General features: G+C 35.8%; 1 protein-coding gene and 1 pseudogene across 1 annotated transcript; one reads left to right on the plus strand and one right to left on the minus strand.

Moving 5' to 3' along the window:
- Positions 1-5,700: 5,700 nt before the first annotated feature.
- On the minus strand, positions 5,701-9,112 carry LOC125867914 (zinc finger protein CONSTANS-LIKE 12-like). The gene is made up of 6 exons (XM_049548503.1): positions 8,535-9,112; positions 8,119-8,337; positions 7,525-7,871; positions 6,827-7,012; positions 6,173-6,261; positions 5,701-6,092 (listed from the first exon to the last, which is right to left on the minus strand). Exons 1-4 carry the CDS (start codon positions 9,108-9,110, stop codon positions 6,886-6,888), a joined length of 1,269 nt encoding a protein of 422 aa, XP_049404460.1. The 5' UTR covers positions 9,111-9,112; the 3' UTR covers positions 5,701-6,092; positions 6,173-6,261; positions 6,827-6,885.
- Positions 9,113-47,790: 38,678 nt separating this feature from the next.
- Positions 47,791-57,675, plus strand: LOC125868419 (uncharacterized; annotated as a pseudogene).
- The last annotated feature ends 14,414 nt before the right edge of the window (positions 57,676-72,089 follow it).

Genomic DNA, 72,089 nt, shown 5'->3' on the forward strand with positions numbered 1-72,089 from the left:
TTTATGACATCGATTATGGAGATACTTTTTCACCAGTTGCCAAGATGGTTTCTGTCCGTCTTCTTATCTCTATGGCATCAATGAATCATTGGCCCTTTTTCAACTGGACATAAAAAATGCATTCCTACATAGAGAACTTGTTGAAGAGGTATATATGGAGCAACCACTTGGGTTTGTTGCTTAAGGGGAGTCTAGGCTTGTTTGTAAACTTTGTCGATACCTCTATGGTCTCAAGCAGTCTCCTATAACATGGTTTGATCGTTTTCGAGCTGTTGTCCAACAATTTGGAATGATCTGAAGCTGATCACTCTGTATTCTATAGGCATTTATCTCATGACAAAGATATCTTTTTAATTATTTATGTTGATGATATTGTTATCACATGAGATGATCATGAATGTATTGCTCTACTCAAACAACACCTCTCAAGTCACTTTCAGACTAAGGATTTGGGAAAGTTGAAGTACTTTCTAGGCATTGAAGTGGCATAGTCTGGCAATGGTATTGCTATTTCTCAAAGGAAATATGCCTTAGACATTTTGGAAGACGCTGGTATGTTGGATTGCAAAAATGTAGGCAGTCCAATGGATCCAAATACTAAGCTTATTCTAGGACAGGGGGATCCTCTAAAAAATCCTAGCAGATATCAGAGACTTGTTGGCAAACTCAACTATCTCATGATCATGTGACTAGACATCTCATTTGTTGTTAGTGTAGTTAGCCAGTTTTTGCAATCACCTTGTGATAGTCACTGGAATACAGTGATTTGCATCCTGCGATATATCAAAAGATCTCTGGAACAAGGTTTATTGTATGAAGATAAGCGACACACCAACATTGTTGGATATTTTGATGCAGATTGGGAAGGATCTCCTTCTGAAAGGCGGTCCACTTTAGGTTACTTTGTTCTAATTGGAGGGCAATCTAATAACTTGGAAAAGTAAAAAGAGCAAGTTGTCGTAGCTAGATCAAGCGCAGAGGTAGAGTATCGAGCTATAATACTAACTACATGTGAGCTTATATAGTTGAGAGAACTTCTCCAATAATTGAAGATGGAAGGAGTTGAACCGATGACATTGATTTGTGATAACTAAGTTGCACTATATATCGCTTCTAATGCATTGTTCCATGAAATAACGAAGCACATTGAGATAAATTGTCACTTTATTCGAGAGAAAATTGAGTCTGGATACATCGCCACAAGTTTTGTCAACTCAAAAGATCAACTAGCAGATATTTTCACAAAATCACTTCGAGGATCTAGAATTGACTATATATGTGGCGAACTAGAAGCGTATGACTTAACGCTCCAGCTTGAGAGGGAGTGTTAATTATGGTATATTTGGATATGGTAGATATGAGAATATTTAAATAAGGTATGATTAGATAGTCTAGATATGAAAATATACCCTAATCCATTTAATTAGGCAGTTAAGATATTATGTAATATTTTATTAGTTTCTTTTCCTATTTATATTATCTGTAATAGCTATTTAATCCCATCAACTTGTGTGAATGACCAATCAATTGAATTCCTAATATCTCTTCTTTTCCTTCATCTAATTTCTCATGGACAAATTAGTTATGTTACAATTGAGTTGTAGAAGTTTTACACACATAGTGAAAGAATAATATTTCAATTGAAGACTATTGTTGATCAGAAGCTATGCAACATAAAGATTTTAAATGCAAGAAGAATTTCTTGATGAATTGTGTTTACGAGTTGAATGTGTGGATTAAGGTAGACATTTTCAACATGGAAATATTGTTATAGTTTCAACAAAGAAAGGAAATTTAAAATCACTACAAAAAAATAGTCAATTTATGGGGGTTAATTTGTCAATTTGAGGCAGTTTTTGACTCTCACAATAAGAATTGCGGCGGTTTTAAAAAACGCTACAATTACCTTTGCCATGAGCATATTTGTGGCGGTTTTGAGAAACCTCCATGACGATTGCCACAAAATTACTTTTTAATTTGTGGAGGTTTTTTTAAATCAATTTGTGACAGTTTATAACCTCCACCATATTCTTTTAATATTTTTTAAAAAATATGTTTGCATGGATTTAAAATTGCCCCAAAATGATATGAATATTCACAAAATCTAATTTGTGGAGGTTTGTGACCGCCACAAATTGTTAAATTTCTATAAAAAAAAAAACATATTTTACATCAAGCCTTTGTAATAATACATATAAATACTTTCTAAATATTTAATGTAAATCATATTACATTATACAAATCTGTAATAAAAACTCATGTATAGCAACTTGAGTGTTACAACTTAAAATATAAAATAGTTCCATATCCAAAAAAATATTAAAAAGAAGTACTATGCAGTTCTTTGGTGACTTGAATTGGTGCTATTACTTTTTTTTTCAAGGTGAAGTAAGCTCGATCTTCATCATCACTAGGTTGAAAGCTTCAAAACCATAAATAATTTATACGTAATTAGATAAACAAATACTGATATATATATCCTGAAATATATAAAAGTATGGCTACATTAAGTTTAACAACTTACATAGTACATATTTATTTTCAAATAAAAAAAATATAAATCTCAAATTTTAGTGTGAATTCTAAAATTCATGTGATAGAGAATTACCTTTTTATTCACAAAAATATTATGATCAAATCCGCATGTTGTACACACTTATTGCTCTGAAAATCACTTCATAAAACCTACAAAGAAAGTCAATTAAAAAAATTTATACATGCACACACAAAATTCTGATTGAACAAAAGAACAAACTAAGTAAAAAAAAAAACAAAAAGGGAGAGAGCATTTTAAGAGTTACCGAATTGTGGAAGTGGGGAAGTGGGACAGAAATGTGGAAGTTTATTTTGTAGTGGGAAGGGGAAATTTGTATTTGTTTTGGTTTCAAATTATTTTGGGAGGGAATTTTAGGCCTTAGAAATTTTTAATTTTGTGGGAAAAAAGGTAAGCCTTCTAGGATTTTGGTTAGAGTAATTACGTTAAAAGTTTCCTTATAGCTACTAATAACTAGTAATTAGTAATTAAAATATTTTATCTTGAAAATCAAATATTATAAGAGCTTAAATAAAATAAAATGCACACACACATAAATATAATAAATATAACAATTGATAAGACATCTATATTTTATTTTAAAATACATAAATTTACTCAAAGAAATAAAAACTAAAAGTAGAATTCAAATTATATTTAACTCATTAACGTAAAATGATCTAGCAAAAATCAGACTTAGTAATTAGTGCAATTAATAGGTAGTAGTTACATAGTTTAGTAATTGCACAATATAGTTATTACAATTATTTATTTTTATCAGATATAATTGTAAATGTATTGTTATATTGCACAAGTATAATTACACATTTAGACTAAATTTTCAAAATAAATTTTGTTGTCAAAATTTAATATAAAGTAGTAATGTATAAAAATAAAGCACTAAAAAGAAGTTGAATAGACAAAGTAGAAAAGGAATATTTTGATAGTACGTTAATAATAATAATAATAATAATAATAATCTATATATATATAAAGTATAGAAAGAGAACGATGTATATTTGTGTCATTGTGTATACATATATTGTGTTAGTTAAATTTTATTACTATTTGTCATAAATCATAAAATATGAATATTTTATAATATATCAAAAATAAAAGATCTATTAAAAGGATATATTTTCTAAAATTAATGAATTTACAAATTTATGGGAGTTAATAATTGCCACGAATTATGAAATTGTGGCGATTTCCAAACCTCCTCAATATAATTGTCACAAAAAGATTTATTTAGTAGGGTTTAAAACAAACGTCACAAAATAAAGTAATAGAAGAGGTTTTTAAAACTTCCACAAATAAACTGCTACAAATTGAGCATTTTTTTGTAGTGAATTAAGAGAAATTGTGTGGAGGTAGACACAAATAACAAAATCATGTCCAAATAGGATTGGATTCCTTAACCAAATTTCAATGAGTTTAGAAGGAGAAACCAAGAGAAATTTGGCGGTTATTACTCCTATATACAATACTAAAAACAATGCAAAATGCGACGGATAGAAAATCGATAAACAGGGTCGGTCCAAAAAAATCGAGGGAAAACCAACCTTGACTTGAAAAAAATCTACGAGCGTCCCTTGTTTATTTTACAAAAATCGACGGAGATGTCGGCTATCGTTTTTTTTCACGCAAAAATTATACATTTATTTAATTATTTTTTTAAAAGAAATCGATGTATTCCTCCTCCCCCCCTCTTTTTTCCTTACCGACGGACAGGTCGATTTTGAACTGCAATTCCCTTTTTTTTTTCTCACCGACGGATATGTCGATTTTTGAAGTGCAAAATTGCAGTTCAAGAGTAGAAATAAAACCAATGAAAATATTTCATAAAAGAGCATGTGTGGTTGAATGATTGTCCAAAGTCATACAATATTTTTGGATTCGATTACAAGTGGAAAACCAACAGAAAGGGTTGATTGTCCCTCAATTTTAACCGATCATGTCAGTCGGATTCACAAAAGCGATGATGGCAAAAGCAATGACGTACAATTCAGCGGTTTGGCATTAGGTTTTTTAAAAGACCGACCCTATCTGTCGATTTTAGCCCTCGATTTTGAACTTTTTTTTAGTAGTGATAAAGCACCACATTGATGTTATTATCTTGGATGCTATAATTTCAGTTTGAGATTTAGCTAGTGTTTGACCATAGTTTTTAAAATATTTTTTGCAAATATTATTTGGGTAAAGTTTCATCATGTGTTTTGCCATAGTATTTGGGAAACATATTTCACTTTTTTAAGAAATATGATTTATACCCATAAGTTTTAAAAACTATCAAAATTAACCATAGGTTTGTATTACATATCAAGATGGAAACGTCGCCGTAACAAGATTCATGACTTCCGCAACAAGTCAATTGGATCTTCGTTACAACAAATAACAAATAGTGTCCATGACACTGGAGCAATGTGGTAGTTCTGAGCGAGTGCAACAAGCATCATTCCATACATTATGAAGTAGATGAAGCTAATGACTTTGTTACTCTGAACCGATTGTTCGACATTTTCATCAACAACCATATCATCACTTTCATATTCATTGAATATTCCATCACTGTTTTGTTGTCTAGTAAAAAATTATGTAATACAACGCAAACAACAACTATAGAGGGTGTTTTTGTAAAAGATAGAAGTTTGGTGTAAAATTTGAATTTTTAAAAGCTCCCAAATAATGAGATTTGGCTCTAATACTAGTTTTTTTTTTTTTTTAGTATTTGGGAATTTGGGTTATTTGTCAAATAATGACAAATTATATGGACAAACACTATTTGTCAAATTTTCTCCCAAATTTTACTTGGAAAATCTATGGCCAAACGGGTCCTTATTCTTGGCAATAGTAGTTATAGTGTTTACTTGTTAGTAAGATACAAATTTCTGATGCATACACATTGTTATAAAATAGTATTTCTTCTGTCTCAATTTATTTGACCATTTTCCTTTTTAGTAACTCTAAAAAAAATGACACATTTCTTATTTGACAAATATTTAATGACACTATCAACATTTTACCCATGTTGGGTCCACTTATTTGGCAAAAAGTCAAAAAGTGTATAAAGGTGTAGGTAATTTTGGAACATTGCAAAATTTTCTCATATTTCTTAAACTTCGAGTTCAATCAAACTACATCACATAAATTGGAACAGAGTGAGCATAAGAGCATCCAAGCACAAGGGAAACCAAGATTGCTCACTCAGTGCCACAAGTATCTAACTGTAATAAGACTTGGGAAAATTAAGGTGACCATTTTGGCCACAAATCCCTGTTGTTGTTCTGTCCTTCAAAATACCTTATTTAAAAAATTGCTAAAGCCAATTCAATGAGATGAATATAGCTCGAGTTCAATAGAAATCGTCTATTAAACGAGAAGGAAAATGTGAAAGCAAACGATCTAAGTGCTCATAATGTCGAAGCTTATTAGATGGCACCGGATATGGATTTCATTGAAGTCAGAAAACCTCAACAAATCATACGTTGAGGTTTTCTGACTTCAGAATGCACAGGAAAGGCAGAGTCCTATTGCAATTGTATCATCTGACTGTGTGATCCTTCAAGAACGAAAACAGAATAAGAAAACACAGCAACATAAACGCGAACTATAATGAGAGTACATGTTTGTTATAATTACCTATGAGAAAGCAACAGTCTAGTAGAAATACCAGTTAGGCCATTGTAAATCATGACAACCTCTTCTTGTTCAGAGTGTTCATTAAAGGCCTGCTTTATACAGATAGACAAAGATGTTAACATCAAGAAAAACCGTGACATAAATCATCATTCTGCACAGTTGGAAATATTTCAAATAGTAAACAAGTTAATGTGATGCAGCACCATAGTCATTCTAAAAAGAGAACTCTAAATATATCATCGATCATCAGTATGCATTACTCCCCTTCAGCATAGTTTAAAGTACAAAAAAGGTGACATGTCATAGCGTAAGTTAAGACACAATTATGTAAGGGATCACAAGAGTTTGCTTATTTAAACTAGCCTAGAAGGTCCCTGGGATGATAATTAGAGTCGAGCAAAGAAAAAAGTGTTTCAGGTCTTGAGCATGTTTTGATTTAGTCGTCCACGTTTTCCATTATGTTGAATATAGTTAGATATGACTTCCAAGCTACTAGAAGGTCTTCTCAGGCCTCCTACCTTAGCAGTTTACAGGTTAATCAGAAAGTTAGTTCAACTCATTGAGCCTAATTGTCATCATAGCTAAGCCAAATAGAGATGTAGAAACAACATCATAAGTTATTTGATTATTTTGACGCGTGTTGTTGTAAGGTACCTTAATACATTGGTAAGTGTTGACAAAGTAGAAGGGAGACCAAAATCAGCCGTCTTATCTCAGAAATCTCTTGTTTCAGATGGATCATAATCATAAGCTTCACCAGCCTTAACAAATCTACCTTTAACTCGTCTTCTGGTATCTGCCCTAGCCTTACGTGAAGCATATCTTATTTGCTTACCAAACCTTCATGTCACAAAGCATAATATCAATAAAGGGAAAAGGTTGCTATTTAATCACTTAACGAATCTACGTACTGAAAATGTTAGATTAGATAAATGGTACTAGCAAATTGGTATAGAAATTTTTGGTAAAATTGTACCTAGGGAATAAAGAGAATCTATGAAAAGTTTACTCGAGGTGAAAATGAAGAAAAATAAACGACATTAATAGGGACTCTAAATGCAAGAGTTGCAAAAGATCAAAGTTTGGAAGCTCCCCTATTTGAACATAGATACTTCTCAAAACAATGTTGCAATATTGTAAAGATATGACACCTACGCCAAACTCAACCCCAAAAGTTTAGTCATGAGGGGGGATTGTTCTAGTCCATATAAACAGATCACCAGTCCATTCGTCAACCAATGTAGGACTTTAACCCAAACTAACAAATTTTACTGAGACAATGGAATGAATATGACAGAAGCAATAAACAAGCTATGCCAGATCAAATGTAGGATGAATATGGATCAACTTACGTTCTAGTTTTCTTTTTCTCGTTATATCTCATCTTGGCTTCATGCCTTTTCTGTGGACAATTTTCCAAACTCAAATCCCATGGTGCTTCATTCAGAAACCCCGCTGACAATCCACAATCTTGTTCTGCACAACTTTCTCCAGTGATGTTGGAGAGTGATAATGACATGCTTGGATGAATTGGTGCAGGTAGAAAGGGTAAGGCGCCAATGCTTCCGTTGCAATTGGAATTCATAAGCATACAATTAGCATTGGCACTCATTGTCTGCAATAGATTTGTTGAACTCGCAGCTGCAGACATTTGTGAGGACTGCAACCCCATATACTCTTGCTGCACTGAAGATGTTGCCTAACAAAAAGTACAAATGGAATAACTAAAGCTACTCCAAAAAAAAACAAACACAAAAAGGCACATGTATAGTAAGTAACAGATATTTACAAATTAAAACAAGACACCAAAACAAAAAGCTATTAACAAGTTGCCTTAGTTGTGTCAACAGTAGAATCTGGTTCCTCTGCATTTGGTAGACTGTCTTTAAAACTCGATTTATGGGGAACGTAAGAGAGTAAATTAAGAAAGCAGTAGTAACACAAACCTCGTGAGATGTTTCCACGTTATTAGATCCTGTGACGGATGAATTTTTCTCCATGACTAAGCAATCTAATTCCTTGTTTTCATCGGAGAATCCAGTCAGTAGTGAATTGGGCAAAATCTCATAACCACAGTTGAAATCCAATGTCACATCATCAAAATCAACACCTTTTGAGAGAACATCACCTTCCTGTAATCCAAGATCCTTAATCGGACAATCTTTCTGCATTTGAAGTAAACAAACAAAGTACTATTAGTGCATACAACATATTCAACACCAAGACTCACCGAGTCTAAATCCTGAATTCACCTCTAAATTATGACGTCATTTCTTAGAACAGTTCACACATGTGGCAGATATCAAAACAATGCAAACAAACAAAAAAGGAAATAGTAGAAAATCTAAGAGTAAAATATAACCTTAGAAAGGGCAGATCCCTCTGAGAAGGGTGTCAGATCTGGGTGATAGGAAGTCAGGTAATTTGGTTCGAGAGGAATTGCCCACACTGCTTCAAACTTATAATTAGAAGCTAACTCATTTAGCTTACTAGGAACAAATGAACCTTCATTCACTTTAGTCTCCAAACTGCTATTATTCTCATTAATACTCAATGAGCTACAAAAAGAATTACCAAAGCTTCCAAAATTAGTGTCAGTACCAATAGGCATTTCAAGAACTTGTGACAACATCTTTGTAAACTCATCAGGAGAGGGACATCCAGTGTAAGGATTCAACTTCTTGAGTCGATGCCCTGTCCCGATGCAGCCATTTCCATCCCAATCACAGCGTTCACATAAGCTTATTGCCTCATCCATGCATCTCACAACTGATGGTTGTGAATTGCATTTGTCACATATGAAAGAACGTGAATGTCTTCGTGATATAAGATTTGGTGAGTGCACATAGTCATCACATTGCAAGCAAAGCCTCGCTGAATCTGATTTACAATACACCACTGCCCTCGCTTCACTACACAAATCACATACAGGATCCATTTAACTTTATCTTTTTTTCAATATTGACCTAATGTTTAAACGACAGAAAATAAAAAGATTGATGATCAAATTCTCATACTTGGTATTGGAATTTGATCTTAAAGATTTTATGAGAATCAACAACTCCAAGTGTCACAATGTATGAAATGATGAACTAAATATGAAAAATGGATCAACAACTCAAGTGTCACAATATATGAAATGATGAACTAAATATGAAAAATGGAAAGGGGAAAAGAATCTACAATGTAAAAGTATTGTTTTTGGTTGATTAATGATTGGACTTGTGCCACCTTTAGAGAAGTTTTTGAGTGAAAGTTATATTGTATTTATAGAAGTATGCCTGCGCGTGGAATTATATTTCTTGTCTAACGGATTTTGATTGAAGCCCTTGGGACTCGCTCTCTACAAACTCAATTCATGCTAAAAAACTAGATAAAAAAATACAATCTATAGATCATATTTTTTTTCGTTATGGGAGATTCGAGAAAAGATGAAATAACAATACGCGTTTGTTAGCGTGTATAAGAATATTATATATTAATAATGTTATTCAAAGATTATTTTTTATATATTGTTTGACTTGACGTATTAAAAATAACGTACATTGTATAATTTTTAAAATATTATTTATTTACGAATATACTAATATGATCAAAGGATGTTGAAAATGTTTTGAGAATAAGATTGTGTATTTAATTATGATAATTTATGCATAAACCTCTTGCATTTCTAATACCATAAATTTTCAAGTATTAATTATACATATCTTAGTATCAAATAAAATGCAAACATTGGTTGAAAAAGTGTATAAAATTAGATATAAGTAATGCAAAAAGTTAATACATGACTTTTCTTTTTAATACGCTCTATCGAACAATTGTATTTCTAGGATGGATATGATCTGCATTAAAAATGTTACTTTCTTTGTTCCATTTTTAAGTGTTGTTTTACCCAAAACAAATATCCCAAAATAACTGCTCAATTAGTCAGTTCTTAAAGAACTCAAAAGTTATTAGTAATGCTCACTTTACATAGTAATCCTTCCTGTCGTTAATTTAATATTTTTGATTTGCCCGCCCCTTAAAAAATTATGTATTATATTCATATTAAATTTATTTAATCATTTACTAACTCTCTCTTTAGTTAAAGAAAAATGTGCTCTCTTTTTTATAAATGAAAAGAGTGATGATAAAAGTATGATACAAAGAAAATCTTTTTCTAGAAAATGTTTTCTTAAAAAACAAGTTGCTTTCTAACTTATCTCATATTTGGGTGATGAGTGGATTTTAAAAAAAATATTTGGTTGGAATAAAAAACATTTTTCAGAAAAAATATTTTTTTTTGGCTAGAGAGTGAAAATATTTTCAGGAAAATAATATTTGACCCGAAAAATTAACCCTGATAATCAATTCAAAATCCGACCCTGACACTTGAACCGAGACAGATTTGGATAAACTATTTGGAATCCGACCCCGACATTGGCCTTAACGCCAACTCTTGGACTCATATTCAAACAGGGACTCGACTCTCACCCCGACCTTGACACCTGAGCCGGGACACAACCCCAACACCCGACATGGGATCCAACCCAACACCCTAACCCGGGACCTGAGATCCAAACTGTGACCGGACTTTTGAACTAGGACCTGACCTTGACACTCGATGTGGGACCTGACTTTAAAAGAAGAACCTGACCCTGACATTCGATCGATACCCAACCCCAACTCCCGACTCCCGGCTTGAGATTCGACTTTGAAATCGTGATTAAGTAAAAGTGAAAATCTATTTTTAGAATAGTGGAAAAGTAAAAGTAATGGGAGAGAGAATTTGTTTTAAATACTACCCTTATATTTATTTGAATTTTTTAAAATGTGTGACTTAAAGCCTGTTCATTAGAAAATGGAGTTATATTTTTTTGAATTTTTTTTTTTATATTTTATTCTCATAAATGCCAATTTTTTTTTGTAATGGGTTATAATTTAATAATTATTTCTTCTTTTTCAATTAACAATATAACATTTCTTGCAATATTTGTTAGAAAAGAATAAATATATATATACGTTATACAACAATACAAATGTTTAAATCTCTTTTTATTGATTATAATTTTGAAAACTTTTTCAATAGAATCAATTGTTACATAAACTATCAAAATTATTCTAAAAGTGTTTTCAAATAAAATTAAGATTTCACTTTATTGAATATGCCTATTAGAGTATCATTTTTTTTTAATTATATAATATTTCGTAATACTTTTAATTAGAAAAATCAATATTATAGTGATTATTACCTTTAGAAGACATTCAAAGTTAAGGCAATATTTTTTTAAATTTAATTATTTGTTAATTTAATTAGTTTAAGCTTGAAATGTTTAGTAAAACATCTCAAAGAATTGAAGATGATCTTACAAAGCCAATATTAAAACATAGTTAATTCAAATTAAAGTGAATTAGATAAATTGAGAAATAAAAAGTAATTGTAAATTTTGTTGTCTACTATTTTTAATTATAATTACATCAATAATAAAATTTCACAAAGAGATTAGCAACAAACTATTAAGAAACATTTAATTAATAGTAACAATAAATGCATAATTTATTTATATTCTACTTGGTATTTTGTTTCTTCCAAGTGTTAATGCGGTGCTTCTTGCTTTTGTTTCTTTGTTTTATCTTTGCCTCTTAGTCGGATTCATTTCTTTTTTGTGCAAATGTTTTCATAATTGAATTTGGGGGTTTTTAAGTTCTTTGGAGGCCCTTATTTTTTGGGGCCTAAAGCTACTGCATTAGTGGCTTTAGTGTTGAGCCACCCTTGATAGTCCTACATTGTACTTAGGTTTTTTCATGATGACACTTATAATGGGATGGAGGAAGTAACTTCCTTCGCTTTATGTTATTTTACCCTAACTAAAATAATTTTGTTTACTTATTTATTTTAGCAAATCAAGAGGAATCTATTGCTGTACGTTCACTTTTACCAATTCAGATTACACTTTGCATGTTTCTTAAGAAACAATGATTGATATAATAAGAATAATAAATTATGGTAAATATATTCCTACATTGTAATTAATTTTTTTTTCATAATGACACTTTAAAATGGGATAGAGGGAGTAACTTCCTCCATTTTATTGTACTTGACCCTAACTAAAAATAATTTTTTTACTTATATTTTTTAGCAAATCAAGGGGACTATATAACTCCCTCACTTTAACTTATTCAGATTAAACTTTGCACGTTTTTTAAGAAATAATAATTGATATAAGTATCTTATCATAATTCCATGCCCATAATAACATCAAAATCAAGCATATCCAACACAATAAAGTCAATCCTAGTGTCACACCCCTGGATAGTCACCAAACATGATCTATACTCCAGATCCACTACTAAAGACTCACCCAAACGAGGTCGAAACATGTAACGACGCTAATAGAGTCTAAGAAAACAAACTTATTTGGGAAGCATAATAAACATGTACATAAGAATATGTAGAATCCAGATTAAATAAAACCGAGGCGGACTTAATGGCATATAAGAATCGTACCTATGATGACAACATCCAATGCCTCAGCTTCCCACCTCGTTGGAGTTGTATATAGGTGGCCCTATGAACTTAACGTCTAATCTATCTCCTGACCTACCTCCTTGAGGTCCTCCTCGAGCCTCTTGGTGACCACCTCTATGATCCTGACCTTGGGCACTACCTCTAGTCGGTACTACTGCCAAAATTGGTTGAGGTGTCTGTGGAGCAAGCACAATCATCCCTCACCAGGGAAACTCTCTAGATTAGTGGTCAAGCTTACCATAATCATAACAACCCTGAGAAGCACAACTATGAGAAGATCGACCACCACGATCCAACGATCCCAAATGCGAGCCTCTCGAACTCTAACATAAACCATCACCACCTCAGTTATACAAGTCGCTCTCTAAGGCTTGGAGTGTTGCTTGAACATGCCTACTGGAATAGCCCTGATGCTGGTAGCATTGCTGAGATGATAACCATTATAGCTGCCCTAGTGACATTTCCTCTTATCGATGCATCTTTGGGCCTTGCGATGGAGCTCATCCATAGTACGAGTGTGATCAACAACATCCAAAAAATATTTGCCCATTGAAGCCATAGATTCACTCTCGATTCGTAACTACAGCCTCAATACACAGATGAAGCAACAAACTCTCTCTTACTCTGTAGGTAAAATCATGGCAGCATGTTTGGAGAGCTCATGTAACCCAGCCTCGTACTTCGACATGGTTAGAGGCCTGCTCCAACCTAGCAAACTGATTTTGTAGTCAATCTCTAATGTTTCTCGATATAAATATGGCCAAGAAAGCCTCTGAAAACTCAGTCGAAGATATGGGAGGTGACCTAGCTTGTCTACACTCCATATACAATCACCATCACTTTTTGGCTTGTAACACCCCTAAATACTAGACCAATATTCGCATGTTGATACACCATTGCTTAATTACTAGAATATGTTTTATTCTCATTTTGGGAACTTGAAATTTTGTGATATTTGCAACCTCGCTTAACATAATTGTGATTGAAATTTAAGGTATTGTATGGGGGTATTTACGTAATTTTCTAATTAGAATTACATATAAATTGAAAGTGTTGGTATTAGGTATATACATATAGGTATGTATGTATGCTTTTTGGCAGCCTACTTTTATTTGAACAGCCCTTTTAGTGACAGCTGTACATGTGACTAGCCTCACTTTTGAGACTATATTTTGACACCTCTGCTAGTAAAATTCGTACACCTGAAGTATAAGAACCTTAGAACATTATCTAACAAGTTGTTCTTCAAAATCACAAGAGAAAAACTTGGCCTTTTTGGCTGGAATTCGAGACTTACACTTCTTTTTGGTAAGTGACGAAATCTGTTTTTGAGCTGGGTAGTGTTTGGTATTTTATGGATATCTCTTTCTCTAGAACTTCGTTTACAGTGAATAAATATGATTTAGAAAGCTACTTTGTAGACCTACAACTCTTATGTTTATATAAAACTCTAATTTAGCTGTTATTAATTCGAAATATGGGATGCAACATAGGACAAGTTCTGTCCAGATTTTGAAATTACAAATCCTGTATGAACAACTCTTAGTGTTTTGAATATATCTTTTTATACACAATATATTTTGCAGTGATTCTTATTTGTTTGCAACCCTAAGAGATGTATTTACATCTTTCATGAAGGTTATAAAGTCTAGTTTTGCCGTTTTCCTTTTCAAATCTAAGTTGCGACATGAGGTACTAGGCTGGCCAGAATTACTGTTTTGGAAGCATAGTCGTATTTGTACAGGCTAAGCTTACTTGTGATGATAATCCTGTTTTACATCAACACTATTGATCTGCTAGGAATTAAAGAAGTTATTTAATTATATTTTTAAGGTTGTATATACTCGTGAATAAGTTGAGGACCTTGAAACGTTGGTTGGTCTACGGTCTGAACTCGCGAAGTTGTGTTGGATTGCTTCTTTGATAAAGCACTGAGGTTTGTGTATAAACTTGTACTTGCACTCTTTTAACTGTTGGTATAGCTGAAAATTGATCTTGGTACCTTGGTTACCTCTCGTCACTTTGCATTGTCGTGTTGGTATCCTTTAAGATGTTAAAGACGCTTGTGTAACTTACCCACTTGTACGGATTGTTTGATCACTTGGCACTCTTGTTTGGACCTTGTCCTTCTTGTGGCTGTGACTTTGTCACTATAGACATGCCTCTTGATTCGGATCATTTGCCATCTTGAGTCTGGATTTTTAGTTCGTCTTAAGAATGGAAGTTGTTCATTTTAAGTACGAACTAGAAAGCCATTTTTAATATGGTTCTTGGTTCTCTTGATTATTGGGCTTTGACCCTTCTTGATACAGGGCGCCGACCCTTCTTGATACCTACTTGTGCTTGGTGTGACGACATGATGTATGTATTGGGCGAGCCTTGTTGTTGAATCTCTTGGAAAATGGTGCTATGAGCGTTCTTGACATTTGGATCTTTAAATATCGAACTTGATACTCTTTATATATTGTTTACTTGATTTATTTATTATGTTCAATTATGCTGCCCATGACTTGAGAAAGGTAACTTGGTGAATCTGAGGGCTCCGAACCTATAGTTTTTGCACCACTAAGCTATATGCTTAGCGATAGTTGTTTCTGTCGTAGGGAATGTTTGAGAGGATGCATGAAGCTGACCATTGGAGATGGAGATTTTGAGAGCCTTAAGGAGGATCACATTTGCATATAGGCATCTATATTTTGTATAAACCTTGGGACTTGTACATGATCTATTTGTTGTATATTTACATGAAATTTTGAGGACTAATTTGATCATGTCACCATGGGTTGTAATATAAGTATGTCTATATGGTTTATTCTTTTGGGGTGTGTAAACCCAAGTCTTGTAATATACGAAATTTACTATTAGTTTTGAATGTTTGTGTGAAGCATGAACCAACTGATTTTGGTACTCGAAAGTTGGTAATATTCTTGTTATCTCATCCTTAAGTGTGAGGATAATATATGCATGAAAAGCTCGTCAGTTATTTGCTTAAATTTTTCTGGAAGGGTTTTTCTGTCATAAGTTAAATTCTGCGCCATGTCAATTTTAACATCAAATAAATGTTTAAATGGGCAAGATGTATATCCTTAACTAAATTATTTCTTATGAACCTAATCCCTCTACTAGATTAAAATCAATTTGCCCTTCGTTAATCTTTTTTAAATGTCGCAAGTATTAAATTAGGTTTCTCGTTAAGTGATAGTATCCCTCCGAAAGGGTCGCTACATGACTAGCCCTTCAAGCTGATATGCGGTAAAGCCTACTCTTCTAGACTCTATTGACCACAAGGTATACAATCTCTCCTTATAGGTCATCAAAAACTCATTGACGTCATCCCCTACAGCCCCAAAATGCCTCGAAGGAGCCAGTCCCAAGAACACTTCGAGCATCTTATACTCCTCTAATGGCATAACTCCAACTGCAATAATTAGCGGTGATGGGTGATGGTGACACCTCAACCTGATGAGCTGATAATGTCGGCTGAACCCACGGTACTAGCATAACTGGAGCTGGGGACTGCTGCATGCCCTCTAACATGACCAATAACTTAGTTATAGTCACATGCAACTCTGAGGCAACGGCTGGCTTGAGTAGTGGCTAGGTTAGTCCCGACCCTACCGACTGTGGAGGAATAAGAGATAGATAAGTCTTCATAACTAGACCATGTGTCACATCTCTGACTTGATCCTAAGTTAGTGCTCCAGCTCGCGTCTGACCAGGGGGTCGACTTTGACCCCAACTGGGGATCTATTTACTGGCTTGTGAGCATCATCCCAGCCAGTGAACCACACATTCGAGCCATCCAGCGAAAGAGTGAAACAGGATTTTAGGAATTGAATAAGACTACCAAATGAACAATAACAACCTAAAGAAAAAATCTTCCTATAGATGTCATGTAGTCTCTCGAAGATAGGATACACACGTTTTCGCATCGATCTGTCGAACTTTACTAGACATTAGCTTTGTACCAACGACACCGACGGACCTGAGGCTCTATTACCAACTTTTCATGATATGAAACCTCCGGTCATGATGACACATACCAAAAACCCACCTATAGGTAAGCAAACCTCTTTCCTGAAACGACAAGTAACATGCATTTTGGGCAGAATCAACAACCAACGAGAAGATAACAACATAATAAATGAATACACAATGGAAAGAAGGAAATGACATAAATATATATAACAATACAAGATCCAATCCCACGACCTGGTGGGCAAAGATATAAAGATACTAAAAAAAAGTATAAGCTACAAAATAACCAAAATAAGTACAAACTAATATCGAATACAAAAGCTATCCAAATACTATATATATATATATATATATATATATATATATATATAACTCAATCTCTATCTCCAGAAATCCCGCTAAACACACAGAAATTAACATTGTTGGTTGGTGCTCGAATCTGCATTAGAAAAATAGATGTAGAGTGTAGCATGAGTACCAAAACAACTGGTACCCAGTAGGCATCATAGACCTACTGAGATTGGAAAGAAAATACAAAATGAAAAGTGAGGGAATAAACTGTAGGTAAGGGACATACAAATGTGACAATAACATGAAGTCTAACTATACACCTCAGTAATCTAGAAAGAATGGAACGATAAAGTAAAGAAACTAACTACAACCTAACTGGCCCCCATAAGCCCAGAAGGTACATTCATGCACAATTGAAATGAAAATAATCCAAACGGAGCCCTATAAGTCTGATAAGTACATAGAAAAACTAATGGTATCCCAAGATGAAATGAAGTATGATCTAGAACTAATACAACTGAAATCGCACCTCGAACACGGTGAAAGCACTTCAAAGAATTCCCTAGAATCAAGGTGTCAAGACTCAAAGCTGACTGACACGCCAGACTCAATCCAATGTTGATAAAATTGCGCACGAACCTCGAACCATGACTAGCAAATATGTGAACAGACCTCAAACTGTGGCTAGAACACTTTGAAGAACTTTTGTAATCACACGCTCATCGCCAAGTAGAAAGATACTGTAGGGTAAAACCTCCATCGGAGTTAGAAGGGACCCATTCTAGCTTAAAACCCATGATCCGGTCTGATGAAATCAATAAGGGCCAAAATTAGAACTGAAACATGCTAGAGCAGTAACGTAAGAAAGTTATGGATAAAATTCCAATAAGAGTGGAGTTTTCACCTTGCTAACAATTCATACTACCAAACCCAAGTCTGTTACATTAGTCTACGGGGAGCTAGAGATGTTTGAAGCAATATCAGAGGATTACTAAGGCATAACTGCTCCAAAATAGCAGTTCTAAGGCAATCACTAGTCTACACCTAGGCTAAGGCCAAATATGAGTCGCCAATATTAATACAAGAAAACATATAGTCACAACATGGCATAATACGACAATGCGGATAAGGTAGACATGTTCAATTTACCCTGAATTACCCGAAAACAAGGTTTATACATGATTTATATAAATTAAACAAGAAGCATGCTAAGAACCCTCCCAAAACTAGTTAGACAATATGCAAATACCAACACAAACTCAATTTAAGATCATTAAACCATAGCCTATCTCGAAGTTGATCGTGCACACTCTAAAATTTACTAAATCGGAGTTTTACCCTTCTGAAATACCTCTGAATGCTGCCACATAATCAAATAAATGATCGCGATGTCAGTATTGGACGTTTTGACACCCAAATCGCAATAATAAGAGATGAAACTAAAAATGAGTCAAAATGATATTATGGGACCTGCACAAGAAATCTCTTAATTGACTCCATCAATTGGTCCATCCAGCTCAAGGAATTTGTTCCTAAAAAAAGAGCACAATTCAAAATTTAAATCAACCTGAAACAACTCATGCATCAAGAATTCAGGATATCATAATTGAAGACAAAAAATGAGGAATAGGGAAGGCAACTTATGGGTTTAAACGCGTAAACAATGAGTCTAACAAGTCCCCAACACCACTCCTAGATCAAAGCAATAATTACCATAAGAAATCACCAAAAATCAAGCTCTCCAACACCCAAAGACGATATGAAATAATAGAGGAACTTCAGTGATTTAATCACTGTAATTATCGCTCCGGCGACCCCGACGTTGCAGGTGCTATCTTGCTAAAGTGGAAATAGGCCACCTGTGTGAGGATTAACCTACCAATATGCTCCCTAGGAGCAGGGCTACTCACGGAAACAATGGCCTATTCCCAGAAGCAACACCTTTCTCACACTACTAGACCGCAGGAGCCGACTTGACACCACAAGAGCTAGGTCGCAAGTGTGAGCCTAGGTTCTGCGGGAGTGGCCACTCTAGTAGTTGGTGCACCAGCACTTGGGATGAAAATCCTAAGTCTCTGCTGGACCTTCAGAATTGGCTTGGGGTCCCACCAATGCAAACCTAACTTTCTTCCTATTTAGATTTGGCATTCCAAACTCAACGAAACTATTGTTACTTTCAAAATATGTCCTCTTGACAAAAACTGGATCCCAAACCCAAGCCTCTCTATGGCCAAAAACCACTAGGTAGTTCAAAATGGGTTTGTAAGTCTCGGGATTTTAACTAAGGGTCCATCAAAATCATAGTCGATGTTCCGGAGCTAATAGATCTATCAGAATTGCATTCTGAGGTCTTTCACCTGAAGTTTTGACCAAAGTAAACTGTTCAAACTTTAGAAGCTTTAAAACATAGAAACTTGCATAAAAACCAAACAAACGATCAAGTGGTCGAGCTATCAGTCCTATTAAGTCATAAATAATTTAGGGTCGCTATAAAAAAAGCTTTAAACACTGAAAATGATGCAATAATGAGGAAATGACCTAGAGTGTCAATACAATAATTGTTTCTTATACTATCCTTGTCATTAAATAGCTATATAAAGTATTAGTAATCAAATTCAAGTTGCCAAAACATAATAATTAATAAAATTAGTTTACTAAATAAATTCTTAATAATACTCCCTTCATTTCATATTACTTGGCCCCTATTGACTTGGCATACCCTTTAACAAAATTTTAATTAGATGTGTATTTTATTAAACTAACATTATTAATGATGGTTTGGTTCGAGTGTGTTTGGTAGGAAGGAAAATATTTTTCATGAAATATATTCTCATAGAAAATGTTTTATCGGAAAACAAGTGAATTTATTACTCTCTTTTTTTTTTGGTGTTTGGTAAGTAAGCAAAAACATATCATCTCAAGAATATTTACATGTAATCTAACAAAACAGTATCATGGTGGGAGGGCATGGGGCCTCAAGGTTAGGGTGGATAGTCAAGGGGTGGGGTTAGGGGCATTGGGTGTATGGGAGGAGACAATGAACTTTGAATATAATTTATGAAACTTGGTTTTCCTACTTTCATTAAGAAAGTCATTTTCCTCATTTTTAAGGAATTTGTTTTCCTAGAGAAAATATTTTCAAAAATTTTTGTCCAAGCAAACATGAGAAAATTAAAAAAAACACTTTCAGAAAATAATTTCCTCCATACCAAACACAACGATCTCCCTATTATTATTTTATGTAGATATTTAATACTAAAAGTAGTATGGAAAAAAAGTAATTTTGATTTACTAAATTGAAACTCCTCCGTTTCATATTACTTGGCCGTCATACTAAAAGTAAATATTTTATTTTACTAGTTCATTTTAGCAAATCAAGAAAGTTTTATTACTTTTTCTCATACTACTCTTAGTATTAAATAACTATATAATGTTGTAGAAGTCTGATTATTTTAAAACATCATTAATAAGATTAGTTTAATAAAATGTGTCTCCAAGTAAAATAAAATTAAGAAATATACTAGGTCAACAGAGGCCAAATAATATGAAATGGAGGAAGAATTCTTTTAACGGGATTGTCAAGTCAAACTTAAGATTAAAAAAAGATTGAAACAGGGGAGAATTATTTTTTCTTAAACAAACTTTGACCACATAGTCAAAGAAAAAATCTAAAGGAACTTCTATTATTAAAAATGTACTTGAGAACATTAAATATAAGTCAAAAGGACTTGGTTCTTTTTCTTCGATTTTGTATCATTCATTTTCTAATTTGCTAATATTGGGCTATTGGCTAATGGCTACTATAAAGACTAAATTTATTTCTCAACAAGCTCACAAAACAACTCATGCATTAGAAAAGCTCATCTTATACGAGTTCAATTTAGAGCTCAAAATTACCAATATGAGTTGTGGTGCATTGGTGGGAGTGTTTTAGCCTTAATCAGAGGTCTTAGGTTCGAGCCTTGAGTATGGAGAAAATCTTGTTGGGAGCACCACTCGGGAATGGGCCTTGCAGTGCGTGATTCGGATTTAGTCAAAGCTCTAATGTGCGCTGCGTACACCGAATGGGAAACCAAAAAAAATATGGAGCTCAAAATTATCGTTCCATAAGTTTACTCATCTTGTTCAAGTAGTTAATCTCCAACTAATTAAGCACAATTGGTTATATAATTAAGCATTATAGCTGACCGGATCTATATACATCTTACTGGTTACAAAGCTTTGTAATCTAATTTAACTCATTTTTTCTTCATTCATCAATCAATAAATGGTTTTTTACCAAAAGTATTTAGTATGAAATTTGATTATATTTTACTAATGTATGTTCTTTCAAATTCGAAACAAACACAACAACTTCTTCAAAATGTTTACAAATGTATCGAATAGTTCAAAATGCATCCGCCATTAAACTTTTATATTGAGCACCTGGTTGGTTTTCTATAGATTACTATAAGAATTGACTAAGACCTCATTTGTTTGCATTTAATGAAGGTCTGAATCTAAATGGTTCAGACATTAGATCATTACGTGCATTTGTTCTCATTTAAATTTAAGTACTTAATTGGTCTGAATATGTCTTGATCATTAAGATCTAGAATAGAAGCTTAATATATTCTTGTGTGGATAATATTCAATTATTCATCATCACTCTGTCTACTATCACCAGCCACCACCACTAACAACATTTACCATCACCATCACCATCACCATCACTACCATTGTCAACCACCATTACCACCGTCTACCACCAACCACCTCTGCCATCACAACCACCAACTTTGCTAACCGCTATTGTCAACTACTACCACACTTACCTCCTCCATCACTACAACTATATCCATTACCACCATCACCCCCATCTTTATAGTCGTCTCCACCTACACCACCAGTATCATCACTATCTTCACTACAGTCAATTCTTACTACCAACAAACTTTTTCATCACAACTAGCACTACTGTCAACTACCACCATACATTCTTCGATCACCACTACCGTCCTCGTCACCTCCACCACTACTATCAGCCATTACCACTACTATGATCAATATCTACTACCAATCACATAACTGTCAACTACCACAAACACATCATCAACCACCACACATTCTTCAGCCACCACCATCAACACCACTAACTACTAACATCAACCAACTTCATCATTACTATCACCAATACCACTATCAATTACCACGATTCTGACAGTCACCATAACACCGGTCACATCCACTGTTACAACTATCACCACTATCATAATTACTAGTCATTAACAACAACTATTACCATCAGTACACCACTACAAACTATCTTCACCATCACTAGCAAACGTAAGTGTTTTATTTTTTTAATCAAGTAATGAATTAATTTTATTTGAATTATATATTTATTAAAACAAGTAATTTTAATCATTCAGTGTTCAAATCTAGAAACAATATCTTAATCATTATGATGTACATTCAAATATAGACGTATAAGTCTTAATGAAAATAAACGAGGCTTAAGAATGTCTAATAGATCAGGCCTACCTGGAACTGGATCAGACTGGATACCCAAAATTAAACCAGAATGGGCTGGTCCACATAGGGATTGAGCTGAGTTATATAATAAGCTGGACCCTCACGGGTTCATTTGGGGTGCCGATGGATGAGGATCAGTAAACACGATAAAGTCTCATCAAATACATAACTAATTAATTATATTGATTCAATGGTAACTTTAATTTTACATTTTCTGGATAATTATAACAACAAAAAACACACTATTGGTGTTGATTACGTGCTGAAATAGTAATTTGCGAAATTATATTTTCCGTCAGACTATTATTCTAAATACATGTATATGAAGAATTACATGCATATATCTCTGGTACACACAAGTCAGAAGCGGCCTTATTTTGGGTATTTAAAAAAGAAATGTAACTAATTCATATTAAATAAGGTCCGATTCACTGTAAAGACTCTTGAGGATATGGTGTATCATTTTGAACTAATAGAATTGATCAAAAAATCAAATTATCTCCTCAATTTTGTTCATCACAAAAATATTATTGTTTCTTTTCTATAATTTCTCTTCAATTTCAAATTCAGTGTATTGTTCAATTTCGTCAAAATCATTGTATTTGGAATTTTGAATGAAAAACAGAGCAGTGTTTGAGACATTTTGAAATTAGATACTATGATTTGATTGATGCTATTTATTCAAAACGATTGAAAATCGATGAATTTAGAAAAGAATAGAAATTAGATACACTTCTAAAGGGAATCCAACATCAATGGAGATTCAAAATGAAATAAGAATGAGACTATTTATGGAGTTGAAGATATTCATATTGTACATAACGACATAAATCTTTAATTGCAAAAGTAATTTGTAAATTACTTTTTAATCAGATACAACCCTATGTTTCTAATCGTGGTCGATAATATTGAAGCATGGTGTGTGATCGACATGTATTTTGATTATATATTATCGACAATAATCTATGTTGGTCAAACTCTTCAAAAATGTCAAGGGGTGCATGACGGATTCGCCAAATGTAAGTGTATTCTTGGAGAATTCAACACGGATACGGTATCGAAAGTGAAGAATCCGCAAATCACAAAGTAGTTTAAGTTAAGCAGTTATATAAGGATAAAGCCACTACTGTTGTTGTGATGGTGAAATATGACATTGATCATCTGTCTGTTCAGAGTTTAAAAAAAAATAAAGACGAAAAATTTAGTTTTGTTTATCTAACATTAACTATGTATACTAACTATAAATATACTAGTGTACTTGTCCACGCTTCGTGCAGTTATAAGAAAAACTTAATTATATTTTAAAATAATTAATTTCACTATTTGATAAATATTTTAATAAATAATATAATAAAAGAGAGAAACACAAATTAAAATATGACTTCGATATTACATATTCAGAAAAATTGCTAAAAATAATTTTTCATACTAATAAAAAATTTGAAAATATAAATGTTGATATGAAAAGTTAAAAGGTTGTTCTCTCTCAATCTTCTATTATAATATTATCGTGGTAATTATTATAAATAAATTGGAGTAATAACTGTACAAAGGATAACACTTTCTTTAATGTAGAAAAAATAAAAGAAACTTTTATTTGCTTTCAATAATAATAAATTTATTATACATTAATCATATATTCACATTTATTATGGTAAAAAGAAAAAAGAAAAAAATATTACTCTTATTATCCTTATTTACACTCCATTTATGTTGTTAAGAAGAAAATTAATTTATATATATGATATTTTTTTAACACTTTTAACAAAAATTTGTTATTGAGAAATTAAATTATGAAATTTAAAGTTTTTCTCAAAAAAAAGAAAAGAGTTAAGGAAATTATTCTTTTTAGTTATATATATATATATATATATATATATAATCTTTATTTTTCCATACATATAAATTTAATCATTTTTTTATAAATATTTTATAATGCGCCTATTTATAGGACAACAATATGAAATATTAAATGATATTATGAATATGATTATTAATATAATTTAGGAGTTGTGATCATCAAAAGTCATTAAAGTACAAAACATAAAGACACTTGAATTTTTATATTAAAAATTATGTGAAGGAGTAGTAAAATACATTCATTTTTGTACAAAAATAAGAAATAAATAAACAGAAAATTTGTCAAAACAATGAGAAAATCAAAAGATAAATAAGATTATTGGCCAAAGAGATGTGCTACACCACTTTTCGTTTATCTAGATAATTCTTATGTTGGTAAAGAAAATAGATTGAGAGAGAACAACTCTACTAAATCATTTTTATCCTAAACAAATACTTTTGTATTTCAATTTCTAACCAAACAGATTGTAATAGTGATCTTTGAAAATCTCTTGAGAACTTCTAATATTAATCATAAAAAAAACTAAATATATGAAGACTACAAAGTTCCATATCAATAAACATCTTTTTATAAATTATACAATCTTGATTTGGTACTGCTCCGCGGCCCGCACCGAAACAATGCTTAACCCCTAGATGTCCAGTCAACTGTTGTGCCTCAATGCATTTCGGGGAGAACCAGCTAGCTCTGGGTTCGAGTGACATTTCACCCCTAACCACAACTCATCCGCTGATTCTTCAACATCAGTCTGTTCGGACATTATAAAAATTATGAATTAACTTTACATTCTCATCTTCTATCATAATAGTTATTATTAAAAGTTGATTTACATGACTACAAAATTATATATACATGCTTTATTGAGTAGCATTTCTTTTCAGCTTCTATTTTCAAAAATATCCTGACATAAAAACAAAATAAGTTAATCATACAACAACAACAATAACGACAAAATATAAAAATGAAGTTGACTAATCAAATAAAAAATTTAAAGAACATTTAATTATGAGTTAAAGATAAAGGAAGGATGTTGTTGTCAACATTACATAATGCTCCAAAAACTACAAAAAGAAGAAAAAAAAATCTCTATAAACTACAAAGAGAAAAAATCAAATAGTTTTTTTCTAAAAAAAATGTGATTCATATTATCATGAATTCAAAAATAATAATATTGAATATAATTGCAATAGAGAAAAAGTGATAACCATATTAGGCACATCAAATAGTTTACCTTGTAAAATCGAACTGCACAGAGATATCTAACAATCTTCATCCTGCAAAATCAGATCAAAGAAGACAAAAAATTAACCAATAATAGAGATAAAAGATGAAGAATAAGAAAAAATGTAAAAAATATGAAAGGTTATAAGTGTGATTTTGAGATATCATAAATTTGTATATTAAATTATTTGAGGGTTATGAATATGAAAGGTTAGGAGTTATGAAATTTATTAATATTTATTAAGAGTAAAATTTATGTAATTGAAGAGGTAAGAAAATAAAATAATTGAAAGAAATAAGAGAAAAATGCCAATAAAATCACAAAAAAGATAAATAAGAATGAATCTCTTAGAGAGCGCCACGTCACCGTTTTTATATTCAGCTTTATTATAATATATAGATTTGATCAAATGTATATTATAGATAGACGTACTATTGGTTTGATAAACGCTCTATCTTGCATTACCTATCATTTACTTGATTATGTATTTAAAATTTAAATTTTGTTACATATATATTCTCATATATAGTATTTCTGAGCAATTAAATAATCTTAATTTTGCAATTGATTTTAATATAAAATTATGGCTTATAAGTACCTTTGAACACTTGCACATGTATCTGCAATTATAATAGACTAGGGAATTCGACCGCGCTTCGCGCAATTATGAAATATATATGTACATTTATTTTAAAAGATAATTATGATACAAAAAGTAAAAAATCAATTATAGAAATAAGAAAAATGATAAAATCACAATACAATTTTTTTTTTTAGAATTAGAGCTTAAGTGAATTACATTTTTATTATCAAATGTTTTTCAAAAACAAAAGACTAATTTATTAAGAAAAAAATTCATATATTATGATGTTAATACATAAATTTCGAATAAACATATTTAATGACTTGATTTTTTTTCTTATTTTTGTCAAATGATAAATTTACTATCCGATGAATCTTCCTTTAATTCAAAAAAATAAATGATGAAACTAAAAATAGGAGGAAATAGAGATAAATATTTCTATTTCATTTCTTCTTCAATATTTAATCCTTTCTTTGTCCTTGTTTTTTCTCTTATTATCATCGTCTAAATAATTATTATTCTCTATTTTTCATTATCATCTAAATAAACCTCTATTGCTAATTTTCGTATATATCTTATATTATTATGGTGATTCATTAGAAGTACCTAATAATTTAAATGGTTCTTCACCATAAGAAATACCTAATAATTCCGTATTTCAATACTTAATATACATTTTTTTGAGCCATGAGTAATAAAATTTACACGTCTATTAGCGTAGTTAGTTGTGTTCGGACAAAGTTACAAATAACTAATTTGAGCCTAAATGAAAATGTAATTTAGTAAAATTAAAAAATTTATAAGAACCTAAATTTTAAAAAATATATATAGAGAGAACATATGAAAAAGTAAGTAAAAAGAGAAAAATAACAACACAATTTTGTGAAGTCCTTAATCACAAAAACAAAGATGATATAAAATCATATAATCAATGCAATTATTTTTGAGCTTTTATTAGGCACCCCTTCTATCCATATCCAAGTGCCTTTTCATGGAGTCAAACTAAAGTATAAATCTGATACTATAACAATAATATCGAATATCACTATTTCAAATATGAAATAAAAATAATAATCTTGAGTAGGAATCTAATGAAAAAAAATGACTTTATATAGACAAAATTGAAGAAATTAATATCATAAGGCATCTTAAAATTTGAAATTAAATAGTTGGGGGTTATGAATATAAAACTTTAAAGAAAAATAGTTAACAATATTAATTAAAGTAAAAGTTCAATTAGGTATAAGTTATGGAGATAAGAATTTTAAAATAAATAAAAGAAGGAAAAAATAAAATAATGAAGACCAAAAAAAAACTCATGAACTATTCAACATTTATTGGGTGTTTAAGTTTATTAGGAAAGCAAGCAAATCAACTTCTTCTCTTTTTGTACTACTCCATTGTGTTTAACAAAAGTGAAAGAGGAAAAAAAATACAATAAAAAAAATAGACAAATATCTTGAAATATTAAAGTAGTGAATATTGAGACTTTTAATTTTTTGTAACAAAGAATAACAATGAGTGTAAATAATTTTTCCGACATTTAAGTATAACAATAAATAGAGGAGTAGTAGTTGATATATTTATTTTTTGTACAATAATAAGTAAGTAGAAAAATATGAAAAATTGTGGAAAAAAGATAAATAGAATCTTTGGCCAAAGAGAGGTGCAACTTCATTTCTCTATGAGATTTTTAAGTACAACAATATGTTATAGCTATTAGAAATGTATCATAGATAATATACTTTCAGGAATGTCAAAATTTCAGATATTGAAATCCAAACAATACATTAATGAATCTTTAAAATATTGAAAGCATTCAAACTTTACACTAATATGATCATCTCTCTTGATGATTCTTTCAACATAATTAAACTTCCTTCTTCATTTTGATGATCTTGTACTAAATTAATGTAAACATCTCTTTACAATGAATCTTTGAAGAATATATCTTTGATCTTTATCAAAGTGAAGAACATATCATGTCACTATCTTTCTATGATTTCTTATGGAAAAGATGAAGAATAATTTTTATTTTTTTTTAAAGAGAAAAAAACTACACTATTAGAAAGAAAGAATGAGAAAAAAAACTACACTAATAGAAAGAAAGAATGAGAAAAGTGAAAATGAAAAATGAATATTCAACATCTCCATGGATGATTGTAATTTATAGATTTGATAATCCTTAAGAATAAGTTGAAGAGACATGTTATTTAAGTAGAGAATATGAATAGATGGAGGTTTTTTGTAACTCATTAGATTAAATTAGAATAGTAAATATGATTGTTTTTTTTTAATTTAATAAATAAAATATTTAATGAAAATAATTAAGAAAAAAAATATCAAAAAAGGAGAAAAAAGAATGGAGGCCATAGAGAGGTGCCACATCACCTTGTCTATGTTTCTCCTTTATATTATATATAGATTTTAATTTTAGATACATTAAAAAGAGATATAACTATTAATCAAAAAAAAGTTGGAGGATGTAAATTATCATTTGTATATGGCGTAGTTGACTCGATATATATTTTATTTTGTAAAAATCCTTTTTGCCAAAAGTTTTTATTCATAATGGCCAGAATGGCACATTCAAACTTTAAACAGGTTTATTTTCTGCATTATTACCCTTATTTAAATTTAAATTTATTAATTAACTAGTGAATTTGACCGCGCTTCGCGCAGTTTATAAAAAAATCAATAAATTGAAAATAATATTTTTATAACTTCATATAGCGGAAACAAATTTTAATTTTGTTATATTGTTTAAAATACAAAAAAAATATTTTTATTGGTGTTAGATGAACCACATTTAAAAATAAGTAAATTTACATTTCAAATAAAAGAAAAATGAAATAAAACCTAATAAAACTAAAATCATAAAAACACAAACACACAACATATTTTTTAACAAAGTGAAGTACATATGACATTATTATGCATATTTGATATAGTCTTTGAGACAATATATTGAAAGGAGCACACATTTTTTTCTTCAAAAAATTGATGAATGTATAATAATGTAGTTGTCTAAACAATGATACTTACTCATGGCAATGAAAAACTTGCATAATTATGCTTTCTAAACTCATTTGGCACACTTCTATGGTAACAATAAAGAGAATGATTGATAATTTAATTTAGGAATAACTTCACCAAGTAAGAAGAGTCCTATAATTGTCATACAAACATCTAATGTAACAAAATATTGTGAAAATTTATGATTATTATCGAGATAAATTCTCAACTCCTACTTGTACGTGAATCCCTAGTATTCTCACACAAATATTCTCATCAATCATCTCAATTTGTTCTGTGTCTCATGGATGACTTTGTATTCCACATTAGTTAGTCCTCTTGCCAAACACATTCTATCAAAAAAGAAAAAAAACTTTAACATACATAGTTTCACAATACATTATGAGAATTAAGGTGATCAAGAAGTGTCACGACCCAAATTGAGTCATGAGTGGCACCCACACTTCACCTCCTAAGTGGGCGGACCAAGGAATCTAAACCCCAACATATACTAATAATTTAACTACGACTAACAACAATAACGCGGAAGTTCCAAAACTTATTAAAGTAACCAATCAAATAAACCTCTAAAGTCTATTACATATTATCCCCAAAATCTGAAAGTCATCACATCAAGGACATCTGTTCTTAACATAACAAGTCTAAAAGTATTAGAGACCCCAAAATAAGTAAATACGATGGTCCATGTCCAAAGTTCAAGGACATCACGCCATAACTGAGAGAATCCAGCACGAGCTAGAAGGAATAGCTCACCCTGAAATCTGATGTGCTGGAGACTGGCTAGAGCTGAGGGCGAGTCGAAGTCGATGGTACACTTGCTGCACTCCACAAAACAAAAACGAAAAAAACACAAGTAGGGGTCAGTACAAGGAACACGTACTGAGTAGGTATCATCCGCCAACCCAAAATAGAAACTAATATACAATGAATAATAGTATAAAGTCAACTATAGCACTTAGCAGGTGATAAGAAACCACAACATGAACAAGTAATAGTTGAAGCAAGTACGTAATCAATCACAATATCAAGCACACACATGAGGACTCATGCCTCTACATCACACTCGTTTGGGAAATGCGTTCATTGAGATTGAGTACATTAAGTTAATTCAATATCTTTTTCCTTTAAGGTTACCGTGTCGGAACGTGACACCCCAATCTAATTATACCGTGTCGGAACGTGACACTCCGATTCAATAATACCGTGTCGAAACGTGACACTCCGATCCAAAAATACCGTGTCGGAACGTGACACTCTGATCCAAAAATACTGTGTCGGAACGTGACACTCCGATCCAAAAATACCGTGTCGGAACGTGACACTCCGATCCAATAATATTATTAATTTATCATTTATTATCACTACTTTTCAGTTCATTAATAATATTACATCAAGCCCTCTTTATTCAAGGCATAATTTCAATAGAGAGGTTTTCAGATTATAAATCTCACGGTCTCAGGATTTTAGACCAATCACAAACCACACAACCAAGCCACATAATCACACAGTCAAGTACATAGAGAACTTCACAATATCATTCAATGCATATCAATCGCTATTAAGAGTTTATCTATCAAATAGAACAAACCATAACCTATCTCCACTGAAGAACTGACGTCAGGCAAGCTACTTCTCCAATGCCTTTCCTTTCCTTAACACCTTCGAACGTTTCCAATCTATCAAGTATGCATAATTTGTAAGTTAACGAATCTATAGACACCACCCACGTTACTATATGTCTAGCCTAGACCCAAAAATTCACCCGATTCTATAATCAATTTTCCTCCAATTTGCATAACTTTAATGGTATTCAATTAATATATTATGCCTTATATTTAATAACCTATCTCAATATGTCGAATTATAATTTATAATACGAGAACACAATACTAATATTAAATGTTTGAAGCCACCGGTTACGAAACCAGTGGCAGCCAACCCTCAACCATACTCATGCATAAATATTGCACGATGGCAATACCCAAATTTCATGATGACCTTACTCCTATAAAATATTCTCACAACCAGTACTCCAATCAGTTGCCCCAGTTAGGAAATTTAGTTACTGATTATATTTACCATTAGTCATATCAATATACACACCCTTATAAATACAACACCTCAATTTTCTTACCCCCAACATTATAATAATAATAATAATAATAATATGAATTATCGCCTAACATTTACTAAAAATGGACAACAATAGAATTGAATATATAAGACTAATGAGTAATTAATGCATTCCAAGGATTTTCACCCAACTTTTCCTATCATTAATTACCACCCAAGTTCAAAGCAGCACCATCTATATATCTGCTTCTGATTCTTTCAGCCCATTATTAAATTATTAATCATACAATCTATTTTCATATATAAAATACACAAGGGTTATGATTTGGTTGATTCTTTACCTGATTCGCTGGTACTTCTTCGACGCCGCAGGTAAGGATTCGCTCGGTTGTAAGTCTTCTTCTCTCATCTTTTAATTATTTAGGGTTAATAATTATCCACTAATTAATAATTAAATAACTACTAAACCCTATACTTTCTTTCTACAGAATATTTACTCCTTAATTATTATATAAGACCAGCTATAAGAGTGTGAATATGACCCACTATAAACTTTAATATTATTTTCTTTAACCACTAACTAAATAAATTATTAAAAGTACCCCATTAATTCTATAATTGTAGTTATGAATAGTCCAAAATATCCATTTAGAATCTATCGGAAAGTATTTTTTGAAATAAAAAGCTCTAGTACTCAAAACGATCAAATGGGTCGTTATTGTAGATACCAATTTACCCATCGTTCGTCCTCGAATGATCAAAAGAAGGCGAGGGTAAGAAAGGGTACCTGAATCGACAAAAAGGTGTGGATATCTTTCATGGATATCAGCCTCACTCTCCCAAGTGGACTCTTCAACTGGCCGATTCTTCCACTGAACCTTGATAGATGCAATCTCTTTTGACCTCAACTTGCGAACCTCCCTATCTAGAATAGCTACAGGCTCCTCCTCATAAGACAGATTCTCATCAAGCAGTATTGAATCTCAACGAATAATGTAGTTTCCATCACCATGGCATTTTTTAAGCATGGACACATGAAATATTGGGTGCACCCCTGGCAACCCTGGAGGTAAGGCCAATTCACAGGCCACATCCCCCACGCGTTTAAGAACTTCAAATGGCCCAATGTACCTCGGACTAAGCTTACCTCGCTTATCAAACCGCATCACACCCTTCATGGGTGAAACCTTAAGCAAGACCTGCTCACCCTCCATAAACTCCAAGTCCCTGACCTTCCGATTTGCATACTCATTCTGCCTGTTCTGAGCTGCAAAAAGCTTCTCCCGAATGAATTTCACTTTCTTTAATGATTCCCTCAAGAGATCGGTACCCCAAGGCCTCACCTCAAATGAATCAAACCAGCCAATGGGAGACCTACATCTCCTCCCATACAATGCCTTAAATGGGGCCATATCAATACTTGAGTGGTAGCTATTGTTGTACGAAAACTCTGCTAAAGGTAAGAATTGATCCCAATGACCACTAAAATCTATCACGCACGCACGAAACATATCCTCCAACACTTGAATTGTTCGCTCAGACTGTCCATCGGTCTGAGGGTGAAATGTGGTACTAAGATCCAATCTAGTACCTAATTCAGAATGCAAGGTCCTCCAAAAGTTAGAAGTAAATTGCGTACCTCTATCTGATATGATGGAAATTGGAACTCCATGCAATCGAACAATCTCACAGATATAGAGTTTGGCTAACTTCTCTGCATTGTAAGTCATCTTGACCGGAACGAAGTGAGCAAACTTAGTTAACCTGTCAACAATTACCCAAATAGAATCAAACTTACCCAATGTCTTTGGAAGACCAACCACAAAATCCATTGCAATTCTTTCCCACTTCCATTTCGGAATGGGCATTCTCTGAAGTGTCCCTCCAGGCCTCTGATGTTCATACTTTACCTGCTGACAGTTTGGACATTGGGCAACAAAATCAACAATGTCACGCTTCATTCTACTCCACCAATAATGTTGTCTCAGATCACGATACATCTTGGTTGCACCAGGATGTATAGAATACCTCGAACTATGAGCCTCTGCAAGAATATTATGAGTCAAGTCATCAACACGGGGCACACACACCCACCCTTTAATTCTCAAGACGCCTTCCTTATCAATCACAACCTCCTTAGCCTCTCCCCGCAACACCATATCTCGAAATCGACTCAGCTTCTCATCCTCAAACTGCTTTCCCTTAATCTTGTCAAGAAAAGAAGATCTTGCCTCCACACAAGCCAAGAATCCTCCTTTTTCAAGTATTTCCAGCCTCATAAAGTCATTAGCCAAAGTTTGCACCTCTCTAGCCAATGGGCGTCTAGAGACCTGTAAGTGGGCTAAACTACCCATGCTCCCTGCTTTTCTACTTAGGGCATCTGCCACAACATTAGCCTTTCCCGGGTGATATAAAATAGTAATATCATAGTCTTTCAATAACTCCATCCACCTCCTCTGCCTCAAATTCAAATCCTTCTGGGTGAACACATATTGTAAACTGCGATGATCTGTATACACTTCACACTTGACCCCATATAGATAATGCCTCCACTGCTTCAATGCAAATACAACTGTAGCCAACTCCAAATCATGGGTTGGATAGTTACGTTCATGCACTTTCAATTGCCTTGAAGCATAGGCAATTACATTCCTCTCCTGCATTAGCACTGCACCCAAACCAGAATAAGATGCATCACAATAAATAATGAAATTCTTACCTTCCACGGGCAAGGCAAGAATCGGTGCAGTAGTCAACAAGGTCTTGAGTTTCAGGAAGCTTTCTTCACACTCATTCGACCATACAAATGGAACATTCTTCTTGGTCAAATTGGTCAATTGGGAAGCAATGGAAGAGAATCCCTGTATGAATTGACGGTAGTAGCTAGCTAAACCAACAAAACTCCTTACCTCTGAAACATTAGTAGGCCTTACCCAACTCTTCACTGCTTCAATCTTAGAGGTATCCACTATCACTCCATCCTTAGAAACCACGTGCCCCAAGAAGGACACTGAATCGAGACAAAACTCACACTTGGAGAATTTGGCATAAAGCTTTTTCTCCCTCAACAACCCCAATAGAATTCTCAAATGCTCCTTGTGTTCCCTCCTGCTCTTCGAGTATATCAGGATATCATCAATGAATACAATAACAAAGAGGTCTAAATATGGCTTAAAAATTTCGTTCATTAGGCTCATGAAAGCTGCAGGGGCATTCGTAAGCCCAAAAGACATTACGAAGAATTGCCCATACCTGGTTCGAAAAGCAGTCTTTGGCACGTCCGTTGCCCACATTTTCAATTGATGATAACCGGACCTCAAATCAAATTTAGAGAAGACACAAACACCCTGTAACTGATCGAACAAGTCATCAATGCGAGGAATGGGGTACTTGTTCTTAATAGTTACCTTATTCAGCTGCATGTAGTCTATGCACATCCGAAAACTACCATCCTTCTTCTTCACAAATAAAACTGGAGCACCCCAAGGAGATGTACTCGGTCTAATAAAACCTTTACCTAACAATTCCTGAAGTTGGGCCTTTAACTCCCTTAACTCAGCTGGGGCCATTCTATAAGGTGGAATGGAAATGGGGCAAGTCCCTGGCTCCAAGTCAATACAAAAATCAATATCTCTATCTGGTGGCATACCAGGTAGGTCGGAAGGAAAAACATCTGTAAACTCACGGACTATCGAAACATACTCGATTGAAGGCACTTTGGAAGTATCATCCCTGAGATGTGCCAAGAAGGATAAACAACCCTTACTCACCAGCCTCTTAGCACGAAGACAAGAGATAATACGAACTAGGGCGGGAATATAGTCACTCTCCCACACTAGTGGATCTATCCCAGGCTTGGCCAAGGTCACAGTTTTAGCATTACAATCTAAGATAGCAAAATTTGGAGAAAGCCAAGTCATACCCAAAATTACATCAAAATCAACCATCTCTAGAATAATCAGATCTACATAAGTCTCACCCCCCACAAAAGTCACAAGGCAAGACCTATACACCTTTTCCACTATCACAGACTCACCAACAGGAGTAGAGACACGAATAGGCATGTCAAGCACATCACAATGCAAATCAAGACCAGTAGCGAACGAGGAAGATACATAAGAAAATGTGGATCCAGGATCAAACAATATAGAAGCCATGCGATCACAGACCAGAAGAGTACCTGTGATAACAAGATCAGATGTCTCTGCCTCTGACCTCCTTGGGGAAAGCATAACAATAGGCCCTATCACTTGTCTGTCCATTGCCTCTACCGGGCTGCGCTCCAGTAGTTCCAACCTGTCCGCCACCCCGGTTGAACTGGTGACTACCATTACCTTGGCCACCATGTCCTCCAGAATGATGGCCTCTACCATGACCATCTCTACCTCTAACTGCTGGGGATTTGTAACTCTGATCGTACCGAGCCTGACTCTGCTTTGGACAATATTTCTTGATATGTCCGGCTTCTCCACATCCATAACAAGTCCTAGAGTCGAGTGTAGGTCTCTGTGAAGACGAAGAAGACTGGAGGTAACCCCCAAACTCAGAAAAAGGTTGACTGGTCCGCAACTGACCCTCAACTGAAGCCTGCAATGAAGACTGAATAGGACGGGGTGGATAGCCCACTGAACTCTGCCCTCTGGAGTACGAACCACTAAACTCACCTCCCTTACGAAACTTTTTAAATGTTGACACCTTGGTGAAGTCATCCGGCTTCACCCCCTCTACCTCTATCACAAAATCAATCACTTCCTGAAAAGATTTTGCAGAAGCAGCTACCTGTAAAGCTGGGATCTGCAAATCTGACCTCAATCTCTTTACAAAGCGGCGAATCCGCTCTTGCGGACTGAAGCAAAGCTGAGTGGCATACCTGGATAACGCACGAAATTTAACCTCATAAGCTGCAACAAACATTCTTCCTTGCTTTATGTTCAGGAACTCATCTCTCCTTCTGTCCCTCAAAGTTCGGGGTATGTACTTCTCCATAAATAAGCTAGAAAATGCTGTCCAAGTCATAGGTGGTGCCTTTGCTGGTCGACACTCCACATGAGACCGCCACCACATTTTGGCATCCCCTTGAAACTGGTATGTCACAAACTCAACACCGAATCGCTCCACTATGTACATCTTATGTAACAACTCATGACAATCAACCAGGAAATCATAAGCATCTTCAGATTCGGTACCCTTGAAAACCGGAGGTTTCAGCTTTAAGAACTTAATAAAGAGATCATGCTGGTCACTAGTCATTATAGGCCCTGTAGTCAATCGGGGAAACGTGCCTGTTTCCAAGGACACATCCATGCGATGAGCCACATCGGCTGCATGTTGTACTCCCTGAACTTGAGGTGCTAGTGAAGAAAATGCTGGGGGTGCCTGCCCCTGATCAGATAACCCGCTAAGATAAGTGAGAACCTGATTAATCATCTTTGGAGTAGGCTGGGGTGGTACTTCCTTCTCTTGAATCTGCTCATCTTCCCCTTCGTCACTCTTTCTCAATACCTCGTCAATCGATGGATGAGTCACCACTCTATCCCTAGCTGGACCAGGTGTTTGTCCTCTGCCTTTAGTGGGCCTTCTCCCGCGACCTCTACCACGGCCTCTTGCCACTGCTCTCCTTCGAGCTGCAGCCTCAACGGTTGGCTCAAGCGTACCCTGTCTTGCCGGTGTTGGTGTTGTCACACCTGGTTCTCTAGTTCCGACCATCTGCGAGATAGATTGAAGAAGGTCAGATACCAATTTGTATCTCCTAGATACCAATTGGATTCAAGTAATAGCAGAAAGAAAGAAAAATGTGAGTTTTCCTAAAGTCCTATAGCCTCTTGAAGAAAAGTAAAGGCGTCCCCGTACCGTTCCGCAAGACTCTACTAGACCTGTCCTTGTGTGATGAGATCATCGAACCTAACGCTCTGATACCAAGTTTGTCACGACCCAAATTGAGTCATGAGTGAAACCCACACTTCACCTCCTAAGTGGGCGGACCAAGGAATCTAAACCCCAACATATACCAATAATTTAACTACGACTAACAANGGCTCAAGCGTACCCTGTCTTGCCGGTGTTGGTGTTGTCACACCTGTTGCTCTAGTTCTGACCATCTGCGAGATAGAGTTAAGAAGGTCAGATACTAATTTGTATCACCTAGATACCAATTGGATTCAAGTAATAGTAGAAAGAAAGAAAAGTGTGAGTTTTCCTAAAGTCCTATAGCCTCTTGAAGAAAAGTAAAGGCGTCCCCGTACCGTTCCGTAAGACTCTACTAGACCTGTCCTTGTGTGATGAGATCATCGAACCTAAAGCTCTGATACCAAGTTTGTCACGACCCAAATTGAGTCATGAGTGGCACCCATACTTCACCTCCCAAGTGGGCGGACCAAGGAATCTAAACCCCAATATATACCAATAATTTAACTACGACTAACAACAATAACGCGGAAGCTCCAAAACTTATTAAAGTAACCAATCAAATAAACCTCTAAAGTCTATTACATATTATCCCCAAAATCTGAAAGTCATCACATCAAGGACATCTGTTCTTAACATATCAAGTCTAAAAGTATTAAAGACCCCAAAATAAGTAAATACGATGGTCCATGTCCGAAATTCAAGGACATCACGCATAACTGAGAGAATCCAGCACAAGCTAGAAGGAATAGCTCACCTTGAAATCTGATGTGTCGGAGACTGGCTAGAGCTGAGGGCGAGTCGAAGTCGATGGTACACTTGCTGCACTCCACAAAACAAAAACGAAAAAAACACAAGTAGGGGTCAGTACAAGGAACACGTACTGAGTAGGTATCATCGGCCAACCCAATATAGAAACTAATATACAATGAATATTAGTATAAAGTCAACTATAGCACTTAGCAGGTGAAAAGAAACCACAACATGAACAAGTAACAGTTGAAGCAAGTACGTAATCAATCATAATATCAAGCACACACACGAGGACTCATGCCTCTACATCACACTCGTTTGGGAAATGCGTTCATTGAGATTGAGTACATTAAGTTAATTCAATATCTTTTTCCTTTAAGGTTACCGTGTCGAAACGTGACACTCCAATCTAATTATACCGTGTCGGAACGTGACACTCCGATTCAATAATATCGTGTCGGAACGTGACACTCCGATCCAAAAATACCGTGTCGGAACGTGACACTCTGATCCAAAAATACTGTGTCGGAACGTGACACTCCGATCCAAAAATACCGTGTCGGAACGTGACACTCCGATCCAATAATATTATTAATTTATCATTTATTATCACTACTTTTCAGTTCATTAATAATATTACATCAAGCCCTCTTTATTCAAGGCATAACTTCAATAGAGAGGTTTTCAGATTATAAATCTCACGGTCTCAGGATTTTAGACCAATCACAAAGCACACAACCAAGCCACATAATCACACAGTTAAGTACATAGAGAACTTTACAATATCATTCAATGCATATCAATCGCTATTAAGAGTTTATCTATCAAATAGAACAAACCATAACCTACCTCCACCGAAGAACTGACGTCAGACAATCTACTTCTCCAATGCCTTTCCTTTCCTTAACACCTTCGAACGTTTCCAATCTATCAAGTATGCCTAATTTGTAAGTTAACGAATCTATAGACACCACCCACGTTACTATATGTCTAGCCTAGACCCAAAAATTCACCCGATTCTATAATCAATTTTCCTCCAATTTGCATAACTTTAATGGTATTCAATTAATATATTATGCCTTATATTTAATAACTTATCTCAATATGTCGAATTATAATTTATAATACGAGAACACAATACTAATATTAAATGTTTGAAGCCACCGGTTACGAAACCAGTGGCAGCCAACCCTCAACCATACTCTTGCATAAATATTGCACGATGGCAATACCCAGATTCCATGATGACCTTACTCCTATAAAAGATTCTCACAACCAGTACTCCAATCAGTTGCCCCAATTAGGAACTTTAGTTACTGATTATATTTTCCATTAGTCATATCAATATACACACCCTTATAAATACAACACCTCAATTTTCTTACCCCCAACATAATAATAATAATAATAATAATAATAATAATAATAATAATAATAATAATAATAATAATAATATGAATTATCGCCTAACATTTACTAAAAATGGACAACAATAGAATTGAATATATAAGACTAATGAGTAATTAATGCATTCCAAGGATTTTCACCCAACTTTTCCTATCGTTAATTACCACCCAAGTTCAAAGCAGCACCATCTATATATCTGTTTCTAATTCTTTCACCCCATTATTAAATAATTAATCATACAATCTATGTTCATATATAAAATACACAAGGGTTATGATTTGGTTGATTCTTTACCTGATTCGCTGGTACTTCTTCGACGCCGCAGGTAAGGATTCGCTTGGTTGTAAGTCTTCTTCTCTCCTCTTTTAATTATTTTGGGTTAATAATTATCCACTAATTAATAATTAAATAACTACTAAACCCTATAATTTCTTCCTACAGAATATTTACTCCTTAATTATTATATAAGACCAGCTATAAAAGTGTGAAAGTGACCCATTATAAATTTTAATGTTATTTTCTTTAACCACGAACTAAATAAATTATTAAAAGTACCCCATTAATTCTATAATTGTAGTTATGAGTAGTCCAAAATATCCATTTAGAATCTATTGGAAAGTATTTTTTTGAAATAAAAAGCTCTAATACTCAAAACGACCAAATGGGTCGTTACAAGAAGTCAAATAAGAGATTGGACATATCAAAGAGAATTTAATTAGTGTCGTCTGGGTTTCATATGTGAAGAGTGAAAAATTATAAATCAATTCACCTTTTGTCTTGAAATAAATCACATTCCACATTTCTTCAAAATCTTATTCCTTATCATCAAATAAGAGATTGGACATATCGAAGAGAATTTAATTAGTGTCGTCTGGATTTCATATGTGAAGAATGAAAAATTATAAATCAATTCACCTTTTGTCTTGAAATAAATCACATTTCACATTTCTTCAAATCTTATTCCTTATCATCAAATCATGTCTATTATAATGATCAGCTCTGATAAAAAAAGAAAAAAAAAATGTTAAACTAACAATCCAGTTAAAAACAAATATAGTAAGCAAGCTACTACATGAAGGAAAAAAAAATACACTTCCAATCTATATATAGTACAAAAATATAGAATATGAAAAGACACAAAATTAATGAAAATATAATTACTCAAAAATTAATACATACTAATTAATATAATTGAAAATAAAGCAATTGTTGATGGAAAAACGGAAAGGAAGAAAACTTACAGCTAATCATTAATTTCACAATAAAGAAAAAATAAAATATCTTAATTAGTGCTAATTTTTAGTCATTAGTTATTTTGGTATAAGAAAACTTACATCTAATCAAATTAATGTTCCTTTTTGGTTAATTTTAGTTACCTCCAATTTTAGTAGTGATTTAATTTAATTAAACTAAGTAAAATTCTCGTTCTTTTTTAAGTTAATGCTATACTCAAATTAACATTATTTTTTGGTTAATTTTAGTTATTATCGATTTAGCAGTAACTTAATCAAATTAAACTAAGCAAAATTAACGTTTCCTTTTTAGTTATTGTACATTTATAGTCATTGTATCATTACTTTTGGAAGAAATAAATGTTATGAAGGCTCATAATGAGGGAAGAGAATAATTTTTTAAACATATTTTTGAACAGAAAATGAAGGTAAAAATTGAAAATTCTGAAAAAATAGATAAATAATGATACTGGTCATTGAAGTTTGCCACATCAGCGAGCTGATATTCAGCTTTATATAGATATATAAATTTTGAATACTCCCTCCGTCCCATTTTATATGTCACCTTTTTACTTTGCATTTGCATTAAGAAATGATGTAACTTTACTTTTCTACCCTTATTTAATGTTTTCTTAAGTCAACTTTATAATAAATGATAAATACATTTTCAAGATTAATTAACTACTCTATGAAGGTTATAATAGGCAAAATATGATAATTTATGCATAAATTTTATAAAATGATAAGTATTGTGGTCCAACTATTTATAGAAAGGAATGACATATAAAATGGAACGGAGGGAGTACATGACAAAGTTTCCCAATACATGGGGAATATACTTATTCCCAGATTCCCACAATTTCCATAAATACATGTTAGTTTCAATTTCTTTTAAAAAGGCTACAAAATGGTAGCCACGCGTGAAAAATTTCTTTTCTTCCCTCTATTTTCCAATATAAATTATAAAGAACACAAATTTGAATTGACAATTAAGAAATAAAATTTAAAATTTGAATGACAAGATAAACACTAATAATATTAAATTTAAAATAAATTTAACTTACACTCAATTCAAATTCAAGATTTATAAGATAACTTGACAAGTAAAATTATTAATCAAAAGTGTCATATATACTGGCCATTTATATAACAATAATAATAAAAATTATATTTCTCAACTTCGTGATTTAGAGATAATATATTTTTGGTTAAAAAAAAGTGGCTCACATTTATTTCAATTGTTAAATATGTAACTTTGATATAGCCAAAATTCTTTTAGCTGACGGAAGTGAAAAAATTGATTCAAAATTATTTTTCGATAAAATAAAAATTACACAAGGTATATTTGACCCTTCTCGCAATATTTTGAGGTATGTTTGAAGAATCAAGATCATTTTTGGTTGACGGAAGTGAAAAATTGATTAATTTTTTTTTATAAAATAAAAAGTATACAAGATATATTTGATCCTTCTCGCAATATTTCGAGGTATATTTGATCCTCTTCATACATGAATTTTTGTCTTTTTTTTTTTGATCTTCTTTATTCAATGACTATTTTTGGTTTACTATGTTGGTGATCAAATTTAATTTTTCACTCATCTTCTTTCAAAGTCTATCATAGATGCATCAACTTTTTTTACAACTACATAAACAAAATTCAATATGACCGCAAAAAAAATAAAATTAGTTTGCTTAAAAAAATCATTTTTATTTCGTTCACAGTTTCTTTTTATTTCTCATGTTTTTCATACTAAAGAATAAAAGCGGAAAATTAAATACGAACAACAAACTCAAATAATGATTAACAAATAGATTCACGAGGGAGATAATTAAGACCCAAATTAGTCGTTAAATTATAAAAAAGTCAAAAATAAAATCACGTGAAAAAACTATCAAATTTATGAATATTATTTGATTAAATAACTAAAATAAATGAATTAAAAATCAAAATACTTTCATTAGTCAAAGGAGGATATATGAGTTATTTAATTTGCACATGTAACAATAAAAGTATATGAGTTTCTTTTTTCTTACGAAATATATATTATCTTTATATCACATTAATTAAGGAGTATATCAAATCTTTTTCTCCTAATAATAATCCAACATAATCTGCACAATATTATTTTTTATAAAGATCAAACAAACAATGTGGCACAGTAATGAAGTGCAAAAAATATAATGAACGTTATTTGAGTATTCTATATTAATATTAGTATTATATTACAAAGAGAGTAGTCAACCTTGATATTAAGACAATTGTATTATAAGAAATGACTTTCTTGATTCAAGACATCCCTACAAAAGGTGCATAATTATTAATATTTATTTAAAAGATCTAAGTCCCAAAATGAGCGAGTGTCCAAAGAACAAACAAGGTAGTGGTAATGGGGGCAATAGAGCCCAATCTTCTTCAGTTGCTCCACCAGACAAAGCTGCACCTAGAGGAGCTACTTCAGGGGCAGGTGGAGGAGCAAATTGTCTGTATGCGATTACTAGTCGCCAAGAGAAAGAGAATTCGCCAGATGTTGTCACTGGTATGATCAAAGTCATTAATTTTTATGTTTATGCTTTGCTAGATCCAAGAGCGATTCTATCTTTTGTGACTCCTTATGTTGCGATGAATTTTGATGTTCTTCCTGAGAAACTTATTAAGCCCTTCAGTGTTTCTACACCTCTTTGTGAGTCTATTCTAGCTGAGAGAGTTTATCGTGATTGTGTCATTTCTGTCAATCACAAGTGCAAGTACCATGGCTGACTTAGTCGAGTTGGACATGGTAGATTTTGATATCATTCTAGGTATGGACTGATTTCATGCCTGCTATGCCTCAGTTGATTGTAGGACTCGATTAGTCAAATTCCAGTTTCCTAATGAGCCAGTTATAGAGAGGAGGAGTAGTTCAGCAATGCCTAAGGGTCATTTTATTTCGTACCTTAATGCGAGAAAGTTAGTTTCCAAGGGGTGTGTCTATCAGTTAATCTGAGTTAATGACTCTAGTGTTGAGACACCTTCTATTCAATCAGTTCAAATTGTGAGTGAGTTTCCTGAAGTCTTTCCATATGATCTTCCCGGAGTCCCTCCTGGGAGAGAAATAGACTTCGGTATAGATATTATTCTTGATACTCGTCCTATCTCTATTCCACCATATAGAATGACGCCAACAGAGTTGACACAGTTAAAAAGCAGTTGAAAGATCTCCTTGAGAAAGGTTTTATTTGGCCAAGTGTCTCACCTTGGGGTGCTCCGATCTTATTTGTGAGGAAGATTGAAAAGGTCTATCTTAGAATGTGCATAGATTACCGTCAGTTGAACAAGGCTACTATCAAGAATAAGTATCCTCTTCCAACAATTGATGATCTTTTCGATCAACTTTAGGGTGCCACTTGTTTTTCTAAGATAGACCTCTGATCAGGCTATCATCAGTTAAGAGTAAGAGAAAGTGATATCCCTAAGACAACATTTAGGACCCGTTATGGTCATTATGAGTTTCTAGTCATGTTATTTGGTTTGACTTTTCACGCCTCAAGCCTACACCCTAGGTGGAACTGACACTCAAGAACCATTACTGGCCCCAAGCGAACCCTTGGCCTAACTTAACTCTTAGCGGAAGACTTAAATGACAAGAAACAGTCTCAAAAGATAACTTATGCAATAACTTAGAATGTCTTAAAAGAAATATTCGACTAGCCAAAATGGCAACTCAAGTCTTAACATAAACAACTGAAAATGGAAAGACTAATGAACTATAACTATATGTCTATGAAGCCTATAAAACTATGAGAGATGTCGGGACAAGACCCCATGATCATCCTAACAACTGAAATAACAAAGCAATGAAAAAGGATCCTCCAAAAAGCAATGAGGCTCACCAATTGACTATGAGTGATCAACTGGATCAATAAAGTGCTGGATGTTGATCCCGGTTACCTGTATCTGCATCATAAAATGATGCAGGCCAAATGACATCAGTACATTGAATGTACGAGCATGCGAGGGGAAAACTAAACATGACATAAACTTGAACTGAATTCTGAAAGAAACACTTACCTCAGCTTTACACAACTCATGGATACTCAACTCAATACAAAAATAAACACTAGTAAAGATGTAGTTTATATAAATCATTTGAACAGTAAATAACAACTCAATGTATTGGAGAAATACAATAGCAACTTAATTTATGTATATAATAAAGTAATATAATTCTTTAGGAGTTTCTCTAACCGACAAGCATCACTATGAGCTATTTGATGATACAACATCTCTCCCACACTGCCAGAACTGTCCTATAACTTGTGGGGATATAGAACGCCTCTACTAAGTGGATCTACTAGTCTATGCTAAAAAGCATTAAGGAGTAATTTAAAAAGTATGACCTTTGCTATACCCACGTTGGCTACATGATTTATAGAGACTTGAGTTATTATGAACTCGTCCCCATATCGGTGCTCAATACTACTCCAAAAATATACTCAGCTCATATGTTTAAAATATAATTCTTTATCTGTGGTTTGAGGTTATTACTCAAAAAGTTTTTCTCTTAAAAGAGATGGAACTCAAAACTACTCATGAAAACTCATTTGGAAATCAGTGTTTCCTTTTATCTTAAATATGAAAACATTTGCTCTTTGGGAGTACTTAGTCCCTATATACTCTTTTGAAGAAATGAACTTTACTCTTTACTCTTTACTCAACTCAAAACTCAAGTCTTAAAACAAGTATAAAGCATTTGTAAAAGACTTTTGAAACGAATACAAGAATTTTCTAGACTTGGCTCTTAACTTTCCTTGAATTTGAATTTATGGATTCAAGGTTATGATTCAAGTTTATGGATGATATCATGATGTTAGATGTACCTTAGAGTGTAGAAATCAATAAGAAAACATAGGTAAGTTTCAAGGTAACTCAAACGGAAAGAAATGGGAAAGGGTATAGCACCTGGTGACCCTGGCACACTGAGTGGCGCAGGGCGCTAGAGCCCTAACTTCAGAGACTGGCTTGGGGCTCACTGAGTGGCGCGACGTGATATACCGTGAGTTTACGGGTTTTTAATATATTTCAGTTAAGAGTTGTGTGTGTCTAGGGCCATTTTATATTACAATTAATGTTTCTGTGTTATATTTGCAGGAAATAGGCTTGGACGAAGTTGAGAGAGACAACAACTGAATTTCTGCAGAAGGAGTCATCTACGGAGGTGACCTACGGACCAGTCACATCCGTAGGTGGGTGGCGTAGATGGAGCATCAGGAAAGTCTTGACCAAGTGTGGAACTACGGAAGCTATTCACGGATCGTAGGTCGACCTACAAGCCGTCCTGCACGTCCGTCATTTGTATAGGAAAGTCTTAGTTCCAGTACCTGATGAAAAGTTCCAAATGTGGAGCCACAAGAGCGGACCCACGGATCGTAGGTCGACTTATGGTCCGTTCTGCAGATCCGTCGTTTGCATCAGAAAGTTGAAGGTTCCAACCTCTGTGGAAAAGTTCTAAGTCCTGAGCTATGGAAGGGACCTATGGACCGTAGGTCAATCCACAGTCCGTAGGTCAGTCTCGTCAATTGAAGCCGTGTCCAGTAGTTTATTTCCTTATTTCGTTTCCTTTTTATTTGGGACTATGTTTTCTATAAATAGGGTATGTAAACCTCATTTTTGGGGGTTAGCCACTATTGTTTAACTTTAGTTCTTGGTGTTTTCTGGGGAATTAACTTGCAAACTCTAGCAATTTGATTTCCTAATTTCGGTTTATGAAGATTCTTGCTTTGAATTTCAATTGAAGATTTCGGGTTTCTTCCACTCATTACGTAAGTTTATGAATTCTTCTTCTAGAAATATGAATTGTGTTCTTGCTAATATGGGTAACTAAATCCACAACTAGGGTTGTGGGAACATTGAGTGATTAACAAAGTATGAATAGTACTAAGTATAGTGTTGTTGCATGCATTGATAATTCTTTCGTTTAGAAGTCTTTTAACAGTGGCCAACGTTAGAAATCGCTTTGTTGCTACTTGCCGGACCAAGGAGTTAGTTAATAAGAAAAGAATTATCAACATAGATTTAGTGTGATATTATCTAATAGTCTAATGTCAATTGGTGTGAAGATGAAAACTAGGCCATACATTGATGTGATGTCTAATATGAGGTAAAGGTAAAGATTAGTAAATTATACACAATTAGCCAGACCAAGGTGCGTGGTGAAATTCTCTATTTGCCAGGCCAAGGATTTAGAGATACATAACTTATCACTTTGCATGTGATACACTAGGAAATAATTACTATTACTAAGATTACCACGTTATGAGTTTATGGGGAACACATACACCATAGTTACTTTCTCTCGTTGATAATAACTAAAGTTTTAATCTTGCTCACTTGTTCTCTAAACTACAATCGGTTATTTGTTACACAACCCCCCTCTTTTACTTACTTGTTTCGAAAATAAGTTGACTAAATGAATATAATTGTAAGTTAAGTTTAAGTCTAAACTATATTCCTCAGGGGATCGACCCCAATCTACAAGTTGGGCTCTTTACTTGATAACGATCACTTATACTTCTTTAGGGAGGTGTAATTTGAGCGTATCAAATTTTGGCGCCGCTACCGGGGAATAAGGCTTTAAGATTAAGTTTAGCTATATTATTGAACTTTAGTCAATTATTTCCTAATTTTACGATTTCTTTTTGTTTTTGTTTTCTTTATGTTTCTACTCTAGTGTATGCCAAGTACACAGAGTCGAGGCGAACCACTGACCCCATACGATCGAGAGTTGAGCAAAACTTTGAGAATGATGAATAATAAAGGGGTCCGTGATCACCCAGTCATAGAAGAGCCTAAGGACCAAGTGAATACTGTGAATGTTCAGGTTCAGGGTGATAATCTACTTGGAGATGCATTAAGGGTGCAAGCTCCGCCTGAACCAAGATTGCGTGATAATTACAATGTCGAATTCAACACTTTCGAATACGAAGGACCCATAATTCTCCCTCCGCTACCTCCAGGGCATACATTCGTGGTGACTAGCAGTTTGATGCAGATGCTTACAACAAGGGGTTTGTTTTCTGGTATGGCTTCAGAAGATCCGCATGTGCATATGGCCAAGTTGAGGAGTGTTTGTAAGAGTTGTGTGGGGTGACAAGATTTGGATATGAACGTTGTAGGGTTGAGAGTCTTCCCTTTATCATTGACCGGTGATGCTGCTGTATGGGTTTCTAAGATTCCGTACAACTCTATTCATACATGGGATCAATTGCACAAGGTGTTCATGGCCAAGTACTTTCCATTGTCAAAGAAGCTGAACCACAAAGATAAACTCAACAATTTTGTGGCACTACCTGGAGAGTCTGTGAGTAGTTCATGGGACAGGTTCACTGCATTCATTAGAAGTGTTTCGAACCATCGTATCGATTATGAGTCACTGAATGAGTATTTCTACAGTGGTCAAGAAGACAATGGTAAGGTTGTGCTTGATACTATCGCAGGAGGGTCATATGGTGAGTGCACTTTTGAGGAGATCGTTGAGAAACTAGAGAAGATTTCCTGAAACAATAAAGCATGGAGCACTCGAAAGTCAGACACTAGAAGGAGCAGTTTTGTAGTTCAATCTGCAACTTGTCAATCTGTCGATGATATTCGTGAGGAGATGGCTCAGATGAGGACCGAACTGGGGTTGGTGTTAAAGCATATGAGCGGAGGTGCTGAAAAGGTAAATGTTGTGAATTATTTGACTAGAAATCCACCACCACCTGTTGAGGAATGCTACTATGAAGAGGATACTTATGCGGTAAATGATCACACGAGGGGTTTCCGAGCCAATGCCTAATGTTCCGTCTTGGATAATTAGCGCCAAGGTCAGAACTATGGTAACTACAATCAAGAGGGTCAATATGTCCGGGATGGGAACTACAATCGCGACAACAACTACAACCGGAATAACTATGGCAACAGAAATGATCGGGCTGGGGCCTATGTTCCTCCTCAAAATTGGGAATTTGGCAATAGGGAAGCTGGGGGTAGTACGTCGCGGATCGAAGATATGACGCAGAAGATGATGAAGAGGTTTGATTCGACTGATGAGAATATGAAGGAGTTGCGCAACGACTTGTCTGGTATTGGTCAAAAAGTTAATGCCCATGTAGTGTCGATCAATCAACTTGAGCAGCAGATGAATCAATTGTCTACTAAAGTAAATCTACGTCAGCCTAGCACACTTCCTAGCAACACCATACAAAATCCGAAGAATGATAGGCATTGTATAGCAGTCACTACTCGAGGAGGTAAGCAGACTATTGATCCACCTATGTCGTTTGAGGTAGAAATTGAGGTTAATAAAGATGATGATGTTACTGGAGAGTGTAAGAATGCTACTGAGAAGGAAGTAGAGATAACCCAAAAAGTTGTTCCCATGCCTAGAGCTCCACCTCTATTCCCACAGAGGTTGGTGAAGAAGAATGAAGAAGGAAAGTACAGCAGGTTTATCGATATGTTCAAACAACTTTCTATCAATGTTCCGTTGATAGAAGCTTTGGAACAAATGCCTGGGTATGCAAAGTTCATAAAAGATTTGGTGACTAAGAAGAGGGTTGTCAGTTTTGAAGATGATGATAGATTGCAACATTATGGTGCTATTGCTACAAGGTCACTTGTGCATAAGAAGGAGGATCATGGTGCCTTCACTATTCTTTGTATCATCGGGTTGCTACATTTTGTGAAGGCGTTATGTGATTTGGGTGCGAGTATCAATCTGATGCCATTGTCGATTTATAAGAAGTTGGGATTAGGGACTCCAAAACCAACTGCTATGCGACTACTCATGGCCGATAGAACTGTGAAGAAGCCCATTGATGTTCTCCAAGATGTGCTTTTGAAAGTGGAGTCATTTATTTTTCCAGTGGATTTTGTGATACTTGACTGTAAGGTTGATTTTGAGGTTCCCATCATTCTAGGGATACCATTCCTTTCTACTGGGCGCGTTTTGGTTGATATAGAAAAGGGGCAGATGAAGTTTCAATTGAATAATGAAAAGGTAACTTTCAATATCTGTAGGTCTATGAAGCAAGGTAGTGAGATCAAGTTGGTATTAGTGGTGAATCATAAGGTGGAGCGAGGTTCTGAGGTGTCTATTGAAGAGCGATTGGGTGTTGATGCATTGGAAGCGGTTATGATGAATTTTGAGGATGATGGTATTTAAGACTATGATGAATTGGTCGCCGCACTTGATAGGTTCAAATTCCATTCCAAACCAAAAAAGCTTGAGTTAGATATGAAGAATCGCCACTCTCCACCCGCAAAATCGTCTATTGAAGAGGCTCCAAAATTGGAGCTTAAGGCTCTACCATCACATTTGAGGTATGTATTCTTGGGGAGAGAAGGTACTTTACTAGTCATTATTGCAGCAAATTTGTATGTGGAGCAAGTTGAGGCATTGGTTTCTGTGTTGAAGAGGTTCAAGAGGGCAATTGGGTGGATGATTGCGGACATTATTGGGATTCCTCCTGGCATTTGTTCTCATAAAATCCAACTCATGCCGAATCACAAGCCTAGTATTGAGCACCAAAGATGACTAAATCCGCGTATGCAAGAGGTAGTGACAAGTAGTTGGATGCTGGAGTCATTTATCCCATTGCAGATAGTAGCTGGGTTTGTCCTGTTTAGTGTGTGCCCAAGAAATGTGGGATGATTGTGGTACCTAATGTGAGAAACAAGCTTGTTCCGATGTGGCCCGTGACTGGATGGAGAGTTTGTGTGGACTACCGGAGATTGAATGCTTAGATAGAAAATGACTGCTTCCCTATGTTCATGGATCAGATGTTGGACCAGCTTGCTGGTAATGGTTGGTATTGTTTTCTTGATGGTTATTCGGGATACAATTAGATTTCCATAGCTCCGAAAGACCACATTCACTTGCCCTTATGGGACTTTCCCTTTCAAACGGATGCCATTTGGGTTATGTAATGCTCTAGCGACCTTCCAGCGTTGCATGATGTCAATATTTTTGGATATGGTGAAGGACACTATTGAAATATTTATGGATGATTTCTGTGTGGTAGGTGACTCATTTGATGATTGTTTGGATCATTTGGCAGAGGCACTGAAACAGTGTGAAAAGTGCAATCTTGTGCTTAATTGGGAAAAGTGCCACTTCATGGTGAAAGAGGGGATCGATCTGGGTCATCGGATTTCTGAGAAGGGTATTGAGGTTGATAGACTGAAAGTCGAGGTAATAGAAAAGCTTCCACCACCTATCTCTGTAAAAGGTGTTAGAAGTTTTCTTGGGCAAGTAGGTTTCTATAGGAAATTTATCAAGGACTTCTCCAAAATTGCACACCCATATTGCAAATTGCTTAAAAAGGAGTATAAGTTTGATTTTGATGATGCTTGTATAAGAGCACTTGGAGAGTTGTAGGAAAAGCTAGTGTCCACACCTATCATTATTTCATGAGATTGGGGACAACCGTTTGAGGTAATGTGTGATGTGAGTGGAGTGGCGCTTGGTGTGGTATTGGGACAGAGGCGAGAGAAGATTCTTCATCCTATTTACTATGCCAGCTAAGCTCTAAATGTGGCTCAAAAGAATTACACAGTGACTGAACAGGAACACCTTGCTGTGGTTTTTGCATTCGAGAAATTTCAATCCTACTTGCTTGGTACTAAGGTCATAGTGCATACTGACCATTCTGCATTGAGGTATCTGATGGCTAAAAAGGATGCAAAATCGAGGTTGATTAGATTGGTATTGTTGCTGCAAGAGTTCGATTTTGAGGTGAAAGACAGAAATGGGACAAATCAAGTTGCCGATCATTTGTCCAGATTAGAGGAGGAAGCTATGATCAAGCTAGGAGATGGGGTTGAAATTAATGATGCATTTTCAGATGAACATGTTTTGTTTGCTTCTCATGATCTTATTCCTTGGTTTGCAGACTTTGCTAAGTACTAGACAAGTGATCTGGTTCCATCGAATTTGTCTTTTCACCAAAGGAATAAGTTTATGCATGATGTGAAGAAGTTCTTTTGGGATGAGCCTTATTTGTTCCGTATTTGTGCTGATGGGATTATTCATCGCTGTGTGCTCGAGGTCGAGATGTTGAGTATACTAGAGGTGTGTCATTCATCGCCTGTTAGTGGGCATCATAGTGGTATTCCGATGGCACATAAAATTTTGCAGTCTAGATATTATTGGCCTACCATCCACCAAGATGCTCACGATTTCGCCAAATCTTGTAATCGTTGCCAAAGAGAGGGAGGAAATTCAAAGAGGCAAAAGCTACCTATGAATACAATCTTGGTAATTCAGTTGTTTGATGTTTGGGGCATTGATTTTATGGGTCCATTTGTGAGTTCACATGGGATGAAGTATATTCTTGTTGCGGTTGATAATGTGTCGAAATGGGTGGAACCAATTGCGCTTTCAAACAATGAAGGTAAAAGTGTCACCGTATTTCTGAAAAAGAATATCTTCTCCAGATTCGGTACACTTAGGGCGATTATCAGCGATGGAGGTTCCCACTTTTGCAATAAGTTGTTCAAGGCCTTGTTAGAGAAATATGGAGTCCGTCACAATGTAGCCACTCCTTACCATCCGCAGTCTAGTGGGCAAGTTGAAGTGTCTAACAGAGAAATCAAGCAAATCCTTACTAAGACTGTGAATGCTAATAGAATCGATTGGTCTAGGAGGCTTGATGATGCTCTATGGGCCTATCACACCGCATTCAAGACTCCCATAGGTATCTCCACCTACCAACTTGTATATGGGAAGTCTTGCCATCTGCCGGTAGAGCTAGAGCATAAGGCTATGTGGGCGCTAAAGGAGTTGAATTTGGATTGGGGCGCCACATAGAGTCAGAGAGTAAGTGACATGAATGAGCTTGATGAGTTTCGCCTAAGAGCTTATGAAAGTTCAGCCTTGTACAAAGAGAAGATGAAGAAGTATCATGATCAAAATATTGAAAAACGTGAATTTGTTTTGGGTAATCTGGTGCTTCTATTCAACTCTAGGTTGCGCTTGTTTCCTGGATAGCTCAAGTCCAAGTGGACCGGGCTATTCATAGTCACTCAAGTGTTCCCACATGGAGCGGTCGAGCTCGAGAACAATGAGGGAACAAGGTTCAAGGTAAACGGGCAAAGGATTACAGTCTACATGGCAAAGAGGAGAATGGGCAAGAGGTGGTTGAGGCCTACTTTCTTGATGAAGTTTGAGTAATCAAGAGGCACCTGCGTCGCGTCGCGACGTTAAATCAAGCGCTGCTTGGGAGACAATCCAAGATGTACAATCTAGCCAACTACATGTTTTTCTTTTCGATTTAGGAGATTTCTTTGTTTAGTTGACTTTCAGTAATTCTTAGATTGGTATTTTATTTTTGTTTTAGTGTTGGATAGATATAACATATGGTCCGTGTCTAAAAAGTGTCTAGAAAATGTAAAAAGAAAGGCCTAACGGTTGCTACATGTGCAGGGATGAAAAGCAAAATCTACAGAAAAAGGTCTGTTGCAGAGGTCTATGGACCCTATCGATGGTACGTGGTTCAATCCACAGACTGTGAATAGTGTCCGTAGATCCCCAGGTAAGTCTTCAAAATTTTCTAAGTGTTGAGTGACCTATGGATTCCATCTACGGTCCGTCGATCGACCCACAACCCGTAGAAGGGGTTTCGTAGGTCCAAACCTATGGTTCAGTCGACCCAACCCAGACCCTTTTTAATAAAACTCTTCATTTTTTAAATTCATTCCCTACTTCCCATATTCCCTCCTAACCATTTCTAACCCCACCAAATGCCATAACTCCCTCATCAATCCCCCTTATCACTCCCATTTTCCATAATCATTTTCCCCCTCTCCCAAATTTCCATTCTTCATTCTCCCAAAGCTGATCATTTCTACTTACCCTTCCCAAGAAGAGTTCAAGGTCCGGGTCACGAAGGTCTAAGGAGTTTTAGCATCACACAATCACCCACTTCCATTAATTGTAAGGTAAACAATTTCAACTTAACTCTGAATTTTGGTATTCATTGTTCAATTTATGAAGTCATGAAGTGGATTTTGACCTTGGGTTGTTTTTGTATGAAAATGCATGATATACTATAGTTAGAAACACCCTTGAGATGATAGATTGTGATTGTGTTGTCTTTTTAATCAAATAACTTTTGGTAAATCGTCTAGATGGAAGTTTCAACTTAGGGTTCCTAGTTTTGCATGCAATAAATGTTAAAGAATGAGTAATCGGAAGCCTAGGGATGACAAACTACCATAAATTGTGTTGAAATGCATGATTAGACTTAGGTAGATTGTTTGAATGGTTGAAAAATGGTTTACATATGAAGCATGTCTAATACCTAGCACGGATCTGACCCACGAGATCCCGTCTACAGACCGTCTATTAGGTCCGTGGGTCTGGTGTACATGAAGAATACACTAAGTGTAGGTCAATTTACGGGCCGTTTTGCACATCCTTCGTGCCCAACAAAACCCAACTTTTTGGGACCTCTGACCTACGGGCCGTAGGTACCCATCATAGGTGGCCACTAAAGCTACTGTCTGATTTTTTTTTGTTTTTTGTTTTGGTTCGTTCTTTGTTCTAAATTTTTTTCTAGTGTGTTATTAGTTTATTTTGGTAATACTAAACCTCCACAGGTACCATGGATTCCGAGAGAACTCCGACTCAAGTACCAAGGGGCAAGTCAAAGTCGATGGCACCCATATTTCGGCTGATTGATGAAGATAGTGACGCGGAGATGGATCCCGCCTATGTCCCACCTACTACGAGGACATCCCCTACTGCACCTCGTACTACCTGGAATCAATCCCGACAGGTGGTTCCCGACGTAGTCACTGCCTCCCAGTCTGTTGAGGAGGATACACAGATCGGTTCACCGACTGGTTCTACTTTTGGCTCTAAGTCTGCCTTTGCTTCTGAGTCTGTTTCGGCTTCGCATCCGGCTCTAGTTCACCTGGGATGACTGCCTCGTCTGATGAGGCTACTAGTACAGAGGAAATTCCAGTGCCACCGAACACCAATCCTGCCCTAGTCGCGGAGGAGCCAAACATGTGGTGTGTAGATGGTTAGTGGAAGATATCTCAAGACTCTAGGATGGTAAATGAGAAAAAACGGATAGCTCGATTGATTATCGAGGATCACCGGTCTATCATATGCAGCCTTCATACTATACCTATCATCCAGGCACTATTCTAGAGGCACCGGTGCGAGTGGATGGCCCGTAGCCCAGGATCATATAGTGGGCTAGTATTTACAGATTTCTCTATGGCCTGGGCCATACACTAGCTATCAATACGGTCGAGTTTGATTATCGTTGGGACATAGTGAGGAGCGGGGCATTCCAGATGAATGGAGAGCAGAGGGAGAGTTTATTACGCTGGTTGGCTCGTCATATTTCTACAGACAGAGAGAACGCCGAGTGGGTTAGCACCCGAGTTTGAGTATTAAGAAGGCCATATTGACTTTTGTGGCCAAATTCTTCTAGCTATTGGTACAAAACAGGGTGTCTCCTATACATGCATACAATGTTCTTACTTGGGAGCGCATAGTCATGGTGGCAGCCATAGTTGCTGGGTTTGAGATGAGCTTTGCCCCCATGATTATTACGGAGATTCACGAGAGGGCCTTCAAGGCTACCAACACTTACCCCTTTCCATGCCTCATCTTTCAGTTGTGCAGGGATTCTGAAGTGTTGGTCTATCATTGTGATAAGTTGATCCAGGCGACCAAGACCCTGGATATAGGCCTGATTCGAGACGAGGCGAATGTGGCAGCAACAGTTTGAGGTACCTTAATTGGGAGCACACTTAGTTTCCAATATGGGACAGATGCAGGGTGATGAGCCTACCCCTCCATCCCCCACTGAGGATGCTTTGACCTTGTATTTTCTGGCCGCCAGTTAGGCCCCAAGTTCCTCTAGAGCCACCCCTTCTTCAGGGTCTGTTGTTGTGCCCTTGGCTCGAGCCCAGAAGTTGGAGGCCCAGATGACCTTATTACTCCAGCTTACTAGGCCTTGGATGCAGTGTGCAATTGATGAGTCTACAACTAGGGTGGAGCAGCAAATGGAGCAGATGATGGATTGTAAGGTTCAGGTCGTGCACCAGTGCCTTGACGCATTTAAGCTACGAGTCCAAGAGCGTCCAGCCCCCAGCATAGATGTCTCTACTTTCCAGATAGAGTTGACTAGTTTTTGGGCTGATCTTGATACCCTCCTTGCCCTACCTGAGACTGAGCCTGAGTCAGCCCCCACAACATCGGTTGATAATACAGTGTTAGATGCACTATTCGGGGATGAGATGCCACCACCTGATTCTTCCCATCTTGCTGGGAAACGCCCCCACTCCAGTCGGGGTTTTGAGGACACTAAGGCTGAGAGGGTTCGTAAGAGAGAATGCCAACAACTTAAGGAGGCTCAGAGGGCGTCTATAGTTGATGATGAGACACACCATCAGTGGTATAGAGAGGTTGGTATTGGTTCCTCGAGCAGTGTGAGCACCACTGATGGTGTGGTGAGATTTGAGGTTAGCACTACTGAGGGTGCTGAGGTTGTTGATACGGGCACTATTAAGAGTGACCTGAGTGTTGATCCAGCGGGCTCTAGGAAACCGATCCCACCCGCTTGTTGACAGGTCTTTGGTGCTATGCGCCACAAGTTTGTTTCACCCGATCCTTTATTCTTTACTTTTTGTGCATTGGGGACAATTGCATTCTATTTTTTTGGGGGTGGGGTTAAATGAATTGTGAGTAGTAGGGTGAAGTCTGAGTAAGCCAACTCATAATCCTCTCTTGGGGTTTTCTAGCCTGTGTTCTTTTCCCTCAAGAGAGACTGTATTAATTTCTGTTGAACCAACATGTGTTAGGATTGTATGTGTAGAAGCATGAGAAAGAATGAAACATGATGGCATAATTAAGAATGAAAATGATACCCGTCCAAAAGTTGTGATATGTTCTTAAATCTGTAGGCTAGAATGAGTTGAATGTGTTGGCTCTGAATGTGACATGATAAGAATAGATTTGACCTCATGAATTAAGCTAAAAACTTGAACTGGGTAATCTGATAATCTGATAATGAAACAAGGTGCCAAGAGTGTGTGAAAATAGTTGAATGTACTGACAGTTTTGTGCCAATCTAGAACTTGCCTTGTTGGTCCTACTAGGATAATCTAGGCTAGAAGTTGGGAAGTGATCATATGCCATTGTTCAAATTAGTCCACTTAAGCCTAAAATGATCTAAACAAATAGTAGCATTGTTCCCTTTTGATCCAAATATTTGAGCCTAAAATTGACCATTTCTTTTGATTCACCTAACTCTTATTCCCCTAAAATATTGTCTTGGCCCCGGTCCCTCCTTGGACATGTGGACCTTGACTTAGGCCAAAAGCCTAAGTTGAGGCTGGCTAAGTAAAAAATGACCTTGATCTTGGCCTTGTTTTGACATTGGATAATGTGCACCTCAACTAATGCAAAATGCATAAGTTTAGGGTGGCTACGAAGGAGGAAACAAAATGGAAAAAAGTGTATGTTGTGTGTCTATTGGTCGATCTTTGTCATATTTTGATCTGCATGAGTTAGCATGTCGAGTCTAAGAGAAATGATTTGCACTAGAAAAGGGAGTTCGGATAGAAAGCCATGTGATTGCTTGAACTTGAATGTATGCTTCTACACAAGTGTTATTTAGAGTCTTAGTGTGTCACTTGAGGACAACCAACAAATTTAAGTTGAGGGTGTTAATATATCATGAGTTTACGGTATTTTTAATACATTTCACTTAAGAGTTGTGTGTGCCTAGGGCCATTTTTTATTAGAATTAATGCTTTTGTGTTATATTTGCAGGAAATGGCTTGGACGAGGTTGAGAGAGACAACAGCTGAATTTCTGCAAAAAGAGTCACCTACGGACCATAGGACCAGTCACGCTCCGTAGGTGGGTGGCGTAGATGGAGAATTAGGGAAGTCTTGACCAAGTGTGGAACTACAGAAGCTATTGGTGGACTATAGGTCGACTTACGGGCCGTCCTGCATGTCCGTAATTTATATCATAAAGTCTGAGTTCCAGTACCTCATGAAAAGTTCTAAGTGTTAAGCCATGAGAGGGGACCCATGGACCGTAGGTCGACCTACGGTCCGTTCTGCAGGTCCGTCGTTTGCATCAAAAATTTGAAGGTTCCAACCTCTGTGGAAACGTTCTAAGTCCTGAGCTACGGAAGGGACCTACGGACCGTAGGTCGATCCACGGTCCGTAGGTCAGTCTCGTTGATTGAAGCCGCGTCCAACAATTTATTTTCTTATTTCGTTTCCTTTTTATTTGGGACTATGTTTTCTATAAAAAAGGGTATGTAAACCTTATTTTTGGGGGTTAGTCACTATTCTTTAACTTTAGTTTTTGGTGTTTTATGGGGAATTAACTTGCAAACTCTAGCAATTTAATTCCTAATTCGGTTTATAAATATTCTTGCTTTGAATTTCAATTGAAGATTTTGGTTTCTTCTACTCATTACGTAAGTTCATGAATTCTTCTTCTAAAAATATGAATTGTGTTCTTGCTAATAAGAGTAACTAAATCCACAACTAGGGTTGTGGGAACCATGAACGATTAACAAAGTATGAATAGTAACTAAGTAATTCTTGAATAGTGTTGTTGCATGTATTAATAATTCTTTCGTTTAGAAGTCTTTTTAACGGTGGCTTATGAGTCCACATTTTGGACTCATTTAGGGATTTATTTTGATTGAATTAGTGTCCTCAATTGCATATTTTGTCTCAATATCTGATGTAAATCCTTAAGTTTCAGGTATTTGACTTGAGAGACAAAGCATGGACGCTATCGAGCAAAAAGGAAGAAAGCGGCTGAAAGAAGGAAGAAAAGACAGCCTGAAGATCGCCTAATCCATTAGGTGAGTCGCCAAAAGGCCTCAAATCTCGCATGAAGTTCCAGTGTGCTGAGCCCTGAAGGAAAATATCAAGTCTGCGAGGAATGAGAGCAGTCGGCGCATCGCCAAACAGTTCCGTGAAGCAACACCCTATCGCCTAATGATTCAAAACGCGAAGATGCTAAAGGAAAAAGCTAAAAGGCAATAAACCAAACCAAAGGACGGATCGCCGAGTGTATCGGTGATCCCGACTAACTGCGCCGAGTGATCCTTCGCAGCACAAATTTTCAAAAACTATAAATACTCATTTTATTTTGTAGCTTAGTACCAAGTTGTAGAGAATTATTACTGAGACTTAGAATATTTTCAGTTTTTTTTAGTTCTTAGAGTTTTTGGGAGACATTATTCTTGAGCTTGAAGGTTTTGAAGGTTTTCAACTCTAAGAAATTGGAAGTGGGTCTCAAAGAATCTTCATCCTAGATATGTTTAAAGACATTTTATATCATACCCACTTGATGGAAATACTTGTTAGTATTGATTTCTCTATCTTTTTCATGTCTAGCTAAAACCTTAATTCTTGGGGTGTGATTTTGTAAACATGGGTTAAATTTCCTGTTGGGTAATGCTTATTGTTAGTCTATTTGCTGTTTAAATGTGATTTCATTTAGTAGTTGTGTTTGAACTTAATGGAATTGTAGTTGCAAATACGATTTCATCTTAGTGTTTTTGGCTTGCTCGAGAGAGAGGTTTTAAAACTAAGACTACTAAATCGATAGCCAGGGGTTATTGGGTCGTCGTGGGTTCTACTCGAGAGAGTGAATCCTAGACCTCCTCCCACACATTCAGCTTGAGAGAGTGAATGGGCTAAGGTGGAGGCTGCGCTTAAATGATGCAACTCGGTGTTCGAGAGAAATCGAGTTGATTCGGGGTAAGTTGCTCGATAGAGAATTTACCCCCACTAAAGTCTAGCCTAGTTTCAAATATTTAGTGATTTACTATCAATAGCAATTACCCAATAGAATATTTTATCTCATATTCCTATCACATCCCAAGAATCCCGTTTCCTTATCTCGTATCTTTATATTTTCACCATTTTTATTTATTAGTTGTATACAAACCCCATATTTGATAATTGACTTTCGTGTCACCTTTTGATTTATTATTTTTTTACTCGTTAATGTCTATGGCTATGATTGATTAGAACATAGTTTTACTTTTCTATTAATTCTTGCAACCACTCCCTTGGGACTCGACCCCAAACCATTCGGTTAGGTTATATTACTGCACGCGATCGCTGACACATGAATTGGAAGTTATGTCTTTGATTACGTCGTCAAACAATTAAAATGGTGCTGCTACCGGGGAGTGGTGTTAGTTGAGAATTTTTAGTTTAGTAAAATTTTTGTTCTTCTTAGTTGTAGTTCCACTTACTTAATTTTCAATTTTGTTTTTCTTTGTGTTGCTGCCTTGAGTTGGAAATTGGAGAAAGTTTGGTAGCAATGGTCACCAAATGAACTTTTCTCTTCTGAGAATGATGTCTCTTAGGGATAGCATCCTAAGTTTTAGACAATTAGAGAGTGAGTCAATCCATGAGTTGTGGCTGAAATTTAAGACAATTTTCTTGGAATCTCAAAAAGCGTGCTATTGGACTGTTATTCCAATACCCAACCCATGGAATCTCAAAAAACGTGCTATTGGTCTGCTTCTACCAAAGTCTTGGCCCAGAAAATAGAAGAATGGCTGACCAAATATTTTTGGGGGGTCTATAACGACTACCCTATGTAATGGAAACCCAACTTCTTGATAACCTGGCCATGACTAACAAAGAGACTAAGAAGGACCATATTTTGGCCACACTGTTGACTCAGCTGGATCTAGTGACCAAAAAGATTATGGAATTGGAAGCGCCGAACAAAAAGAAAGACCGGTACATCCCCCCTCATGAGCGTATAAAGTCCAGTGTAAATTTGGTTGGAGAAATAGCAAAGATACTCTCACTCATTCTTTACAAAGTCAAAAGTTACGACAAGGTGTTGAATCAAAATAAAAGAGAATGTCTCAATGCTTAATGAGATAACTGCTTCCCATTTCATATCTATTCAGCTACTAGAGACCCAAATGGGTCATGTGTTGTCTCGGCTCCACCCCACAAATCAAGACTGAGTGGGAAAGTCGTGCCACAACTATAACTAAGTCCCTTCTTAGGAGGCAACCCAAGGTTTTGCAGCTTTATGCCTAGTTTACAATAATGGTGTGTTAAATGTGCAGGACAAAGAGAGGAAAGTACTTGAGAAATGCAAGAATTGGCGAGCTAAAGGTCCAGCCAGTGAATTGCAGAAGAGGTCAGCGACCCCGACTCAGACCGCCATTGGACTCAAGACACAATCAATTTAGAGTCTTAAAACTCGGCGTGATTAGGAAATTATTAGCGATTTACTGATCATAACGACGATCCTGGTGTTGTCTGCCGTTTGAACCCTCAGTTTAACTGAAGTTTCTATAAAACTCGATGAGGTAAGTGATCGTTCGGCGAATTCGACTAATGTCGCCGAATGGGCGAGAACTGGATGGTTTTTATAAAGCCAAAGGTTTAAACTTCCAACCCTTTTTATCTTCCCTCACTCTCGACCTTCGCAGATTTGCACCTACTTAGGATTTTAAATATTTCTGCACTTTATAAGTATTTTAGTTGATTGATTGATGCTTGGATCTGGATTAATTTGCCGCCTAGCATCACAGTCTTATTTTAATCGGCCAAAAAGGTAGGTTTTCCAAACCCCGCATTTTATTTTTAGTATTTGTACTCTTATACAATTGATTTTATCCTATTGAAGTGTGATGGACCTCTCTGACAAGATCAGAATACCTGATTGCTTGTTTTAATTCGACAATCTTGCCCGTAGTTTCTTTATGATTGTAATCTCGTAAGTTTGTGCTGTAAAATGAATTAAAATCTCTTCGGGTTGTGCTTGCATGTTGATGGGTAATATGGGTCTAGTCTTAATTTGAATTGTGTATGATTTGATATTTGTTTCAGGGGTTGTGGGGTTGAATTTGAGAAGTTGGGTTGAAAATAGGCACATTGGGTCGTTTAGCGAGGTGGGTCTAGTTCTCCAAACCACTCGGTGGTTCGCCTAATGTCCCCATATCGCCTTTAATTTCATGCTCTATTTGATGATTGATTGTGTAACTTTCGGCAAGAAGCCTGAGATCGCCGAAAGCACTCGACGACTCACCGAAGATATTTTTGATCGCTCTTTGTCCACACCTCTGTAGCTTAAGTTGCACTGTAACTTTCGGCGGGCTGCATCTTAATCGCCGAAAGCTATTCACGACTCGCCAAAATGCCCTTCCTATCGCCTACCTGTCTAGATTCTAAGCCATTTTTTTGGCGTGCCTGCTCTAGTTTGCCAAAGTTAATTGGCGACTCACCGACTTGTTCGACGAGTCTGTCTGCAAACTGTTGTTCCTGTGAATGTAATTAAAGTATAGTTCCCACTGTGATTGTAGACATGGCTAGGTCTAAAGTTTCTGGAAAAACATGCCACACCAAGGGAAAGCAAAAGGGATAACAATTAATTAGGATGCATCTGCATCCATGGGAAAGGCCACAAAACTCCGCACAACTGGTGGGAAAGGTAAGGGTAAATGCAAGGCACTTGCATCACTAGAGGCAAGCTCCGACAGTGATGACATCTATGACACTTACCTCACCCCTTCTGAGAGTGAAGGTGAGCATCAGGAGCCTCAAATAATAGACTATGATGACAATGAACTTGTAGTAGTGTGCAGAGCAGAACTATGCTCTAAAAAGTTGAATGATCCATCTAGGATCCGGACTCCTCAGGCTGCATCTCCTTTTCCAGTTCCAAAGCACACAATGGTGCTTGCACCACCAATACAGGGTATTCCTCCTAAATCAATGAACAAATTAAAGACCAAGGGATTGAGGACAGTTCTTGAGGAAAAACGTCTATCCACGGATAGAGTTATTGGTAGGTACCTAGATATAATGGATTGCCTGAGATATCACAAGTTCTAAATTTTCACAAAACCCTGTGGCCCTTATATTCCAAACTAGGTAAGAGAATTCTACAGTGCATACATCGCATTGATACCCCAGAGGAAACAACAAACAATAGTTTTCAAAGGGGTTGACTACGTGATTGTCAGAGGTCGGAAGGTAAATTGTGATAGTTCTACTATCAACAAAGTCTTGGGCATGTCCACGTGTATTAATGATCACTGCCAGCACCTGATCAGGACAAAGAAACTAGAAAATATGAAGAGGTGGTTAGCCCTACTAATTTTCGATGATACTCTGAATTGGTTAGAAGAAGAGGCTCTAATTGAAAAGAAAGACCTAAATATAGCTGCAAGATTCTGGTTCGGCTTTATCAGAAGCACAATTATGCTATCCCAAAATGAGTCTACTTTGCCTTGCCAAGGTAGCTTGTCTAGGTTGCATCATAGATGAGATAGGGATAAATCTGGGGATCACCATAGCACAAGAAATACTCATGCGAGCAAGGCAGCGACATACCTCACTTCCCTTCCCAGTATTGATCACCGAACTATGCAGACAAGTTCGAGTACCCAGAGATGCAAAGAAAGATATGGAAGTGATTCCCACTTCATCCATTGATATCCGAAAAATTGAAGCTGAATATCTTGAAGACCAGGCAGAGAAGAAGCAGAAGAAAGCCCCGGTGGATCTTCCCCTGGTAGTGGTCTAGACTCCATACCTGCAGAGGCATCTTTGCGTACTCCGGCCCCTGGGCCTTCAGGTACATCTATTGCCATTGCTACTTTTGCTGACAGTTCATGTTCTTTTGTTGCTGCGCTACCTCCCAGACCTACTGCTATTGCTGTCTCCCAGACTCCAATCACTCATACATCATTACTCCGGATGGGACAGCTCGCCCATTCTACTGATTGTTGAGCTACCAGACTAGAAACCTCCATTCTAGACATGATTTAGACTACCTTGACTGATGTTGTGACACCACTGAGAGCTACCATTGATACCCTCGAGGCTAGAATAACGGTGTGTGAGCATGACCAAGGAGCAACATGAGAGGTGACGGCCTTAAAAGTCGCTATAGTTGTGTTGCGGGAGGATGTGGATCAGTTAAAATCCACCGATACATCCATGGTCTTTGGAACAATGGAGATTTTAAATGTTCCCGAAATGCCTCCGACTACCACCAGAGATGAGGATAGAATGGAGCAGACAGCCGAGTCTGAGCCGAAGACTGATGAGGAGATGCTTGAGGAGACTGAAAGAGTTGCAGATGAGGACCTGACTGAGACTGAAGCAGCCATGATAGATGCGGTTGTTCAGGCTTCCCTGGAAAATACACCTTTTGTTATCTCTGGTGGAGTTGGCTCTTCTGAGGTGACTCCGGGCACTGATGCCCAAGTCTAGACTGTTGCATCGGGTATTGAGGCCCAGACAGATGGAGAGATTGCATAGACATGATCCCCTTTTTACCTCACTCTCTGTCTTTCTTTATTTTAAATTTTGGATTATCTTGTTTGCATTTGAGGACAAATGTTTTAATTATGGTGGAGTGAGGCCCACCTTTGTGTGCTATATTCTTGTTTTGTTCATATATTGGGTCATTATGCTTAATATTCTGTTATACACTACTTTCTATGGATGTTTGAGCTTGTGGCTCATTTTGCTTTAATTATAAATGATTTTTGACCCTTCAAAAATAAATTTGCCCACTCTTGTATGAACTTGAATGTGGCTATTCTTTAGCAAATTTGAGTCTTGGTTTTGATCAATATCGATGACTTAAATAGTGCTCATTATCGGACGAACATAAATGTGCAGCTATGATGAAACCAAGTGAAGTTACATAGATAATATGTGAACTCTTTGCATCTCGTTGTGACTAGCCAAGTATCAAATTGGTTCTCTTGTGCTGATCGTTGCACACTAGCAAAAGTGTGAAGTCTTGTTTGACTTTGGTGTCGATGCCTTATGTGATGAGCTTATTGTGAACCATGAATGATAACACCTAGAATTTGCCTCGTTAGTCCGGTTGACTAAGCAAGGCTATCTCTTGATATGATCTAAGGCAACTTCGAAGAGTGTGAGCCACTTTGACATATACCTCTTTTGTGACCTACCTTGTGAGTGTGTGAACCTCTTTTGAACACCCCTGAGCCTTACCTTTCTTTGGAAGAAATTTGATGAAAACATGACCTATCTTCATCCACTACCTATAATCCTTTTGATTTGTGGTTGATTGAATAGCCAACTTAGGCCAAAAGCCTAAGTTGGGGGTGTGGTGAAAAGAGAAGGCAAGTCAAGAAGTGCAAGAAAAGTCGCCTTTAATCCATGGTGTTGAAAAAAATGGAACTTCTCCATACAAAAAAAAAAGAAGAGAAAAGAAAAGAATGAAAAAGATAGAGTCGTGGAATAAAGTTACGAAAAGGCAAAAAAGAATGGGGTTCCGAACAATCCATGGAGAGTGAATAACGGGATGACTTATGAGCACTAAAGAAAATGATTAAAGAAAAGGAAAGGAAGTGTTGTAAGCACCACATTTCATGAGGATAAAAGTCATTGAGCCTAAATGACCATACCTTTGCACTTCGGCCCATTACAAGTCTTGAAAAGACCTTTTTGATCTTGAGTGAGCTTAAGCAAATGTTGATTGGAAAATACGGGTAAACCTATGGTTGAAAGCATGCATTATGTTCATCTTTGTGAGTGTGAGTGTTGCAATTGATTTCGGAACTTGAAATGATTAAATCATTGTGTGTGAAAATGGAATCATTCTTTTGTGTGAGGGCATTTGAATACCTTTGTTGAGCTTGAACTTGTATTTGAAGCAGATATTGTGAGCTTGAAACTCTTTGATAATGGTGTGTCACAACTTGAGTCTTTGAGTACAGAATTGATCCTTGCATGAGAAAGTTGAGTCTTGTGTGTACATTCATGATTGAGTCTTGTGTAGCACTGTTTGAGACAGTTTTTTTGAACTACTGAACTTGAGTTTTACTTGAGGACAAGCAAAAGTTTAAGTTGGGGGTGTTGATGAGTCCACAATTTGGACTCATATATGGCTATATATTGATTGAATTAGTGTTCTCAAATGCATATTTTGTCTCAATATATGATGTAAATCCTTAAGTTTTAGGTATTTAACTTGAGAGACAAAGCATGGATGCTATCGAGCAAAAAGGAAGAAATCGGCTGAAAGAAGGAATAAAAGACGGCTTGAAGATCGCCTAATCCATTAGGCGAGTCGCCGAAAGGCCTCAAATCTTGACTAATGTTCCAGTGTGCTTAGACCTGAAGGAAAATATCAAGTCTGCGAGAAAAGGGAGCAGTCGGTGCATCGCCAAACAGTTCCGCGAAGCAACACCCTATTGCCCAATTATTCAAAACGTGAAGATGTTGAAGGCAAAAGCTGAAAGGCGATGAACCAGACGAAAGGGCGGATCGTCGAGTGCATCGGCGATCTCGACTAACTGCGCTGAGTGATTCTTCGCAACATAATTTTTTGAAAACTATAAATACTCATTTAATTTTGTAGCTTCGTATCAAGTTGTAGAGAATTATTACTGAGACTTAGAATATTTTCAATTTTTTTTAGTTCTTAGAGTTTTTGGGAGACATTGTTCTTGAACGTGAAGGTTTTCAACTCCAAGAAATTGGAGGTGGGTCTCAAATAATCTTCATCCTAGACGTGTTTAAAGACATTTTCTATCGTACCCACTTGATGGAAACACTTGTTGGTATTGATTTCTATCTCTTTTTCATGTCTAGCTAAAACCTCAATTCTTGGGGTGTGATTTTGTGAATATGGGTTAAATTTCCTGTTAGGTATTGCTTATTGTTAGTCTATTTGCTGTTTAAATGTGATTTCGTTTAGTAGTTGTGTTTGAACTTAATGGGATTGTAGTTGCAATTACGATTTCATCTTAGTGTTTTTGGCTTGCTCGAAAGAGTGGTTTAAAACTAAGACTACTAAATCGATAGCCGGTGGTTATTAGGTCGTCATGGGTTCAGCTCGAGAGAGTGAATCCTAGACCTTCTCCCATACATTCAGCTTGAGAGAGTGAATGGGCTAAGGTGGAGGCTGTGCTTAAATATTGCAACTCGGTGTTTGAGGAAATCGAGTTGATTCGGGGTAAGTTACTTGGGAGAGAATTTACCCCACTAAAGTCTAGCATAGTTACAAATATTGAGCGATTTACTATCAATAGCAATTACCCAATAGTATATTTTATTCCATATTTCTATCACATCCCAAGAATACCGTCTCCCTATCTCGTATCTTTATATTTTCACCGTTTTTGTTTATTAGTTGAATTCAAATCCCTCATTTGATAATTGACATTCGTGTCACCTTTTGATTTATTTTGTTTTTACTCGTTAATGTCTATAGCTATGATTGATTAGAACATAGTTTTACTTTTCTAGTAATTCCTGCAACCACTCCCTTGGGACTCGACCCCAACCCATTCGGTTGGATTATATTACTGCACGCAATCGTTGACACCTGAATTGGAAGTCGTGTCTTTGATTACGTCATCAAACAATCAGTGGCCAACGTTAGAACTCGCCCTGTTGCTACTTGCCAGACCAAGAAGGTTAGTTAATAAGAAAAGAATTATCAACATAGATTTAGTATGATACTATCTAATAGTCTAATGTCAATTGGTGCGAGGGTGAAAACTAAACCATACATTGATGTGATGTCTAATATGAGGTAAAGGTAAGGGTTAGTAAATTATACAAACATAGCCGGACTAAGGTGCGGGGTGAAATTCTCTATTTGCCGGACCAAGGACTTAGAGATACATAACTTACCACTTTGCATGTGATACACTAGGAAATGATTGCTATTACTAAGATTACCGCGTTATGAGCTTATGGGGAACACATACACCTTAGTTACTTTCTCTCATTGATAACAACTAAAGTTTGAATCTTGCTCACTTGTTCTGTAAACTACAATCGGTTATTTTTTACACACCCCCCTTTTACTTACTTGTTTCGGAAATAAGTTGACTAATCGAATATAATCGTAAGTTAAGTTTAAGGCTAAACCATATTCCTCGTGGGATCGACCCCAACCTACAAGTTGGGTTCTTCACTTGATAACGATTGCTTATACTTCTTTAGGGAGGTGTAATTTGAGCGTATCACGACGCCCTAGAGGCCAAACTTCAGGCGCCTTCTTCAGGGACACTAAGTGGCACGATGCGCCAGCCCCCTCCCCAGAAATCCTACGCTTTTTGTTGCTCATTTTTCAGCCCTAAACCATCTAGATTCGATTGGTCTCTTCTCCAAACCCTTAGATTCGAATACCCAACCAAAGTATACAAGAATCTAATCAACAACAACATTAAATCTCATCAAATTATCTCAAGAACTTCTCGAACACTCAACAATCAAGATTCAAACTAAACTTCAATAACAATTATCAAGAACTCATATTTCCTACCTTCGAGAATGTAAATACGCTGAATTTAATCTTGATTGGTGCGTGGGTGAATAAACTCAATGCTATGTGATATCACATACCTTGTAGGGATTAACCCTTGACAAAAACCGCAAGCAAAACCTCAAGAACGATGATGAACCTTGGCTTTTCTCCTCTTTTCTCTTCTCTCAAAGTCCTAGCATAATTTTGTAAAGCATAAACTGAACCAACTCAGTTTAGACCCTGATTAATTCACTAAAAACGAATTAAACCAATTGGGTATGGAAAATACCAAAATACTCTTTTAAAATCCGACTAACTCTCCTTATCTAGACATTCCAACTTCGAACGGGAATAGCTCCCTCATACGAACTCGAAAATGAAAAAATTTGGTGGCGTTGGAAAGATAATTTAAAGAACTTTCATATAGTATCTTGTAGCACACCTAAAAAATTATGTGCTAGGAGTTATGGTCATTTGAAGTTGACCAAAAACTTATACTTAACTTAACTTGTCAAAATTTCCAAATTTGATTATTTCCAAAAATGGCTTCTTTCTAGTTCTAGTTCTTTCAAATAGCGGGGTGTTACAATATATTCCCCTTGGGAACATTTGTCCTCCAATGAGATTACTCTTAGTAGGCTAAGGGTGTAATATCTAACATTCATATCAAACACCCAACAAGCAAATCTATCACATTCAGTATATCAAGTAAAAGTATTAAGTAGAGAATTAGTACTTGATGTGGAATTTCTCTAGACTCAAAGAGATGTGGGTACCTCTTCTTCATATCCTCTTTCGCTTCCTGTGTAGCTACCTCAAAAAATTGATTTCTCCACAGAACTTTGACTGATGCTACTTCATTGGTCCTCAACTTGCGAACTTGACGATCTAGAATCTGAACAAGAATCTCCTCATAAGATAAGCTATCCTTGATACCAACATCTTCAGTAGGTATGATAAGTGAAGGATCGTCCATGCACTTCTTCAACATGGAAATCTGAAATATCAGATGGACCGCTGCTAACTCTTGTGATAGCTCCAACTCATAAGCTACATTACCAATCCTTTTGGATATTCTGTAGGGACTAATATACCGGGGACTAAGCTTCCCCTTCTTACCAAATCTCATAACACACTTCATGGGTGAAACCTTCAAGTATACCCAATCATCTACTTCAAACTCTAAGTCCCTTCTCCTAACATCAGTGTAAGATTTTTAACGACTCTGCAATGTTTTCAATCTTTCTTGAATAACTCTCACTTTCTCCATAACTTGATGAATTAAGTCTGGTCCTATCAACCCAGCTTTACCAACCTCAAACCATCCAATAGGATATCTGTATCTTCTCCCATAAAGAGCCTCACATGGAGCCATTTGGATGCTGGAGTGGTAACTATTATTGTAAGAAAACTCGATGAGGGGTAGTTGATCATCCCAATTACCTTTGAAATCAATCACACAAACCCTCAACATATATTCTAAAGTCTGAATAGTGCACTCAGCTTGACTATCTTTCTGAGGATGAAAAACAATACTTAAATTCACTTTCGAACCCAAACCTTTCTGGAAAGACTTCCAGAATTGTGTAGTAAATTAGGCACCTCTATCTAAAATAATGGAGACTGAAACTCCATGAAGTCTAACTACCTCTTGAATAAGTAACTTAGCATAATCCTCTGCTAAATGGGTAGTCTTTATTGGCAAAACGTGGGATGATTTTGTCATTCGATCCACAATCACCCAAATAGAATCATGATGCCTGCGAGATCGTGGCAAGCCAGTAATGAAATCTTTATTAATCATCTCCCACTTTCATTCCAAAAATTCTATATTCTTAGCTATACCACTGGGCCTTTGGTTCTCTGCTTTAACTTGTTGACAATTCAGGTATCTAGCAACAAACTCAACAATACCTTTCTTCATACTATTCCACCAATATACTTTTCTCAAATCACGATACATCTTTGTGGAACCCGGATGTATAGAATATCTAGAGCTATGAGCTTCCTCTATGATCCTCTCTTGGAGTTCATCCACCATTGGTACACACAACCTACCTTGATACATCAATACACCATCTCCTCCTTTTTCAAAAGCCATTACTTTTTTCTTATGAACATTTGCCTTCAATTCAAGCAAAATAGGATCTTGGTCTTGTTTCTCTTTCACCTTTGACACTAATGATGATTCAGCCTCATTCATCACCACCATTCCTCCTTCATTAGAATCCATCAATCGAACTCCTAATTGTGCAAGTCTGTGCATGTCTTTCGCTAACTCTCTCTTTTCTTCTTCAACATGGGCGGTACTACCCATAGACAACCTACTCAAAACATCAGCAACAACATTAGCCTTACCTGGGTGGTATAGAATACTCATGTCATAATCCTTGAGTAACTCTAACCACCTTCTCTGTCTGAATTTAAGCTCTTTCTGACTAAACACATATTGTAAACTCTTATGATCGGTGAACATATCTACATGAACACCATAAAGATAATGACACCATATTTTCAAAGCAAATACTATGACAGCCAACCCTAGATCATAGGTTGGGTAATTCTTCTCGTGAACTTTTAGCTATCTGGAGGCATAAGTTATAACTTTACCATTCTGCATTAACACACAACCCAATCCAAATCTGGATGCATCACAATACACAACAAACCTTGTGTACCCTCTGGTAAGGTCAATACTAGGGCAGTAGTCAACCGATTTTTCAATTCCTGAAAGCTTTTCTCACAAGCTTCAGACTATTGAAACTTAACTATTTTCTGAGTCAACTTTGTCAAAGGAGAAGAAATAGATGAGAACCCCTCAATGAACCTTCTATAATATCCAGCGAACCACAAGAAACTCTGGATATCAGTTAGAGATGTGAGTTTAGGCCAATTTTGCATTGCCTCTATTTTCTGAGTATCAACTCATTTTCCATTATCGGAAATAATATGGCCTAAGAATGCAACAAACTCAAGACAAAATTCACACTTAGAAAATTTAGCATATAACTCCTTATTCTTTAGAGTTTGGAGAACTATTCTGAGATGACTAGCATGATCTTCCTCACTCCTCGAATAAATTAGAATGTCATCAATTAATATGATAACAAACATATCTAAATAAGGCTTGAATACTCTGTTCATAAGGTCCATGAATGTTGTAGGAGCATTGGTCAAACCAAAGGACATAACTAAGAACTCATAGTGACCATAGTGGGTCTGAAAGTTGTCTTAGGAATATCACTTTCTCTTATTCTCAACTGATGATAGCCAAATCTGAGGTCTATCTTGGAAAAGCAAGTGGCACCTAAAGTTGATCGAATAGATCATCAATTCTCGGAAGAGGATACTTATTCTTGATAGTAACCTTATTCAACTGGCGGTAATCTATGCACATTCTAAGAGAACCATCTTTCTTCCTCACAAATAAAACCCTTCTCAAGGAGATCTTTCAACTGCCCTTTTAACTCTTTCAACTCTGCTGGTGCCATCCTATATGAATGAATAGATATAGGATGAGTATTAGGAAGAATATCTATACATAAGTCTATTTCTCTCTTAGGAGGGACTCAAGGTAAATCATTTGGAAAGACCTCTTGAAACTTGCTCACAACTAGAACTGACTCAATAAAAGGTGTTTCAACACTAGAGTTATTAACTCGGACTAAGTGATAGACACAACCCTTGGAAACTAACTTTCTTGCCTTAAGGTACGTAATGAAACGACCCTTAGGCACTGTTGCACTGCTGCTCCACTTAATAACTGGCTCATTAGGAATTTGGAACTTAACAACTTGAGTTCTACAATCAATTGAGGCATAACAAGAATGAAGCCAGACCATACCTAGAATGACATCAAAATCTACCATGTCTAACTCAACTAAATCAGCCTTGGTGCTCTTGTGATTAACGAAAATGGTACAATCACGATACTCTCTCAACTAGAATGACTCACCAACAGGTGTAGAAACACTGAAGGGCTCAAGAAGTTGCTAAGGAAGAATATCAAAGTTCATAGCAATATATAGAGTTACAAAAGATAGACTCTCTCCTGGATCTAGCAAAGCATAAACATCAAAAGTAAAGACTTCGATCATACAGTGACAATATCTTGAGAATTCTCTTGCTTTTAGTGACTAGTGATAGCATAAAGGCGGTTTGCTTCTCTGTCTCCTTGAAGTAGCTCCTCTAGGTGCAGCTTTGTCTGGTGGAGCAATCGAAGAAGATTGGGATTTATTGCCCCTATTTCC

The sequence above is a fragment of the Solanum stenotomum genome, chromosome 6, assembly GCF_019186545.1.
Source record: "Solanum stenotomum isolate F172 chromosome 6, ASM1918654v1, whole genome shotgun sequence".
NCBI classification, from domain to species: Eukaryota; Viridiplantae; Streptophyta; class Magnoliopsida; order Solanales; family Solanaceae; genus Solanum; species Solanum stenotomum.

Excerpts from the sequence above, each read along its gene's own strand:
- LOC125867914 (XM_049548503.1), bottom strand. The coding sequence starts at position 9,110 with ATGGATCCTGTATGTGATTTGTGTAGTGAAGCGAGGGCAGTGGTGTAT. Across the intron at positions 8,338-8,534 it reads AGGGATCTGCCCTTTCTAAG|AAAGATTGTCCGATTAAGGA; the intron begins GTTATATTTTAC and ends CTTCAAATGCAG. Across the intron at positions 7,872-8,118 it reads ACGTGGAAACATCTCACGAG|GCAACATCTTCAGTGCAGCA; the intron begins GTTTGTGTTACT and ends ACTTTTTGTTAG.